This window comes from Dreissena polymorpha, chromosome 8, assembly GCF_020536995.1.
Source record: "Dreissena polymorpha isolate Duluth1 chromosome 8, UMN_Dpol_1.0, whole genome shotgun sequence".
Lineage (NCBI taxonomy): Eukaryota > Metazoa > Mollusca > Bivalvia > Myida > Dreissenidae > Dreissena > Dreissena polymorpha.
The window spans coordinates 48,236,873-48,298,776 of record NC_068362.1 but is presented as its reverse complement, the minus strand read 5'-3'; the positions used below and the strand labels follow the sequence as shown (position 1 = coordinate 48,298,776).

General features: G+C 34.7%; 3 protein-coding genes across 3 annotated transcripts; 1 reads left to right on the top strand and 2 right to left on the bottom strand.

Moving 5' to 3' along the window:
- The first annotated feature begins 24,575 nt into the window (after nucleotides 1-24,575).
- LOC127843118 (uncharacterized) lies at nucleotides 24,576-30,213 on the top strand. The gene is made up of 5 exons (XM_052372942.1): nucleotides 24,576-24,676; nucleotides 26,257-26,444; nucleotides 26,649-26,822; nucleotides 27,639-27,755; nucleotides 29,019-30,213. The coding sequence occupies exons 1-5, from the start codon at nucleotides 24,671-24,673 to the stop codon at nucleotides 29,161-29,163; spliced, it is 630 nt and encodes a 209-aa protein (XP_052228902.1). The 5' UTR covers nucleotides 24,576-24,670; the 3' UTR covers nucleotides 29,164-30,213.
- Nucleotides 30,214-48,660: 18,447 nt separating this feature from the next.
- Nucleotides 48,661-49,725, bottom strand: LOC127840507 (meiosis-specific nuclear structural protein 1-like). Its single transcript, XM_052368924.1, has one exon. It carries the CDS (start codon nucleotides 49,723-49,725, stop codon nucleotides 48,661-48,663), a length of 1,065 nt encoding a protein of 354 aa, XP_052224884.1.
- Nucleotides 49,726-55,736: 6,011 nt separating this feature from the next.
- Nucleotides 55,737-57,205, bottom strand: LOC127840506 (neuropeptide F receptor-like). Its single transcript, XM_052368923.1, has one exon. It carries the CDS (start codon nucleotides 57,203-57,205, stop codon nucleotides 55,898-55,900), a length of 1,308 nt encoding a protein of 435 aa, XP_052224883.1. The 3' UTR covers nucleotides 55,737-55,897.
- Between the last annotated feature and the right edge of the window lie 4,699 nt (nucleotides 57,206-61,904).

Below are 61,904 nucleotides of genomic sequence, written 5' to 3'. Positions count from 1 at the left end.
GATTGATCATCCTTCTTATGTATAGGGATCATCATCTATTTAATACTAATACTCATGTTAAAAATAGTTATTCTTATACCAACACAAATCTCGTACTATATTAAATTTTCGTAATGCAATTTAGACAAATTCTTCAAAAAATCAATGGCTTTAAATACATAATTTTATGTCATTTTATTATCGAGTTCCCTTGATACATTCTGGAAATCACCAACATCCTGGTTCTTATTAGAAATTCTTTTTATAAGCATTATCAGTATTGTTTTCATTAGAAACAATGGTCTGGTGCCCAGCTTCTATTGTAAACAAATAGAATCTTTGTATACAAAGGGGCAGGTAATCCAGACTATAGAAACAAATGCTAAAACGATTCTTTAATTTAGTAAGCGATATGTTAACATAGACCGATTCTAAAATGCACGCATTGTTGTATTAATAATTGAATCCAGTTGTCAAAATTATGAAATTTCTTATTGATTTGGGATCAGTTGGATATGTGCGCCCCCCCCCCCCCCCCCCCGCACCCTTCAAAGAGGGAGATTAGTGCATTATTTAGGCGTTTGTTTTGAGTTAGAAGAGATAAGGGACGCCACCATTTTGCCAAATCTGTTTGTTCTTTGTATTTGTTATTAATGCATATATTATAATAGCGTTGGGCTTTGGGGATAGTTAGTTTAAACCTATTTATTTTAGCTCGATTGCATTAGGCTTATTTGAAACATCCTCAATTGCGTTTCCTGGGACTAGAAACTGTACTTGATGTCTTTGAGGGAGATCTGAAGAACACTCCCACAGTGGGTATCGAACCCGTAACCTCCCGGTCGCCTGGAAGACAACATTTCCACTACACCACGGCGACCACGGGGTAGATGGAGGTAGGATGATGGTGTGGACAATATCCCGTTGTGCCAGCCCATTAGCTTAATAAAACATGGTTTAAAAATGGTCAACTAAGACTTACGTGTACCCAAAGTTTTGTAAAGATGGCGAATTCTACTTACTCCCAAGATTTGATATACTTCCAATTATTTCATTATTTAGCATCAAAGCTACAATTGAGCACACATGATGACATCAGAAGGAGACAACAACATACAATTCATGCATTTTCAGATGTGATTAACATCATGTTAGTTAATTCAAAGAAAACTGCCGGCCCGTGCTGACGCTAAATTTGATGCATACGTGTTGGAGTAATTGTGTCCTTTAAATATCCGTATGTTTGTCAGGTGGTATTTATATGACGCCCATTGAGTTATACTGGCGAGGCTTTCACGGGGTGATTCGATTACTTCCACAGCATGGCGGGCACAACAGCTTAATAATGAATGGTATTCATGAACAACGAATGGAGAATGAAATAGTTAATAGAAGATGGACGTCAATTACTTCAATTGTGTGTATTACATTTTCTGTTACTCATGGCACATACTGAATATAGATCTTATTCCAATGCTTTAGATTTGTTTACAAGTCTTGTCTGTATTTACTTTATTTTGTTAAAAGACTGCAACATACAGTAAGAAATCAATCATTACCATATATATCTCGGACACAGCGATAATGCAAAAATAAAAAATAAAAAATTAACACCCCAACAAACATTTCAAAATAAGCTCACATGAAATGTTTGGTTATTTTTACTAACCAATATTAATTATAACTATGTAGAATGTTTGATATTATATTTGATAGTCTTTGTCCTAATAACAATCATAAATTCCATATTATAAATGGAATTCATATATCATTCCATTTCAATGCCATTATATGATATTAAAATGCATTTATTTTATAATAAATTTTGTTTAATTAAAACAAAAACAATGAAATATGCACATATGCTCAACGTATCTACAAACAAATTATATTATACGTTTGTATGAATAATAATTATCGATAAATCCATAAAGACCACCACACCGTTTATAAAAAACCTGATCGCAGGCTAACGAAATGATCTTTGTTTATTGTGATAGGTATTCGCAAAACATACCGAAATTGTCTACACATGAGCAAAGCACTAGAATGGACAGATGTTCTATATTAAATAACGTGTTGTTAATATATTATTATCAGTCGTAACAGTTATCCAGCATGTGTAGCACTAAACGAGTGTTTATTTTATTTTAATGGAACGCAAAAACTGCCGTTTGTTAAGAGAAACTAATATGCTTGGTTAGTTGGCATGTCGTCGAGTCATGTTGGCAGTATGGTGAGTGAAGATGGCATTGTATTGGGTAAACTGACTTAAAGGGATCTTTTCACGTTTTGGTAAATTGACAACATTGAAAAAAGTTGTTTTAGATTCGCAAGTTTTCGTTTTAGTTATGATATTTGTGAGAAAACAGTAATACTGAACAGTTACCATGGTCTAATATAGCCATTATACGCATCTTTTGACAATTCAAAAACCTGAAAATTATAAAGCGTTGCAACGCGAAACGATTGAATAATTTGGAGAGTTCTGTTGTTGTCGTTTAATTTTGTGAAACTACAAAGATTGCTTATATAAACTATAAAATACGCCATTCATACTTACTTGGCAGGATGGCCGAGCGGTCTAATTGGTTTTTTACTTCAGGACTCCGGGGGTCACTGGTTCGAGCCCTGCTGCGGGCTACTTTTTTTCCTTTTTTAAATTTTATTCTTGATGTTTTACTGGAGCTTTTTAGATCCAATGTTTAAATTTATCAATATAAAGCATTTTATAATGACAAACTTCAAAACATGCCAAAATCTGTGAAAAGGCCCCTTTAACCTTATCATATGATACTATTTAGTGACGTTGGCTTTTTATTAAACCAATTATACATTTGCTTGAGTCATTTGAAATTATGTTTGGTACACATATCATATTGTTGGGCGAAAATAGAATTAGACGAGTTCTAAATGGCATAAAGGTTGAGTTAAACTGTTATTATGTTTGGGTTAGTTGATATACGATTGAGTATATTTGGCATACGGTGGAGTCAAGTTGGCATTTACTTGGGTCAAAACGTAATTTGGTTGAGTGAAGTTGGCATACTGTTGTGTAAAGTTGACATTAGGTTGAGTTAAGTTAACACAATATTGGGTCCCATAAGCCTTATTAGAGTAATCATGGTAAAAACAAGTTGGCATTTGGTTGATTGAGATTTGGGTCTTTTATCACATACAAGCCGACTGGACTCATCTTAATGCCAATTTATCAAACATTTCTTTCAACAAAGGCAGTGTTTGCGTTCCATAAAATCAATGACACCGAGTAGACGACGGATCGCTTTCATGAATTAAAAATGCAATGATACATTTTCTTTGAATCTAGTTTCTTCACTAATATTTATTTATTTTCTCTGTCTATTAAAAACAATGAATGGTATTCTTGTAAAGATGGTCTAGATAGTGACAACTTTGTGAGAGGGCATAGTAGACACGAAAAAAATGCTATCAAACACAGTTTTGCCGAATTACATGGGAGAAAAGTATGACTTTAACACACATAAAACAAGCAGACACAGTATTTCTGTTAATGCAGTATTTTATGAGACGTCATTGTACATCTGCGTCGCCTTATTTTCATGCAACTCGATAATGGTTTCTGAATAAGAACACCATTTCACGTCCTCGTCGTATTACACTTTATCAGTATCAAAAAGTCAAAGCGTACGCTTGTCCGAAAACTAATTATCAAATGAATCCTCGATGAAATATACATAATCCCGTCTGATAATGTCGACTTATTGAATTGTTATGTCATTTTATGAGACAATCAATGCCCGTCCTTTTCGTTTTACAACTTAACAGTGCTAAAAAGTCAACGCGCCGGAAAGTCCAATCACGAATGAGTCGCGTTCTGAGAAAACTGCGCATAATTCATGTGCGTAAAGTGTCGTCCCAGATTAGCCTATGCAGTCCGCACAGGCTAATCAGGAACGACACTTTCCGCCTAAATTTGATGTTTGCTAAGAAGAGACTTCATTTAAACGAAAATATCATAAAAGCGGAAAGTGTCGTCCCTGATTAGCCTGTGCATTATGCCCAGTTTTATCAGAACACGACTCAAATAATCAACTGAATCCTCGAGGGCAATGACAACACATTGTTAAGCACGAACTATTCAAAATTTATGACATAACCGGGAATACAGAGCGTGTGCCGTGCTCATCAAGGCATCAACGAGTTTAAAAGGTCACCCAAGTTCATTTTGGATACAATAGCGTACATGTGGAAAATGCCGTTTTTGTCGAAATGCTCTTAATGATTGTCACTTAATCTAGTGAATTGATGAAGCCCATCGTCAAAGTATGATTTATGAAAAAATGTTGCATTACACAATTTATTTCGTATGTCAGTTCGACGAGAAGAGTCACGATTACGTAAGTTCGAATAAGCTGGGTTCCCACTGCCGATCAGATCAACTCGATCAAGCCCGACCAAGCGGTCGGGTATTGGTCGGGTTCGGTCGGCATGAGTGGTCGGGGGCGGTCGGGTAGGTCGGCATTGGTCGGACTTCCTACCCGATATTTTTTGACATGTCAAAAAATATCGAGTAGCGGTCGAGTAGGAAATGGATCGAGAAGCGCTCGGGAAGTGGTCGTGTATTAGTCGAGTAGAAGATCGAGTTGATCATGAAGCAATCGTGTAGCGATCGGATTGACATCTTTTACACGATCTGTAACCGATCCGCTCGACCTCTAACCGAGTTATTTTAGATTGCAACACGATCCACTCGAGCTCTATTCGATTTGATGTACAGATTTACTAGACTGCTACCCGACGGCTACTCGACCGTACACGATCCCATCCCGACCATACACGAGCTCTGTACCCGATCCGCTCGACCTCTACCCGAGTTATTTTAGATCGCTTTGTACGACTGTAGTACGACCACCACGATCTGGTCGTGTGAAGATCTGGTGGCGATCGAGCTGAGGTCCACTTGGTCGAGCTGAGATCGTATAGGGCTCGTGTATAGGTCGAGATGATCGAGCGGAAATCGGAAAGATGGTTGAGTGGACGTCGTGAATGAGTCGTGTGGGGGTCGTGTGTTATCGACAAGAGGTCGAGAAGAAGTCGTGTATACCCTTTTAAGTCGAGCTTGGTCGGGTTTGGTCGGGAAATTTCAGTGATCGGGATGATCGAGTTGATCGGATCGGCAGTGGGAACCCACCTTAATTAAGCACACACAACCATTTGAATTTTGTATACGATAAAGGGTCATGTTGCTTTTCAATCATTTAAGCAAATAGACTTTAACGCTTACTTATAATACAGTGTGTCAAGTATCGCAGACAAATTAGTAACAATTACAATTCAAAACTATTTGTATTTGACCTAGAATTTTTTATAATGCAATATATCATATAAAGCGAAAGAGTTTCACTAAAGGCAGACACGATTCGAATATCTATCGCCAACACAAACGGCCTAAAAATCGCTAAATGTGTACGCCCATCAGAGGCGTATCCAGATTTTTTTCCGAGGGGGGGCTCAACTGGGGAGGGTGCGGGAGGGGTGTCCCCTTCCGTCGTTGATTTTTTTTTGAAATCGTACCTTCAAGTGATGCAATACATGCTATCTAATCAGCATTTTGCATGATAAAAGTGCATGTAAAACAAGGACTTGAGTTCAGACATCAAGTGTGTCAGACACACAGACAGACAGACAGACACACACACAGGGATAAATCAAATGTCTCTCAAACCAGTATTTTGTTTTAATAACATTACTACGCTTGAAAATAATTATAGACACGACTAAAATAAGAAAGAAACAACAGTTTAATTGCATTAAAAATCTTACTTCAACTGAAATAGTCCAAATTTATGCCTTTTCCGTGCATTTTTTCGGTACTCTTCATTAAACTTGCGCACAAATTGCAGACCACTGCGCTAGTGTAAACACATAATTTCAAGTATTTGATTTATTTTAAAGAAAATTCGTTTACTTTTTCACGATTCCCAGAAATTGTTGCATGGAACAATCTGTGCGCGCACATCGCGAAAATATGAGACATGCCGATATCCACATGTTCAGTGGGTATACCCTGTCCTGATTTGATGATAAGTTTATCAAATCTTTTAATAGTAATTTATATGCCGAAATTGTATTGGAACAAATTGCGAACGTTTTTTTTTCAGTTCTTGAGCACTTTTTCATGTCAATGTTGCTCAAAAGAAGATGATCGACCGTTAAAACAGAAACTTGTTAAATGGTAAATAAAAGTTATAAAAAAGTTAAATTAATATTTCGGTTTCTCTAAAAAAAAATCAGTGAATCGAATTTTCACACAGACAGACAGACACACAGGGGTAAATCAAATGTCTCTCAAACCAGTATTTTGTTTTAATAACATTACTTCTCTTGAAAATAATTATAGACACGACTAAAGTAAGAAAAAAAACCCAGTTTAATTGCATTAAAAATAATACTTCAACTGAAATAGTCCAAATTAATGCCTTTTCCGTGCATTTTTTCGGTACTCTTCATTAAACTTGCGCATAAATTGCAGACCACTGCGCTAGTGTAATAACATAATTTCAAGTATTTGATATATTTTAAAGAAAATTCGTTTACTTTTTCACGATTCCCAGAAATTGTTGCATGGAACAATCTGTGCGCGCACATCGCGAAAATATGAGGCATGCCGATATCCACATGTTCAGTGGGTATACCCTGTCCCGATTTGATGATAATTTTATCAAATCTTTTAATAGTAATATATATATATGCCGAAATTTTATTGGAACAAATTGCGAACGATGTAGTTTTTTTCAGTTCTTGAGCACTTTTTCATGTCAATGTTGCTCAAAAGAAGATCGACCGTTAAAACAGAAACTTGTTAAATGGTAAATAAAAATTATAAAAAAAGTAAAATTAATCTTTCGGTTTCTCTAAATTTGTTCAGTGAATCGAATTTTCGAAGTTTTGTTGACCTCATGTCTATTGCAATCCAGTACTCTCGCTTTTCGGATGTTACCTCTCGACTCAAGGTAAACAACGTGCGAAGTGTATGTCATTTGTGGATGTGTATGGAACTATCGGCTTTGTGTGGTTAAACACGCTATAAATAAACAATTTTGACATGGATTTAACAGGAATGAAATAAATCTTTTTAGGTACATCGCTTATTGCGGCAATGTTTGAATTCATTCAGAAATTATTTTAGTTGTTTTCTTAACCGCTCGACTGAAGGTAATTGGAGGATATTGTTTTTCACAAGTCCCATGCAGCAGCCATTTGTAAACATTTACCTATAGCTAAATGTATCGATGAATTTCATAAGTTGAATGTATCTCCTTCAGCCAATCAAATAGCGCAGATTATCACTTACAGTCAATGAAGCGTGCGGTTTAGCTGGCGAAGGTTAGATCGTCTGTACACATGCCTGGGGGCTAATCATACAAACTGACAGCTGTTAGTGGCCTATTTAGGGGCATATGACAGGAAATACACAAGTGGATTGGAACTGTAAGGGGCTCATTTTTAAAAAATCATATCTAGCCAGCCAGCTGGGGGGGCTTTAGCCCCCTAGCCCCCCACCTAAATACGCCACTGGCCCATGATTACTAAAGAAAAATTCATGGACAGGAGCTCTATTCCTTTCACTTAACATGTCAATAGAAAATGTAAGATTAGCTCTCTTCACGCGGTATGCATGTTTTAAATTATATCTTACTAGGAAAAGATATTTGCAAAAAAAACAACAACAACAACAAACCAACATTTCTTATCAGCGTGTTTATCTCACTTAAAAACCGTGTGTAAAATCCACGTGAAACTATTGATTTTTCATCTTGGTCAACGTTTAAGATAGAGGCAATATTTATTGATCTAAAATGACACTTTTAAAACATAGTTGTCTTACCAAGCACACTTGACGGTCTGTCATATTGAACAAGAAGCGTTTTAGCCTCTAATTAAGAAACGTTGTTATGAGAACACGGAGCTCAATCGCTCCTCTTTGTCGTGGGTTTATTTGACTGTATTTATATTTGTGATGCTGGGGCATCATTCATCGCACTATTTCGTTAACATGGTATTATTATATTTGATTCGTTAATATGACATGCTTGTTGTATACAAGCTAGAATATTAATAAATTTACCAATTATTGAAGAAATATATAAATGAAAGAAAAACGGATTTTTTAAAATGTCTTCCTCTTTAAGAAGTAATGGTTACCGCATACCTTAATAAAAATATTCTAGTTGCGAGGTAATTAGTTAAACTAGTACTTCAGAACACGCAGAATACTGCGAATATACATTAACATACATACAATTTAAGTCATCTACTAGTTAGATTAATATTAATTACATCTGAATGGTATGAGATTCATTAATCGTCCGTTTGTTGTTAAACGCAATATTACTATTATGACGTAACATGCAACTGAATACAAGTCCTTATACGTCTGGTTGTATTTCATTGCAAGTGTCGGCCGCTGATAGCAATAAATCAGCAATGAAACTATAAATGGACAATGCTCTGTGAAAAGGATGTTAAATGCATGTGCGTTAAGTGTTGTCCCAGATTAGCCTGTGCAGTCCGGACAGGCTTATCAGGAACGACACTTTCCGCTTGTATTGTATTTTTCGTTTAACGATAGTCTCTTCTTAGCAAAATTCAGTTAAGGCGGAAAATGTCGTCCCTGATTAGCCTGTGCGGATTGCACAGACTAATCTGTGACGACACTTTACGCACATGTATTAAATCCCCTTTTCATAGAACACGGTCCATATCAAATGATTACTATCGAGGATGATGCCACACTAACGTCGCTCTAACTTAGTAATACAAGTTTATATGTTCAAAGTCTTGGACAGGAGGCAACGGCATAAAAGCCGCTGTCGAAGTATATGAGATCACCGTGTCTGTAAAGATGTGCGGGATTCTTTCACGTGAGTTCAAAAGAATACAACACAGCTGCCGAGGCTTCCGTTTATTACAACATGTCCTTGTTGCAGTCCTGCAGGCGAGCAGCCCTGTGCTGATGTTAGGGTGAACGGCAGTAAAATGCGCAAAATATGGATCCGCTGCACTGTCCATTGCTCCGCCTGATGTTCTTGGATCGCATTGCTTGCTTTACATTTCCACCTCAGATTTTGAGGGAACACAGTGGTGTAACAATACACGGTATAATAACTCTAAAGGTTATACTTTTCAATTAGCGCATACATGTTTTGTATAAACCCTTTCTGAGATAAACTGCCTAATATATTTAATAGCGCTAGTCATCAAATAGTTGTTTCGTAATATATTTAGTATTCATGCAGTAGATTGTATGAAAGAAAATCAGTTTTCTTGCATCGATTTTGGCAATGATTGAAGTTGAATGACATGTAAGTTCGTGTGCGCATTGGCAATTTTTTACGCATTTTTTTGTAAACCTGAAACATTGTGTTTAGTTGAAGAACATCGTTGTTCGACAATGATGAACACAGTTCCGAGTCGTTTATTCCTTTGGAGATGGATACCTTTCAAAAGAGAACGGAACAATGTCGAACATGGTTTCCTTTATTGTCAAAAAAACAAAACACAATGAATGACCCTTATGTATTCGTGCGTCAACTGCGTGTGAAGCCTAAGCGATCTGTAAAGCCTTATTCCCGCGTGATTGGCTGATTCTGCGGGGAGCAGTATGTTATCGTAGAATTTTACAGTAGCCTGAGGAAGCACTGTTCTTTTGCCAGAGACCATATAAATGCATTTGTCTTCATTAAGTCGATATCCCTATGTTAAAGCATATCTCATTTCGATATTTAGTTGACGCTGTAATGATTGCGCACTGCATGCAATTCAACTATGAGCCGCGCTCTGTGAAAAGGGGATTTAATGCATGTGCATACAGTGTCGTCCTTAATTAGCATGTGCAGTCCGCACAGGCTCATCAGGGATGACACTTTCCGCGTTAACTGGATTTTTGCTTAGAAGATACTTTCTTTGAACGAAACATATCATAAAAGCGGAAAGTGTCGTCCCTGAGTAGCCTGTGCGGACTGCAAGGCTTATCTGTGACGACACTTTACGCACATGCATTAAACCCGCTTTTCACAGAGCGCGGCCCATATCATTACAGTAGTAACGGTAAAATACCTAGAAATAATTGTACTCACTGTGTATGCCACATCTATAGATTCATGTATTTAGCTTCAAAAGATGGTTTAATTAGCATTTCACTGTAGAGTTTAATCGTCCCCTTAATGTAGAAAGGGAGAATCCAAGGTTTTTGTCGAAAATGTGGTTTTAGGGTATCATTTTATTGATATTGTAAATATAGGATCTGGCACGAGTTGTCATATCATACCATATTTTATTAAACGAGTTCAGGAATTTTGTTTTGTTTGCATTTGGCGAGCTTACTAACGAATTTCCTCGACGAGTTTAATAAAATATGGTATGATATGACAACGAGTGTCAGATCTTTTTTATCACATGCTTTAAAATGAGCAATTAAATAAATATTTACGCAAACATAATGATAAATTCCGAATGTTGTAAACATTTCGCGACGTCATTTGACGTTTCAACGTCATTTCAGCAAAATAACAAAATGCGATTGGTCAATAAACGAAAACTAAGCCAATGAAAACGCTTACAAATGTTGTTTAACACATGTGTAATATAAAACAATATGTAATGGTTATATTACATGGGAAACAGGGTATGGCATGCGATAAATAATTATATGTCATAAATATTTGAAAATTAAATTTAAAATTAATCTAGTGACATACAAAAAACATAAAGGTACCATGAACGTATAGGTCGTTTCCTGCTCGCGAAAGTGCTTCAAATATGTTCAGCAAAAAGGTACCATTAACTTACGTGATGATGGTACGCATATAAAAGTTTAAACTTATAATGCAACAAGGAACAATACGCTACATGGTTTCGTCGTGAATTTATAAAACACATATGTAATTTTTAATTGGTACCTGTTTGCACCACAATGGATGCACACTCAAGATGATTGTTTGAGTATCCGCTATCAATATCTTGACCAGGTCAACTACAGAAAACAAAGAATGTATGAACAATACAAGAGATAGATGATTACTTTTATTTTATTTTGAGAGATCAAGCAGGCTTACTGAAAACCATTACATTTATAATAACAATACATTGATTGCGTATATTTCAAAAACCCGTACAAGCCAACAATGCTGAAAATGAAAAGTGCATAACCGTTTTGATATTAAATTCAGAACAGAATGAAATTCTATTTGAATAAATAATTTAATTTAAAACAAAATTAAGCTTCTTAACTTATCGAAACAATACTCAGTATTTGGTAACATTTTATTTGCAGAGGGAAGAAAATATATGGTCAGACGAAGAATTCTTCAACACTTTTACACAACATATTATACATATTATGCTTATTTGAATAAATGAGATACTGTGGACAACGCATATCCAGACGAAATGCCTCTTGCAGATGTAATACTAAGCTCAGAAAGACCTGTATAAGGAGTCAGGTGACAAGCGACTATAAATCCGAATACTATGAAAATGTCGAATTGGGGACGTTACACCTGCCAAAGAGGCTTTCAACGTATGTGATTCAGGCTAATAAAGTGTAAAATGTAATACAGCGAAAAGAAAGAACACGGGATTCAGTTTTTAACCAAAGCCTTATAGATATAAAGAGAAAATCATAGGATGCACGTTTGCAAAGAAAAAACAACAACAATACGGGACGCTCGCGGATTGAGACAGGAGGGGAAATCAAGTTCGGTAAACAAGCTATTGGAATCTCTTAACAACATCGCAAAAAAACTTTTGCATGTACTCCACATAAAAATATGTAGAAATTATGAAAACGGAATGCAAAAGGAAATAAACCCCCGCTGCGGATCCTGTTATATAGAGAAAACAACTCAGGGCAAACAATAATATCTCCATTTATAAACAAAACAAATAAGATCCGAATTCTGTGTGTTCAAGCTTAAACAATAGCTGTTTTAGTTTTAGTGCACAAGGAAAGAACATGATGAACATTAGTAGTAGAAAAGTTAGGCTCCTGGCTCATTTTCGTTTCCCTTTCATTTCAACCATGAATTAACCACAATTTCATTAAAAAAAATTCCCGACTCAATCCCGTTTCCCTTTTTTATTGAACCATGAATTAACCACAATTTCATTTAAAATTATGATCTCATTTTAACCATATTTCTTAATCACCAGAATTATCGTAACTGACGGGGCGGCTGGCGCAAAACAGGTTGATGGAGGACTTTCGACCAGTACCATTATTCGTGAATTTTACATTTTGTTTCTGACGAGGCCTGTGAAAAATGTTCTCCTTTCATATGTTTAGTTTCAAAGTCTTGGTAAACAATGTCGTTTGATCTGATCATTCAGAGTCTGAAAGCAGTGGTACTAGCACCTTTGCGATATTTTTTCTCCTCCATATCACACTCTACTTTTAACACCTATTTGTCAATAAACCTAAGTCGATCCCGTTTTTTAACGTTGTTCCACTGTTTAATTGACTCTTTAATGGTAGCTTCCATCTTTTCGAACTCATCGTTTTTAGTCAACAGCATTTGATTCATCATGCAGTTGGACGCTGTATGTTATTGGTATTTTAAACATTTTCTTACATTTTAATTAAGGTAGACGTACCATCGTCATTGTGAATAATCATACCACATTTTTCAAAACCAAGAAGTTTCAGATACCTTTTATTTTCCTTATCAGTTTCGCGCTTACTACATTCTAGGAAAACGGATAAATCTCATTTTTTATATTAGTGTTCGATACTGCTAAATCAGTTTGATAAAACATACAACTGCATTAACTAAGATCTCCGGCTCCAGTACTTGCTGTTATATTGAGTCTATCATTCTGGTATGCTGTAGTTGTTGAAATATCGAAAAACAAAGAAGCATTAGTAGAGCCAAACAACTTAGTTGTAGATGTCAACAGTGGTGTAAATGTTTTTTCCATCATGGCTTCCACTAATAGTCCATCCAGTTATATTTTTATCATCTATAGCTCTAGCTTTTAACACAACTCTCCAAATTGTCACGGGTTCAGGACATTTAATTAGAAGCCAACAAGTTTTTGAAGGTGTTGCCCAGCTTCCATTAGACCTTTCATCGTTAAAACTATTAAATGCACCTTATGCTCTAAATTTATCATCAGTAACTGAACTTACAGTTGTTACAAATCCAGTTCTACTAATATTCTCCTCCAAAAATGAAACATAACCCGAATAACATCTTTAGTTACACCATAATATTTAGTAACAGCATCTTGATCATCTATATACTGTTTATTATAAGTAGTTGCTTCATTTACTACACTACTGACTTGAGACCAACTCGGTTCTTCATTTCCACTTTAAAATGTAGGATAATGAACAGGTAATCCTTTTACCAACCACTATCTATGTTTAAATCCCAAGTCATAGTATCTCCAGACTTTGAAACTGCTAGTTTATCAACATAATTTTTTGTTGCAGCGTCTTGAGCATTAGCAGGATCCTATACATTTATTAGATTGTGAGAATCCATATAACTATTTTCAGCTGCTGCATTTTTAACATCTCGTCTTAAGAACGTATTAATGGCTTGTGATAATGTGACGCCTCCGGAAATCACTCTTTGCGATGATCCGACGTTTGTTTTACCATATATGTTTAAAGACATTTTTATATGAACATTCTTTTTAATATAATGAATTTATTACTTGTTGAAACCTTTTGCTCTCACATTGTTTAAAAATGTAACGACACAAGTGTCCACATAACATCTCACGATCTGTCTGTATTTTTTCGCTATTATACTACACAGGATTCCTTATATAGCTAACGAGTTCAACTGGCGGTGCTAACCCATAACTGTCAAAGGATAGTTTTTCATGACAGTTTTTGATCTATGCAGTCCAGTGTGTACCATTTCCTTGCGAGTCGCTCACATTTAGAATTCAACATTCTACATTTTTAGGGTTTTTTGGAAGTTCATCGCGAACGTAGACACCCATAAAGTTTTTAATTTTTATCTTTTTAGCAGCATCTATCAACTGAAAATTGGATAGAGGTTCGTTTGGTAATACAACACCTTCAACATAAATATACTTTTAGGTATTAAAACTAATTTTGTATAGTGCTATCAATGTTTTGTTTTGCTATAATTCATTTGATCGTTTATAAACGTTACAAGTTCAAGTGGAGGCTCTAAACTAAACGTGTCAAAGTATAGTTTTTCATGACCGTTTTTGAACCATGCAGTCCAGTGTGTATCCGGCATATTTGGTTGAAGTGGATAGTTGTCACCTACATACCTTACTATAACGTTTGAGCTTTTAAGTTACTTTGCAACGTCAATAAGTTGTGAGGTGCTTGAGAACGTGCTGTAAATGGGGATGTTGGGTACGACACACCCACCCACGCTCTTAAACTTCTTCATCATTTTCTGATAGTCTATGAGATTATTGCTCATTGTGTTTTTTTCTTAGGAAGTAATGTCCATACGCCATTGTATGTATTCCATCTTTTTGAATAACACGTTTATCATCATTTGCGCTTAGAGCTACATTGTTAACCGTACAGTTTAGCTCGGAGTCCTACAAATTCCTCTATTTGTTTTACAGCAGCCTCATCTTTGTACATGCCGAGAACCTTCTTATTTACACCAGTTTTAATTACGGAGTTGTGATCTTTTGGATACTCACTCGTATCACCTAGTCTTTCAAAATCGTTTGAAATGTCTGCATAAAAATCTTTAGTTTAAATTTTGTAGACAAGACTGTCTGTGTCCGTAAACAACAGCTTTGCCCTATTTCCACATTTCGCTTTGATGTAGTTATAGTGGAACTTATACACTTTTGTCTTGCTTAAGTCTAGAATAGGCATTCCAAGATAAATGGGCTTGTAATAGCATAACTTGTTTTTTTCTCATATGTATAGCTATTACATTTTTATCAAATATAGTACAACGATTATAATTAACCTCTGCAATGAGCATTTCAGCTTGTGTATTTGTAGTAACCAATCGGATATCAACACGATTCTCGATGTTCTCCATTGTTTTTCTAAACACAATGATGTTCATCAACTTGAAGAAGTCTTTTTCAAAGTTGTTAGTTGCAGCTGTTCGCAATTCAGTGTTCAAGTCGATATATCTTTTTAACCAAGGGCTTTCATCAAACTAAATTCCTCTGTGTACTTTAGTTATTACAAGACCTAACTGCTCATACTGCTTCAGGTTTTCATAGTGAACGACATTCTTTGATTTGTTGTTTAAGTTAGGAATAAACTTTGTAACTTTTGATCCCTCAGGTATAATGTTTTCAGGGGCTAGCGGATAGTCATTATGAAGATCATGTAATTCATTAGGATATTCCAAGTCAACTTCCAAAATGCATCATTGCCCTTCTTGATTTGAAATGCTTTTCCAATCGTGAAGCTTATTTTCATTCATCCGCTTAAAACCTCCTGTTGGACGTGCCTTACTCATTGCGCATCCGTAGAGATTGTTTGGATCCAGATAAATTATAAACGACGAATCTTTGCTTTCATCATAATAATCACCCATATACTTATTGCTTTCACAACGCGTTGAAATTGTACTAACCCCACCTCGAATACCCTGCCTTAACATTAGCAACACGTCATAATCGTTACTTAGCTCAAGTTTCGCCTTTGTCAACTTAAGGCATGCATCTACAGATAGCCCCGGCGCTGTATAATACCATGCAGGATCTAGTTTATAATATTTATTGCTAGCATCTCTGAAGTTTTGGAAAACGTCGGCTAGCAGCAAGAAATCACTTTTAATGTAGAGTTCAAAGTAGTCTCTTATTGTTTTACAGCCAAAAGCCTTCCATACGTTCTTTGCAAATTCATAATCATCATTACTAATAACTTTACCCGTGAGCATTGAGTAGAATGCTTCCTTCGGGGGAAGTGATGTTTCTGCGAGTTTTTGAACAGAGCTCACATAATCATATGGGCAGATGCCCTTTTGTTTCAAGAGTGTAAACTCATCACCGCTATAGACCTAAGCCAATTCACGAAACTGATCATCGGTAAGATTTCCCGATAAAGCATCTAAACTCGATTGCATAAACCTATAGCTATCGATAAACCTTATTTCGTGATAAATTGGTTTTTCCTTTCCTTTTTTGTTTGCATACGTGTCAACAACAACCTTCTTACTGAACGAAATGTACTTTTTCTCGTTATTCGGAATACACGTAATTTGGGCCCCATTACGTAACTTTTTAATAAATAGATGACAGTCATATCCAGAAAGATTGTGTAGTAATACTGGAATAAATTTAGGAAGTTTTTACCCTAAATTACACTTTGAATGTGCTGCTCCTCTAAACTTTCCAGTCAACTGACAATGATCGCGAACCTTCGTATAGCTATCATCGTTGCCTTTTAATCTGAACTCACCTTCTACACCTTCGCATATATGCATGTAGTCGCAGCATCGTATTTAGTGTTATCATCTTTTGTAAATATCATTTTCTGGGAAAATTTAAACGTGTTGTAAATATCCTTAGTGGTTTGTTCAACACAGTTAACACATATTTGCGCAACATCATCTGTTTCAACCTTACCTGATTACACTACAGGCTCTTGACTTTACAATGAGCCATCAGAGAATAGTACGTGATAGCAAAACGCGCTCGGCGTATGGTTCTGGAACTTGTGTGTAAACGACGTCGCTGAATTTGGGTTACAAGAACTAATAGGCTCGATAAACGATTCGAAGTCTGCTTATATCACAAACGGAACCCCCATTCATCTAAAGAAATGCTTGAAATACTCTGCATTCCCTCTGCTGGCATTACTATTTTTGCTGTGCTGTGTAATGAACAATATTAACTGTGTCTTTGAAGAACCTCAACTGTTCGATGTCCTGTTAAGCACCTTTTACAATAATACATTTTATTGTGACCGGTTTCAGTTCGTCCTATGCTAATTTGTTAAAATTTCTAATCAAGCAATACTGCTTTGTTTTTCCATTTGAAATCAGCAATAAATTAATAGCATTTTCATTTTCGTTTTTACTAATAATTAGTGGGTAGATATCCTTTTCTTTAGAATCATAACCTAATATAGTGATGCTCAAGTTGTTGTTTCTTTCAAATTTATGGATAGCATTTGCATCCAGCGCAACTGGAAATTGAATACCATCCCAATGAATCAACTTTGCTTGTTCTTTGAATTATTTCGTTATTCTTTCGGAATTTTGTACAACAGGATTTAAGGCTCTCACAACGCACCACTTGAAACATTCGTCATGTTAATAATTGCCTTTTTAGCAGCCAACTTACCCGGCAATGGAATGTATGATTAACCCTTTAATGGCTTATACGTAACGGTGTTAATTTCCAGTCTAATGACGGACTTAAGTCTCCAATTGCTTCCCTTCATTTGAAAATTTGCAAACTATTCCAAAATCCTATCTACCATTTCGGTAAATAATTCATCAACATCAGTTTCCTGCAATACTATTTCAGTTCTCGAAACAAACGGTATTTTTTTAGTTACAGCAGTTTCAAGTAACATGGCAGGTCGGTCCATTTCACATACGAGCACTAGATTCATTTTTATTTGACGATGTTTGCTCATGAACTTTACAACTTCAGGCCTAACAATATCTAAAAATGTTGGAGCATCAGTTCGTTCAACTCCATCAATAACATATGTCTTGCAAAACGTCTAAGTGCAGTTTTACTTTTTCTAACTACTATATTACGTTTACTAATTTTAGTACCACTTTCACTTATTTGCGGCTTTTTATAGTAATATTTATTATATATGGATGTGATTTCCGATTTTAACGCGTCAACCTTTTTGTTTAGCGCGTTAACCTTTTTGCTTACCGCTTTTATTACAGGCTCTGGTGTATGCTTAATAATCCAATCATAGTTATTCTCTACAGGACCAGGTGTATGACTAATAGTCCAATTAAATAACCTTTTTTTCAGAGTAGGTTTTTTAGCAGGTTCAGCCCTCGCATCGTCCCATACATCATCATCCCTTGCATCATCCCTAGCATCTTCCTATACATCATCATCCTCATCGTTACTTGCGCTCAGCCCCGCTATCGACTCTGCTTTTGTGAGCTTCGAATATCCGCGCAGAACTTGATCTTTTGCGGCCTTTTCAACTCTTTCACAGTTTTGTTATTCATTTTATATATTAATAACTAATACTTTACTCAATTCAATCTTTTTATAAGCATATGTTTTTGCTTATAAAAACATTACCTCATACCTCATTCCATTTACCACATGTCCGTTGTTTTTCTTTTTATATTACAACGAGCGCTTTTATTGCTTGGTATTTTGAATTATAGGTTGTTTCCTCTCCAGTTTCAACATTCGTTAATTTAACATTTACTTTTGGCAAAAACTGTCTAGGTCTACCACATGGTATATTTTCATCGGCATTAGGTTCTGGAACAACAATATCCTTTCGTTTCCAATCCAATCCAACCAACATTAACTCCATTATACTTTGCTTTGTTGTTGTAGTAATTTTGATATCCTTTAACATGTTTATTAGCACTTTCTTCGTGTATCTCGTTTCTATTATAAAGATAAACTACTTTAAGTCGTTTTTCTTTTCTGTTTTTTTTTAAGCTGCTTCGGCCACATTGCATTCATGAGGGATTATATTCAGTAAAGTTTACCTTACCAGCTCTTCTTGTATTGTTCGTTCTTCTTCATCCCATCTTTTTTCTTTTTCTTATTGTATTTGGTCGTCCCATGCCCATTATAGCCATTCCAAATATTCATCTTTTTTCTTTCTAACCAATACACATATTCATCTTTTTTCTTTTCTAGCCAATACAAATATTAATCTTTTTCTATCATTATTTGTTCGTCCTTTTTCTTTTCTAGCTATTCCAAATAGTTTTTTTTTCTTTTCTAGCCAATCCAAATATTCATCTTTTTCTATCATTATTCGTTTGTCCCCGTCTTGCCAATTCAAAAATTCTTTTTCTCTCTTTTCTTATATTATTTGTCCTTCCATTTTCCATTCCCTACATTTCCAATCATCATCAAAATTAGGAGCCCATATGGAGGACGACATATACCTTGCGGTGTCCCAGACCGTAGACGCTACAGCACGCAAACTTATTACAACTCGATTCAATTTTTATAATGGTAAATAAATTATTTAAGTCATTTTTTTTATTTCATCACTATATACATTTTAGATCCGCCAGAAGTAAATGTCATCATTTGTTCGGAAATAACAACTGTGAACGCTTTTGTTGCTGCATGTACATAACTATGGAATGTCGCTTCGACTTGCATCTCCACCGATGCATATTTAAACTGCTCGCTTTGTTTGCTTACATCAAACACCATAATAGGAAACAAATCTTTGAAATCCGCCGGTGTATTGTTACTTTGTGTAACCAGCGTATCCATTCCACAAAACTTTTCGCTAAATATAGCCGCTTCAAAGTATGCTCGCGAGCACTTTTGTCTTGGAAAAGATAAGTTATAATCAGCAGCAGGATATCGTACATCTTTAACCGTAACATACATGTTATTAAGATCACAGTGATCAAATATCGATGTATTTTTTTCTTGATCATTTTTACGATTAGTTTGGAATCCTACCAAAATGTATCTTGGTGTTTCGGTCGGTGTTCTAATACATAGTCTCAAGTTGAACAAAGTGGACTGTGGAACTGTAATACTTTCGCAATGGATAGACCTGAAAGCGACGGGTAATTTGACTTTTGATTCAATTGACTTCATCAGATGAAATTTATCCATATCTGAAGGAAAGATCAGAGGCATATACCATGCCATTTTTCAATGCTTACTTTACCCGCATCTACTCCATTTGCTCTAAAAATTACATCGGTATGATCTTTTCTTTTAAATTCTAGCGTATGTTTTAGTCCATACACAATAATAGTTATCGCAAAAGCAGAAAATGTGTTTAAGCGGAACAACGAATGAGAATGTTCCCTTAGGGTTAGGCTTCTGAATAATGTATGCTTGTCTAATAACGAATCCTGCGTTGTCTGCAATGACAGCTGTCGCATCCGTATCTTTAGTCCAAATCTGATTGAGCCCTTGTGCTTTAGAAAAACCATCAGGATACTTTAGCATTCCACTCATGGTAGTAGTCTGTCCAGGATGAGTCAACGATTCTACTTGTTGATCGGATAGTTTATACGTAATATTTGAATACGAATGCAGAAGTCCATTGTTTGTTAACGTTACTGCATCATCGTCTGCGTATACAGTTCCATTGACTTTAGTTAGTCTACCTTCAATAAGTAGGTACGATTCTGCAGGATGAGTAAAGGTATCATACAACCGATTTCGATAGTTATATCTCCTGTTGAATTTAAATTCGTACCATTTACAGGCTCATACGCCTTAAACTCATATTGTTTAATTGATTCATCAATTGTTAAAGCTTCTTTAAAATTTAATATTTCGCCTGACATTCTTTCTTTTTTAAAAGAAAGATTGTTTTAAGCAAGACAAAGACCTGATCCTGTGTTCGACCTTTTTACAAGATCTTGAATCGAGATCGCGAATATCTTCGTCCCAACGCCGGAACCTGCAAGCAACTTTTAAATGTTTGTTGGCTTAATAATTTAAGATGCTAACGCGTTCCTCGATTCTTGCGTAAATTTTTGATTCGTTGGTGTATTATATCCATCAATCAAGGCCTTAGTGTTGGTTATAGATACATCTTTTCCAACATCAATAGCTTTTAAACCAACTTCTTTTACAACCGATTTTCGAGGTTCGATAGCCGTTTTTCCTTGTTCTGTTTTCGATGCGCTACTCACTTTTGATGCCACCGTTTTTGCGACATTTGCAGCAGTTTTTGCAGCCGTTGATCCTACCATTTGCATAAAGAAATTTGAGACGGTATCAAACATTCCGGCACCGCCAATAAGGTGTTTTTTTATATATACCTTCGTTAAGTTGTAACAATAATTTTTTACACGTGATTTAAGACGTGATTTGAGACGTGATTTTAGACGTGATTTAAGACGTGATTTTAGACATGATTTGCAATGTCTCACGTTTTTTCCGACGTGTTCATCTTTTTTCTCTCGATTTACTAAACATGTTTTGAAACTATAAAATTGCATCTTTACGTCCTTTTGCAATATGAGACTGTTTTGTTTCCTTGTCTTTACCTACACGTATTTTAGATCTTATTTCTTCTTTCATTTGATTGAATTTATCTAGTTCACTTAGAATCAGTGAGTATTCTTCATTAGAAATCGGATCGTCTGCTAACGTCTTTGATAAAAGATCACTTATTGTATTCAACTTTGCATCTGCAAGTGTTTTAATTCTTTCGTGTTCTTCAGATTTCATTGATAGCTTTTTATTGGTCTGACCTCCAACGATAGACAATAGTCCTAAACCTAAGGCTGCACCTTCCATTGCTATTGCAACTGGCGCTGCAATGATTGTACTAAATACTCCTATACACCTAACACCATTGAAGAAACAACAAGAGCGTTGTCTACTCCTGCTATAATTCTCACTGCTCTGTGATACTTTTTTGACAAGTTTGCACGCTTGTCTCTTTCTGAGGCAATTTCTTTTTGAATGTCGTTAATCTTTTGAAGTCTGTATGACTGAGCACTTTATTAAACTCTAATCAGTTCGGAGCCGACGGGATGACGACAGGCAAAGATGGATATAGTTTAGCGTCACTTTTCAATGAATTTATTTCACATTTGGATTCTTTGTACTCAATTTTTATATTTGATTTTTTTTCAACGACTGATGTGGAACAAAACATAAAGATTCACCTTCAACAATATCTACTGCAACGTCTGAGTTGTTTTGAATTGTAACAATTATGTCGTCAACAGATTCAGCAATAGTTCCATCTTGTAAACTACATCTCTTTTCCTTTAAATTTTATCTAAGCGATACCGAACAAACACCTTGAAATAGTCGTAAACCTATTTTTAATGAAATAGTACGTGCTGCCTTCGGTTGAATAGTTACCGATTGCTGCGTCGAAATACTCTATTTACCATACATGTGTTTCTGCAGGTTGTGCACGATTCTCGCGTGGCAACCATTTAACTGACGCTGGTGTTGGTCGTTTATACCTGTGGATAAACTTGTGAATTGGCATACTATATCTTTGCATTTTTATATATGTAATCTTTTATAGAAGCATCCCTAGTATTGGAATACCAGTAAATGGTGAATTCGGCCCTAGTAGCAATCCTGATCCTGTTCTCATGTACAACCCTTATCCAGATTTAAGATTCAAGCACTCTCCTAACGAACTTTCTTCCACGGAGCTAAATGCAATCCTTTACCTGCTTTGGTTACTTTACAACCTCTTCCGTTTTTCTTTAAATACATAATACATAAATACATAACACCCGATCTACTAATTTCGTTAACAACTTTACTTCCGGCTTCGGCTCCTACGCCGGTTAGCAAGCCGTCTGCAAGTCCTGGTAAAACGCTTGGCATAAGAAACTTACCCGCTGTTGCCAAAAGCGGCAACATAGCTCCAATAAATCCACCTTTAACTTTTGCGTGTTCTATTTGTGTTTTTGACATTTTTATCGTCACTCCTTTACCACTTTGGTACGCTTTTGGTATTTTGTTAATCTGTGCTTGAGTTAGGGCCAGCATAAATCCTCATGTAATAAACGAATAGACACTGACCCTCCTGATTGAATAGCCTTTTTCCCTCTGACCTTCACTAATATTGACTTTTACATGCTTGTTACGACTCATTTAAAATATGATTTAAAAAAACGTTTTTTTTTTACTTTACTTTTTAATGAAATCTAATCGAAAGATCTTCACCTCGCACATTTACAAGTTTCCCGTTTTGGTCAGTGAGTTTTGTCTCAATTGACGAAATTGTCGATAACTTAACAGGTAAATAAACCAACTGAACTGGTGTTTCCATAATTTATACCCGGGTCCGATCGATTGGAAAAAAACAAAAAACGTTTTCAGTCGAATTATTAAGATATAATGAGTTAATTATATCACTAGTTACTGTCAAGGTACTAATTCTTAATATATTAACAATATTTTCTGACTCGTTATTTCCTGATGAGTATACTTCTGCATTAAAACCCAATACCGTTCTAATAGAGTTTGCAGGTGTCAAGTCTATTTTATAAATTGGTGCTATATTAAGTACTGTTTGAAGTGTGTTGCTGTTCGGCTCTAGCGTCATAGCATACTCGTTTAAGACAGATTTGTTATGCCCATTCTCCCTCATAACTCTTTTTATGTAATCGTTTATATCATCAATTTCGTATGAACATTCGGGAATATTTATATCAAACCAAGTCACTCCGTTGTCAGGACTATAGCGAAAGTTATTGATTAAAGAGTCTATATTTGGAAATGAATAGTAGGTCTCCAAATTAAGTAAAGCCATTTTGTATTTTTTGTCTACATCTAGTGAATTGGTGTTCCTAAAGAAGTACAAATTCGAGAGCTATTACCTTGCAATACAATGTGAACAGATTTTTTCGGACCTGTATTTATTCTAATTTGCTTTAATTCTACCAACATTTGTTCTAGTACTCTGGTTTTCATTTTTATTAGAAAAAGAAAAAAATACTTATGATATAAGATGATGATGATGATGATAATAATGATGATGATGATGATGATGATGATGATGATGTTGATGATGATGATGATGATGATGATGATGATGATGAATATTATGATGATTATGGTGATGATGATGGTGATGATCATAATGATAATGATTAAGATGATGATGGAAGTGGTGATGTTTGAGGTGGTGGTGCTGCTGTTGCTGCTGCGGATGATGATATTGATTCTATTGATGATGCTGCTGTTGATGATGGTAATGAAGAAAAAGTAGAAAAAGAGGAAGAAGAAGAAACAGAAGATGAAGAAGAATAAGAAGAAGAAGAAGAAGACGACGAAGAAGAAGATGATGATGAAGATGATGATGATGATGATGATGATGATAATGAAGAACAAGAAGAAGCAAAAGAAGAAAAGGCAGAAGAAAAATAAAGAAGAAGATAATGATGATGCTGCTGATGATGATTATGAAGAAGAAGGAGAAGAAGTAGAAAAAGGAGAAGAAGAAGAAGAAGAAGAAGGAGCAGAAGAAGAAGAAGGAGAAGAAGAGGAAGAGCAAGAAGAAGAAGAAGAAGAAGAAGAAGAAGATGATGATAATGGATAAAAAGAAGAATTAAAAGAAGAAAATGCAGAAGAAGAAAAAGAAGAAGACAAAGAAGAAGAAAATGATGCTGGTGATGGTGATGGTGATGATGATGATGAGGATGATTTGTTGTTAATATATTTTTTGCTGTTCTGGCTTGTATACAAATGATTTGTTTTTGCTCTTATATGATTGTAATCAATATTGTACCAGTAGCTCGAAGGCATTTAACATAAAAGGCATGAATAGTTAAATGAAATAAAAATCCTCCACACGGAAGATCGAACATGATTGTCATCGCAAATTTGTTTTAACTCGGAATGTCATTGGTTTAAACAAATGTTGTTTATGTTGAGTCAGTTGATGTTACAAAATATAAAACATTAGTTTAACGAAAAGAAGGGTTTATACGTTGAACTTTGTCCTACAATATAGTCAGATCGAACGGGTTTGTGCTTCAACTGTGTACCCGGGGATATTTATTTGCTGCTTAAGAATTACGATATCCCATATAACATGCATGTAAGTGGATATTTATGTATATTTATGTTTATTTTTACTCTCTCGCAGTACGTTTGTACACGTGTTATCAATCAATTGCTCGTGCGTTCATCATAAGTCTCTCACAGTTACACAGTTCATTACTCGCAAATTTTTACTATTTACATACATGTTTATCGACTTAATGATTCAGTCACTCACGCAAATAACTCATATTAATCAATATTAACAAAAATATGATATTTCATATTGTTTTCATACTTATCTTATTGCAACAAAAGATGAAATTTCTCGTATGGACCATTCGCATGTGTTTTCTCCATAAGTAAAATATTGCATATTTGATAAACTGCATATATTAACAACTTTAATGAAACAGTTATTATAATATTATATCAATCTCATTTAAATTCTTAATGTCGAAATGGACAAATGTCAGTAAAACAACAAAGGAAAAAATATATATTTATGTTTGCTGCATATCTTGTGAAATATCACATGACACTCACTTAGTACATTTATTTGTTGTTTTTTCAAGTCAGCCTGTTATCAAATCTAGTATGACAAAGTCTCTATGTATTTGCATCTCCTAGTCTGGAACTGTCTGTTCCCCATTCTACAGTCGTTATGCTTTTTTTGACCCCATAATCTGTCTTCCTGTGTCTCTATCAAAAGCGATAAGATGGCGTTGCAATTAGATGTCATATTGACACGTGGAGATATTTCGACGTAAGTGGACAACACATTTCGTCCGTTGGCACTGGTAAACCATCATCCATTTGAACTGTCCTTGTTGTTAAGACTGCATGTCTATCTGACGACGGGAGTTGAATTCTCTGGTAAGGATTGGGTTGACCACAACTACATTCGTGGTTTGGCGTATTCTCTTTCCTTTTGCGGACTTGGCAAACTTAATTGAATCGTTCAACTGAATCTGGGTGATGTTGGCGTAATCCATGGATAAATGGATCATAATTCTGTGTGTGCCCCATGATCAGAAGATATGTGATGCTTTTATTAATGCAAGTAAAGCAGTTTCAAGAAAACAAATTAATGTGTTTAATTAACTACGATAATCCAATCTGCTGTTCATATCAACCAACACCCCTTCACTCGGCATCGGTCTCATTGAATCTCTTGTTCGCTTTGCTATTCTCGATATCAGTCACTTTTACACCCAAATATATACTCACAAGCTAACCCATTTTCTTATTAAAAGATTATTATACTCATGTTCTTTTGAATTCTTTGCTAAGTGAATTCTTGTACATACTCATTTGTCAATCCAGTTGCTAACTCACTCGGTACTTCACTCCAGGGTACTTTACACATATTCAGTCACTCCCTGATTCACTATATTACTAAATTTATCGCGAAGTCTCCCTCCATACTAGCACTCGCACAATCGCATAAAGTGTCACACACGCACTTATAATTGTTAATTGAATAATCGATTTGCAGGTCGTGATATAAAACAATTATAGTTTTAGATCATACAAATAAAATTTGCTCGTTATTCTGTTGTTACTATTGAGGCAAATAGTACCAAAACCATTGTGAGTTTAACATTAATTTTAAATATATTATGTATCTTTTTTTAGAACACATTGTCTTCCATTCTGGCAATCACGGTGCTAATCGTGCAATCCGATGCGAACTGCGACCCTACGTCATTTTACTCTTTACCTCGAGCGATTTTGCCACCTGCGTGGAGAAGCCAACCGATTGAAATTATTAACATGAACAACACAGCTTATCTGTGTCGAAACTTCGACTGCCGATTTGTTACGTACGTATGTATTTTGTTATTGCTTTTGCTGTTGTCTAACCGTCTCCTTTTAACAAGGAGGCATACACATAATTATAAGCAGACGGAGGGAAAAAGATGTAAAGCCTGATTATTTAGTACTATCTTACAAATATGTAAATCGCCGAAAAATTAACCTACATAAATAACAATTAAGACATGCATGTTTTTGTTTTCAACCTTTAGACACGAAGCATTGGCAAAGAGGCTGCCGGGGTCGTTTTTTAAGATCACTGAGTATTCTATGGAGTCCGGATTACGTTACGTTTCCCAGCGGCCCATCCTTAAACGATCTAGCAACGATACTGCAGGCCCTTGTTCGCTGGGTATAGAGTCCGACGGAGATTATTGTTGTCCAACGTAAGTTTGTTTGTTGTTTAAGTTCTTTGCATGTTCAATGTATTAAATCATTTTAAAGAAATCTGTTCCAACTTGGTCAGTGTAACTTGGCACAATTTGTTCCATGTAAAAAGGATTCAACACGACCGCACATACGTATGTCAGCTACTTATTTCTCCAAATGAATCAGCGGTAGAGAGAGCATGGCCTTATAAATTAGTTAATTATCAATTACTACATAATCTATTTGGCAGGCACAGGACGTCAACTCGCAAAAGAATAAGATGTCCGTGAAACTTGATTTACTTCATGAACTTTAGTATTGATGCTCATGCTTTACATAAAACTGTCTTCGACGAAACTCATAACAGTAAACTGGATTCAATTGGAATGCGTATATCTATGTAAGGCTTTGGCATTGACTCCTTTTGCTTTAAAGCGTTATTGATCAAGCGGCACGCCTGACGCAATTGACGAAATAAGGCAACAATCGTGTAACGCAGCAATCGTCTGCAGTTTAATAACGAAGTTATGCTATTTATTGTGACATTTTTAAAGCAGTTTTTAGTTAGTGTATTGATGGTATAAAAAGTACACGGGATGATGCAATATTTTGAGCACAGTATGATAAAATCATACTGCATAAACATTTAGTAGAATAATATGTTTTGTGCTGTTAACAGGCATGTGTTTAAAAAGATCTGACTCTAATTGTCTATTCATACTATATTATAAAGTTCTTTCCAGAAATATCATTTACTATTATAATTCTTAAACTCGATGAATCAAATATGGCATGAAACTAACAACGCGTTTCAGTTCCTATAATTATTTCAGGACGCGATATTTTACTTGCTTCACTACGTCACAGGCGATCATCAACATCAATACACAGTCCTGTTTGGTCTTCGCTCTTTCCAACATGTTTCAGTGCGTCACTTCCTCCGCCTGCTGGTAAACAAGATTTTAATTCAAATCTATTTATGTTAGCTGATTTGAATCTCAGGTCATCACTTTTCAAAAAAGACCTCGTCACGCAATGCTTGTAGAACAATTTTGGTGTCTTTTGAACGATTTTAAAAACATTCCCCGAGTGGAATCGAAACCAAGACCTTCTGGTCTCCAGGCAAAAACCACATCCATTAAATTGTTGTCACCTTTTGAGATTTTATTTAATCTTGTGCCGTCGTTCCCATATTTGATAACGGTAATTTAATGTAGAAAGTTCTGGGCAAAGGTTAAAATTTTATTGGAAAAATGTAAAAATAATTGTAAAAGATTCGACTCTAATTTGCAAAAAAATATATGCATACATGTATACGTATACTATACAAATAAATTATGCTTCCACATTGAATATCGACATATGTGGTTGTATTAGTTGAGTTGTTGTTACTGGTGGTCGATTATAAAGAACAACACCATAATAAATCTTGTAAAATAGTGAGCGTTATGTTCTCTAAGTGATATCTAGTGTTTTTTATTCAATTGGTAACATCATTAAACATGATTTAAGTTTCTTTTTACATAAATACAGTATAACTCCAAGTTCATTAGTATGAAAATAAATCTAATCGATACTACGTGATTCTTCATTTATCATTATGAGACAAGTTGTCCAACACAGAGACAGACTATAGAATGACGCGGAAAAGACAAACGTTAATACTACTATTTAGTTTAAACTTTACACCTATTTATTTTCGCTCGCTCGATTGCATAGAAAGTTTAAGGCTAAAATTCTCGCGTCCGTTCCCTGGAACTAGAACTAGTACTTGGTGTCTATGGAGGAAATCTAAAGAACGCTCCCACATTGGAGATCGAACACGTGACCTCCCGATCGCTAGGTGGACGCCATATCCACTACACCACTCCGACTAATTTTATTAATAGAACTATTAGCAGCCAGTAGTCTGGACCGATTTTTTTAATGGTAGTATGACCAGAAAGAGGTTTTGATCGGTTTTATTAATGGAAGTATTAGTAGCCGGGATTTTAAACGGTTTTATTAATAGTAGTATTAGCAGCCAGATATTTTAACCGGTTTCATGAATAGTAGTATTATAAGTCAGGAGTTTTAACCGTTTTTATTAATAGTAGTATTAGCATCCAGGGATTCTAACCGTTATTAATAATGGTAGTAATAGCAGAAAGAGGTGGTAACCGGTTTAAGTAATGGTTGTTTTTATCAGCCTAATACATTTTTTTTTATTTCAGCGGCGGTGGAATGTGTTCCGGAAATGGCCTCTCGTGTAGACTCGAAGACTCCATGCAGTCGCTGTTTGCGTGGAACGTCGTTTCCAACCAGTTAAAGTTCGAGATGTTCCAGTTTCCGGCGTCCTGCACATGCAAATCAAATTAAGGCGTCAAATATGTTTCTTTCAGGTTTTATGACAAAAGCTTTAGGATATTTTTTATATCACAACGCTGATATTGATCTTATATAAAGTAGCCTCATATATTTGGGCCTCGCTCTGTGAAAAGGGGTTTTAATGCATATGCGTAAATTGTCCCACTTTCCGCCTAAACTGGATTTTTGTTAACACGATACTTTATTTAAATTAAAAATATCATAAAAGCAAAATCAGCCGTCCCTGATGAGCCTGTGCGGACTGCACAGGCTAATCTGGGACTAGACTTTACGCACATGCATTAAACCCCTTTTTCACAGAGCACAACTCATTTATATTGAAATTCGCTCAGCAGCCACTTGTTCTGACGATTCAAAATTGCCCAAAATGTTAATATGTACAAAAATAGGTCTTTGGATTAACAGTATATATGAAATTATAAAGCATGAAGTGCACACAATTACAATGGTGGAACCAAACTAAGTCCGAACATGCTCTCCGTTGAAAAAACCATGGGTGCGGCACAAATGTGACACAGCGCGCGGGATAAAAATTTGATAATTTTATACACAATATGTGTTCAAATTTACCTATGATCTGAACAAAATGTTTGCACAAAACAATTCAAACTTGGAGAGCATAATCTCTTTAAACTGAAATGTCAAGTAAATTAATGCCTGTAATTGTTATAATAATTAAATTGTTAAAAATACATATTCTAAAGTATTTGCTTTTTCAAGCGTGTTTTATTTATATTTTGGACATATGTGATGTTTTAAATGTGTTTTGTTTAGTTATTTTCGGCTTATTCAAGCTGATTGATTTAAAAAATCTTAAGCGAATCCATTTATGGGTCGATTTTGTTAACATTTATAAGAGCGGATGTTAAAATATTAATTCACTTTCCGGACATAAACCGATCTGTGTAATATCTCGATATCAAAAAAATAATCTCAATCGCTTTGGTAATGCAACATTCAACGATTTATTACTTTTCTTGTGCCTAAATTTATCGTTTAAAACTTCATGTCACTCAGCAAGGTGAAATAGTTATTGATAATCTGTCATACTTTGTTTGGAAACCAATAATTCGAAATATGTTGTTTACAATTTTAAAATGTGAAAAATAAACTGTGCATGCCTAAATGTATGTTTACGTCATTTTACATTTTTAACGGCGAAGGTTACTGAAGAATGTAAAAAGCTGTAAATTGAATTTAAATGGGATAAGAAAAGTCATTAGCTACGATTGAATAGTTTTAAGCATTTCATGTTCGGAGTGAATACTACCCACCGAAACTTAACAGTTTCAGATTATAATAATTGATATAGTACCATCCTGTTACAAATGCATCACCCTAATTTGTGTCGGAAAAGGTTTAAAAAGAAACATTACAATTCACGATTTCGACATTGTTAAATCACGCGTAACGAGACTGCCGAGATAACGCGAGATTTAGGGTTCGGGGGGGGGGGGGGTTGGGGTTTGCCGGTTTGCCAGTATTCGCTCTACATGACACACCTTACGTATCCGCTATATTGACTTTATAAATAGAATAAAAGCGAAAAATTGCCGATTTATAACTAATAAAAACAATCATTATTTTTATTATAACGTTCAACGACCATCTGCTCGATACTAGTTCAGTACCATTGTAAATACCGGCGCCGTAATTAACTACTGACAAAAATAACAAGATCATACCTTAATTACTGTACTGTGTCAGAAATTAAAACAACCCTATACTATTATAATTTTTAGTGCAAGTTAATTTAAACCCACCCACATATTAAAAAATAAACATTTTTTTATTTAAAATTATTAGCTCATTTTTCTAAATTTTCATAAATAAAAACCAATTGGTATTTGCACATTTCAGTGCACATAAGACTACTTTATTGTTAAATATGTTTGATTTGTAAATTGTATAATAATCTATATAGTTTTATTAGTTATGTTGAAAGTCTAACTTGTTGTGCTTTTAAAATACATAAAAATCAAATTGTTGACAACTATAATATCATTTAAGATCATTATTAAGCAAAATTAAGTCCCCAATTTCAAGCTTACCTCGGCTAGCTTAACCGGTAGAGTGCTGATCTCTGACTCACTCATGGGTTGGTAAGTTTAAGCCTCAACTCGGGTTCATCTCTTAGAAATAACTACACCTTAGGCTACCCTGTCTGTAACCAAAATTGCAGTTGAGGGTCACCGGCATACATGTATCAAATACAATGTATGTGCTTATGTTAACATTTCCTGGTGATTCAACCAATGAGCAGGATTACTAAGTTAACCCATTTTATTAATGAAAATAAATAAATATACTATTAGATGTATCCAAAAAGACAAACAACTAGTACCTACTAGTACTATCATAAGGAACATCATCCATTAACCATCTATACTTCAAGGTCTTTTGGCTCTGCTACATCAACAGGAATTAGCGTTCGGTTAATGTTTTCTGTGTTAATCATAGGGATTACAATTTATAATATTCCATCCCAACAACAAAATCTGTACAATGATAGTAAACATTTTACAGTCAGGTTTTACTTCTATAAGGTTAAAAACTAAATAGTGAATCAGTTTTTGAGATGAGCTTGTACCAAACACACACACAAGCTCCTGCATATACACACACTTTAATGAGCAAGATTTAGGAGTGTCACAGTTATTGCTTGTTGGAATGTCTCAGAATAACCAGCATATACAAGCAGTCTTCACTTTAGCATTTTTGAACAACTAGCGACAGCCCGAATCTGTATGCATTAAATTTAATAGAACAGATTAAAATACCCACTAGCCCGACAATATGGAAATTTTAATAGCCATAGCAACGCTTTATAATTTTTAGGTTTTAAAATCGTCAAAAGATGCATATAATGGCTATATTAGACCATGGTAAATGTTCAGTATTACTGTTTCCTTACAATTATCATAACTAAAACGAAAATTTGCGAATCTGAAACAACTTTTTTCAATGTTGTCAATTTACCAAAGCGTGAAAAGATCCCTTTAAACTCGAAATAAAGCATAAACATGAACGAAAATTAAATCTAAGGTACTGCGCTAATAACAAATTACAAAAAAATCATACTATATAAGTTATATCTGGAAATTATTAGGAAATTATAATTGCATCAACACAGAACTAACTGTATGCAGACGCACTGCAGTAGCTGATCGAGTACGCCCCGACCTCAATAAATCCACTCAGAGTTGTCTCCCTTAAAATAATGTTGAAAAGGTCAATTGATAATACAATTAATTTAATAATTTCGCACGAAATGACTTGTTAACGGTCAACGAAGAAATTGATTAACTATAAAATATCTACGGCTTCTATAAATATCTTTTAAACTTAATATTCGTTATTCCAATATGTTTATTAAAAATATATACCTAGAGAATAACAGGTTACTGATCTTTTTGTAATATTACGGCAAGGCTTGCCGAGCCGTTATTTTATTCGTGCGGAGCCTAATATATTATACAAAGATCAGGCAGTAACCTGTTTTTCTGTTTATCATACCTCTGCGTCCCCGATTTTAAAGAAATAATGAGAAAATCGCTAAAAAGCTGCAGTTTTAGCGGGAAAGAATATGACTTTTGTCGATTGACGTGTTAATAATGGCGTCATGAACACGCGCGCTTAATATTTGTAACAAATGTTTTTTTGCTCTTGGTGTTGCATTTTGTGTTTAAAGTATATTACATTTTGGTATCAAATTGTTTGTTTTGTTGAATTTGATTCGATTTTACTAAAAATGAATACTTCATTGCTGATTCCGAGTAATATTACCTACCTCCTATCATCGACTGATAAAAGAACTTCCTGTTGACCATGATATACAGAAATATCAGGCAACGCTGCACATATTAGAAAGATATCAATGCGGTGGTATGATAAAATGATCATCTTATGGAGTAACATCAACCTGTTTTGCGCCAGCCGCCCCGTTAGTTGCGATAATTCTGGTGATTTAGAAATAATGGTTAACATGGGATCATAATTTTAAATGAAATTGTGGTTAATTCATGGATAAATAAAAAGGGAAACGGGATTGAGCCGGGAAATTTTGTAGTGAAATTGTGGTTAATTCATGGATGAACAAAAAGGGAAACGGGATTGAGCCGGGAAATTTTGTAGTGAAATTGTGGTTAATTCATGGTTGAAATGAAAGGGAAACGGACATGAGCCGGGAGCCTTACTTTCCTACTACATGTACTAACAGTCGCAGAAATATAGATAACGCGAGGAACAATCCAAAGCCATAGGGTACTTTGTAAGTTAAGGCAGTTCTTACAACGCCCAGCTATGTGGCCCGCGAACGCCTTTGTTCAAGGGGACTGTGATGTAACATCTTCACTATCTATTGATGATCAGACATGCACGATTAGTGTAATATTTGGTATAAAACGCAGGGAAAAATTGGATCGTGCGAAAATGCCACAAGCTAAGTGAACAACACTTTGTAAGTATGTAAAAGCAACTATGAGAAAATTAGTATATTTTGCAGACTTTGTGATGGGAGCCGTAATCAACAGAATGCTGCATCAATGTTGTACATATCGGGGCAATTTCTAACATGAAACCTATCAGCCACAAGTATTAGGTATCAGGAGCCTCTGACCAATATTTAAATAAATATATTCTCATCAATAATTCCGTTTGTTGTAAACAATTTGATACTTCTTCATGATTTCGGATCAGTTAGATGCATATGTGCATAAACAACCCCCTCTCCCTCTAAAAAATAGAATAAATTTTCGCATTGTTTTTGTTTGTTAAGACGTGCCATATTTTTACAAAAGCAACTTATATACACATCTAGTTTTTAATATATGTAATGTATATAACATACAAGTTTTGGGGATAGCTTGGTTTATGGGGTGGAGGTAGGGAATGTGCCCCATGTACCTCGTTAAAAACATGCTTGAGTTTAAAATGCTAAATTAAGACGTACGTGTACCATAAGTTTTGTAAAGATGGAGAATGCTTCTTACTATTAAGATCTGTTGTATTTTAAATTATATCATTACATGTTTAAAGCTGCAGTTGAACGAACAACGATACGCTATTTTATAGGAACCGAGCATTCAAAATAAAACAATTTCTTCACAGAAATTACACACTGTTTCATCTGTTAGTAAATGCAAGAAAACTGCCGAACCGTGCTGATGCTATGTCTGATACATTTTGCTGGAAGTAATAGTGTGTTTTAAATATCCTTCGATCTGTCAGGTTGTATTTATATGACGCCCATTGAGATATCTATTAAGCGTATCATAGACTTCTTTAAACTTTGTAAAGAATATTGGAAAAGCTGGGGTTCAAATGCACGACCCCTGTATTCCAGGATGAATGTTGGTCAAGTGCTACCCTCATATTTATATATAAGATTGTAAGGTAAAAGTAATGCTAAGTACTGTTAAATTTTAAAGTACTTGCCTGGGATAAATATGGCTGTTAAATTTAAATGTACTTGGTTACATGTAACAGTCACTCATCCTTATTGTTCAATCAGTTAACCCTTTACCGTAAGCTCATAACCATACTACACATTTTGGTCTTCCTTAATTGAAAGAGGTTATAGACCATAATTACAATTATAATAAAAGATGAAACAAAGTCTTTGGAAGGGTAGAAATCATCTTATCTTGAGCCATTTCTCCTTTTCTCACAATGCTTTTAGGACTGTTTGAAAACAACTATTTAAGAGATATCTTGGACCAAACAATTTCACTATCACTTTTTCTACGTATACTCACATGTGTGTATTTCCTTTTAGGAGGTGGACCAAAACCTGCACAACTATCAGTTTTGACTGAAGCAGTAGTTGATGTTGTGGGATGAAAATCCCAAACATTATCAGCATTTGCCCTGTCTGAAGACATGGATTCATCCATGCTCTTGATAAAACAACAAAGGTAATTATTCTTTAAACATATTTATGCTCAAAGGGTTAGAATACAAATACAACAAGACTATTGCCAAGCAATTTAAGTCCCCTACCGGCTCCACCATTGTCAGAAATTTCACCATGGTCAGAATATTTTTATTATTTGTTTCCATAGCAACCACAATTTTTGACGTAGGAACAAAATGAAATGATGTGCATAATGTCCAAATTGCCATCTAACCATGTTCCAAGTTTCATGAACAAATATTAAGAACTTTTAAAGTTGAAGGATCCAGAAAAAACGCCATTTTCAGCACTATTTCTAGTCTATTTGTTGCCATAGCAATAAATAATGACAAAATTGTATGAGTTTATTGCAGATAACTAATATATAAATTATTGTGGGGATGAGAAATTACACAAAATGTGCCATTTCTCCTTATCCAAAAAAATGTCTACCCTACCAAAATACTATCTATATATTGTTATACAATTTAAACTATCATGGTTCACACTGTTCATTTCGGAACAGTTAAAAATGTGTTGTTTGGTAAAAAAATAATTCATTACTACTGAGAATGAGGGTATACTTTTCTCATAATGATAGCAATAGAGATCTACATTAGATGCAAATTAAAAGGAAACATACCACAGATGATAACTTTAGAACAAAACAAGTATTCCTCAAATGATCAATAAGTTTATCTTTTTCCCATAACAATAAAAAACACCTCATTTCACAACAAAGTATAAATAAAGGCAGAAAAGGAGAACAATGCCTTGACATACGTGACATAGGTGATTAATAACCATTAAATATAAAAGTTTTTAAATGAAGCTTTGATCAAATGATAATGATGTAATTTTCTTTCCTTCCATACAGTGTGTGCAGTCCTCAGCAACCGGGAAAAGAGTGCAGTCCTCAGCAACCGGGAAAAGAGAGACTGTGAGATTCACCAGGAGGGAGTGAAAGGTATTGCCATCCTAAAATGATGGAAACATGTGTAAATTCAATTTATTTTCTAGAATTATGCCTTAAACCATTACCTAACAATATCAAGATTTTAAAAGTTCTTGCAAAACTCTAGACATAATTGTTGAAAAAGAATATTGTTGAAAAAATGAGCAATTTCCCCTTATCTAACGATGATTTCTACCTTAACAAATCAAATTAAATGTAACTGTTGTCTAAATTCTCTATCAATTTGGGAGAGTTCATAATTTGTTGCTGGGTAATGAGTTAAAATACACATGAATCATAAAATTTGTTTTATACATGTCATACATGTACATGTAAACATATTATCAATAAAAACAACATTTAATGAAATATTTAGTTTAAACAAATGTTCACTTATTTTCCCTTTATATAACTTAGAATCTAAAAAATGAACTTTCTTCAAAACCACTCTTTTTATTTCATCATTATTTGGTATAATAATTATTATTATGCCCCCCTTCGAAGAAGAGGGGGTATATTGCTTTGCTCATGTCGGTCTGTCGGTCTGTCGGTCTGTCGGTCGGTCTGTCGGTCTGTCGGTCGGTCCGTCCACCAGGTGGTTGTCAGACGATAACTCAAGAACGCTTGGGCCTAGGATCATGAAACTTCATAGATACATTGATCATGACTTGCAGATGACCCCTATTGATTTTGAGGTCACTAGGTCAAAGGTCAAGGTCACGGTGACCCGAAATAGTAAAATGGTTTTTGAATGATAACTCAAGAACGCATACGCCTAGGATCATGAAACTTCATGGGTAGATTGATCATGACTTGCAAATGACCCCTATTGATTTTGAGGTCACTAGGTCAAAGGTCAAGGTCACGGTGACCCGAAATAGTAAAATGGTTTCCGGATGATAACTCAAGAATGCATACGCCTAGGATCATGAAACTTCATGGGAAGATTGATCATAACTCGCAGATGACCCCTATTGATTTTGAGGTCACTAGGTCAAAGGTCAAGGTCACGGTGACCCGAAATAGTAAAATTGTTTTCGGATGATAACTCGAGAACGCTTTTGCCTAGGATCATGTCACTTCATAGGTACATTGATCGTGACTCACAGATGACCCCTATTGATTTTCAGGTCACTAAGTCAAAGGTCAAGGCCACAGTGACAAAAATCGTATTCACACAATGGCTGCCACTACAACGGACAGCCCATATGGGGGGCATGCATGTTTTACAAACAGCCCTTGTTTTGATTTACTTTGATGAGATTCCTTGTTTTTTAAACTTTCCCTGTTTAATGAGGTTTGCAGCAGATCCATTTGGAAGCATTGAGACAAAAGAAACAAACGCTTTGTGATTACTTTTAATGATATTATGTCAAAGATTAAAACTTAGTGACAAAAAGATAATTTGCTCACGATGAGCAAATTCTACTATTTTCCCATGGGCTGCAAAATTGTTACACAGCATTTATACATGTAATAGAGAAAGGGTTAACTCATTTTCTTACAGTGGAAATCATTACTCTCTTCTTTTTTTCAACACAATAGATGTCATATGCTGTGCATGCAAATGTCACAGGAAACTTGAAGCATTGAAGGAAGAAAAACTAAAACTTCAAATAAAATACTACAATAGGAAGCTTGTTGAAGAGTAAATGGAAGATATTTGTTGGATTCGGTGGAGTATCGATTTTATTTCACGAGTGATCATATAAAATGATCTTTTTGAAAATATGTATTTTTTATGATCACGAGTGAAATAAAATCAATATTTCATCCAATCCAACAAATTTTCTTTTTATTTCATGCTTTTTTAGATATCGTTTATTTTTTACATTGCAAGAGTTTAACTGGATAATTTCGCTGGATTTATACCATAATTTGGTAGAAAAAATAACGTCAATTCACAGTACAACAGTGAAAAATATCGTTATTTTTTACCTTATTTTTCACTGTTTAAAACAATGAAATATCAGTTTTATTTCACTAATATATTTCTCTATAAACAACCGGAAAGCATAAAATAAATAGAGAATATGTGTTTGTTTGCCATGAGATTTATAGAGAATATTATGCTACTGACTTGTGATAGTTACTGACTTGTCATATGAATGTTATCTGTATTTAAAAAAATGCTTTCAGCTCGCAAGAAGCATACAGACAATCTTGTATTAAACGACCATCTTCAAGACCTCCAAAAGGTGTTATATAAGACAGATGGCAGCTTAATACAGGATGCTAGTCATGTAGAAAGCTCCGATAGGAGCTTACCGCATGTTTAGCATCCTGTATTAAGATGTCACCTAGTTTTACAGGCATTCATGACATGGTTAAGAGAGGTTGTTTAAAGTTTAAAACAATATTGACTGTATTTTGCTGAAGGTGTGCTTTTGTGATACTGAAGTTGCCATAGTATGTCAGTCTACATGTCCTGGTGTATATCTGTCTGTCAAGTTTTGTTTACTCTAGTTGACACATTTTTGCTTATATCAAAATAAGGCCAGTACCAAAATGAGATTTTATGACTTTTGCAAACTACTCTAAAAATCATTGTGGAATAAAGAGAAGTTGTTCAAAATGAGCAATTAAGCTTTATCCTCCAGTAAGTTTTGTAAGTTTTTATATAGTTCAATGATGTTCTGAATTTTGAAATTAATTTTCAAAGGGATATGGGAAATTTAATGCAATTTACCTTTTTTTTCAAAAATAAGTATTAACAAAGAAGTCCCTGTATCTTAGTCCAATTTGTGGGCCATTTTCCATGGGGTCTGGCTTGTTGGGTTCAGGCTGGTTATCATCATTTTCCTCCATTTCAACATCTGGTAGAGGAATATTTTGCCTTTTGCAAATATGGTGCAATACAGCACACGCTGTTATAACCCTGATCATGAAATATTGGAATATGTTCACCTATTACTAAATAAGACAAAATTTAGACAAATCTCATTATTAGCCTTATTATTAATGATCGATAAGGGTAAAAGTTTTTGGTTTCAATCGAGAAAAATGCAGCCTTATAAGCTGACACTTTTTATCTACATCAATGATATGATGTATGGTTATAATTACATATTGTGAATTTCATAGGGCCTGATTGTAGTTTTATTATTAGTCAATATGTCAGAAAGTTGCACTGTACAAGGAGTTATTTAAATGTTCAAAGATTTTGTTTACAAAAATAATTGTTTTTGATAAAGGTACAAATAAGTAATAGGTGAATTATAAGGAAACTACCTGCAAGCCTTTTATGGTTTCATATGGATTATTCCATGCAAAATACCAAATCTCCTTTTCAGTTGCCCTGTGCCCCTTTCTACTTTTGCTCTAGTAATTTTGTGTGCTCTAAAATAAAGAAGTTCTGCATTTTGAAGTTGAACATTAAGCAATTTCACTGTATTTGAATGTTCTTTCTTTAAGCAAGTTATTCATTGCTACAATGTGAAGAAATTGTTAGAGATGCAATGACTGAGCTTGACATTCTTCCTTGTAACACAATTTATTGGTTTGTTATTGAATAGAATAACTTAATTATTATACGCCCGTTTGTCAAAATGGGACGTATTATAAAATCACCCTTTGCGTTGGCGTCCAAAGCAGTATCCGGTCTCTTCACCGAACTTGGTCAGAAGTTTCACTAGACAATATCTAGGTCAAGTTGGAATATGGGTCACGCTGGGTCAAAAACTAGGTCACATGGTCAGTAAGTGCATTTCAAGGATTTAGCATGGTGTCTGCTCTCTAATTGAAGTAGTTTTAATCTGATCCCCACCAGATTTCGTCAGAAGTTGTGTCTATATGATATCTAGATCAAGATCCAATTTGGTTCATGCCTGGTCAAAAACTAGGTCACGAGGTCACTTAGTGCATTTCAAGCATGTAGCATGGTGTCCACTATCTAATTGAAGTAGTATAAATACCATCTCCAACAAATTAGGTCAGAAGTTGTATCTATATGATATCTAGGTCAAGTTCCGATATGGTTCATGCCGAGTACAAAACTAGGTCACGAGGTCATTTAGTGCATTTCAAGCATGTAGCATGGTGTCCACTATCTAATTGAATTCGTTTTCATCCGATCTTCACCAAATTTTGTCAGAAGTGGTGTCTAGATGATATGTAGGTCAAGTTCAAATATGGGTCATGGTAAAGTTATCCAGTTGTCCAAAACCTTGTAATGGGCGTATCTTGTGACAGTTTGGAACTCTTGTTATTTACTGTTATGAAATTTCAGAGTTATAGGCTCAAGATTTATTTTCATTATGTTATTAAAAGTTTTACACTAAAAATGTGTGTGTCATTCTCTTTATGGGCAACCTAAATGTGATATCCTATACATGGCAATATAGATATATAATTACCTGTTGTACCGGGTTTGTTGTCCTGCTCGAGGGTTTGCGTTTGGGGTAAGCAGCCATCTTCGAGAGGGATAACCACTATCTCCAAGTAAGTGATACCCGATGGGGATGATTCCCTCCTCTAACAGCTGTCTAACCCCACTATTTTGTAAAATCCGGCTATCATGTGAGGATCCTGGCCACCTCGCAACAACATCTATGATTGTGTCAAAAGCATCAAATACAAGCTGGGCATTTATACTGTGAAAACCTTTTCTATTCACATAAATTTCCTCTTCCAAAGAGGGAGCCGGGATTCTTACATGAATGCAGTTAATCACAGCCATAACTTTTGGGAAGTTTGCAACACCAGCAAATTGAGCCACTTGTGCATCCAGGTCATGCACAGATGTCGGGAAACGTATATGCTCCCGGACACTGTCTGATGATGTTAGTACTTGAAAAACCTCATTTATTACTTTTGAAACCGTTGACTGACTGACCTGATGAAGGTCTCCATCGTTTATTTGGAATTCTCCAGAGGCAAGATAACGTAACATTATCAAAAATTTTCAAGAGCAGACAGGCTTTTATGTATGGCCATACAGTTGCCGCAATCATCCCCTCTAGAAAATTTATGCCTGCTTTATTCAGTCTATATATTTTTATAATTTCGTGGTCTGTTAATTCAGTTAGCATGTCCAGGCGTTGCGGATGTAATGACATTCCTGTATTTGAAATAAATAATAAAACTGAGTAACGATTTCAAAAGCTATCACCATTTTGTGTATGCATTACAAAACTAGTTAACCCTTTCAATGTTTTAGAAAGTTTGCAGCAGAGTAAGCTTTAGTTGCATACTTATTGTTAAAGTTAAGTTAAACACAAAGCATATTGTTTTTAAATAGCTGTTAAATTTAATGAAAACCTTGAGATGTAAGTAGTTAACTTATTCAATATTCATCATGAGTAAATTCTCATTTTAACTCAACGTTTTCAAATATCGTCTGCTTAAGAGGTATTGGGAGGCGTTAGTAATGGGAAAATGGTAAGAGTTGTTAAGATTTAACATTATCTGTTCACTTTGAATATTGGTAAATTTAAACATGATTGATTTGAATACTTACAATGATTCTTTGACTTAGTTCGAGATTTTTTTTAAAACAACAACATTTATCTGCTTTATGATCTTAGTTTAATAACCATGAGAAACGCCTTAACATAGAAAACATTAACGTATCTTTCTTCCTTCGAGTTTGATGTCAAACCACACAGGGAAGTAGACAGTGTCATCTTAAGTTCACAGTTTTGACAGGACGATCAAAACGATGAAAACAGGTTTAAATAGCAAAGTATACATTTAAACCCTGCTGTCAACAAATTTGTCGTCTGTCTCATACAGTCAATCGGGTAGTTCCGGATCTCGGGTAATTCCGAATCAACTCTATGATTTAATTAAAATATTAGTCTAAAAGATATTACCATATCAATATAACTGTGATTTTTGGAAAATGTCATCAATTTCAAGCAACAACACAGTTTTGCTTCTTATTTCAACGGTGTTTTCTTTGAAAATCACACTTTGGTAACTATCACAGTCGTGTCATTTTACCGTCGCACCGTTTATCTATAACACGCGTCAACAATTAAAAGACGATTTAGAAGCACATTTCCTTGTTAAATGCTTGTACATTTGGTATGAATTTGTTTATTTATTATTATTTTTAAATTCCTGTGAGTGATTTCAGTATATGTTTATGATTTATGGAAATAAAAGCATGGAATTTGCACCTCGTGTTCTTTTCAGTTGCGGATCAGCTGATTGGGGAAAATCTCAAAACAGTTTATTATTGTTTAAATACTGTGTTAGTAATATTTTAAAGCTCTAGCTACCACAAAAGTTTTTGTTTATATATATGAAAGGAAAAGTGCCTAATTTCTCATAAATTCGATGTAATGTTTCATTGGAATTATCTAATTATTATACTGTTTCATGACTTCAATGTCGAGAAATACAGAGAATAAGATTGAATCTTGTTTATTCTGTCTGTCTTTCTGCCCTAAAACTTTAACCTTGCTCATAAAATGAAACTTTATGGACCTGGTTCTCCAAACTTTACATGTTCTTGCATCTGATTGAGATCTATTACGGTATGCAAACCAGTTATGAGGCATTAGGTCTAAGTCACAAGGTCAAGGCTAACACATACAGTAAGCATTTGTTGAATGCATCTTGGTTTGTTTGTATGTTTATGTGTTCAGTAATAAGTTATAACATTTAAAGGTATAATTGCGGAGTAATAAAAAACCAGCGGAGTGCTAAAAACTGTACTATAGAAAAATATATGGATTAATAAATAATGGTAAGATATTACTAGTGCTGGAAGGAGAATATTTTAAATATTTATCCTATTTTTAATGTGTATTTATGCTGTGATTTTGCATTTCAGATAATTGTCAAGTTGGACTGATGGGTCCTTAAAAGCACAGGTGCTCTGCACAGTCATTGGCAAAGAGGCTGAAGCGGATACTTTTTCATATTTTTACATTATTGTGATCCTATTATTGTTAAATGTTGCCATAATATGTTATTCACCAAAAATTTAACTTGATATCTAGTATTGTTTTCCATTTCTTTACCATTTTTATCCCAGAGGTACTGGTTTATGTTGTGTTTTTTTGGATACTTTTATTACATTATTTTTACATTATTGAGATCCTATTTTTGTTACATGTTATCATACTATGTTATTTACCAAAAAAGTAACTTGATATCTAGTATTGTTTTCTATTTCTTAAGCAAATTTATTCTAGAGGCACTGGTTTATGTTATACTTTTTATGGATGCTTTTATATATTTTTACATTATTGTGATCCTATTATTAGCAAATGCATTCCAGAGGTACTTGTTTATGTTCAGTTGTCATTGTTATGCCCCAGGATCGAATGATCGGGGCATATTGTTTTTGGCCTGTCTGTCATTCTGTCCCAAAACTTAAACCTTAGTTTAAGTTTTTTGATAACTTTTGCAATATTTAAGATAGAAACTTGATATTTGGCATGTATGTGTATCTCATGGAGCTGCACATTTTGAGTGGTGAAAGGTCAAGGTCATCGTTCAATGTCAAAGGTCAAAAAAGCTTATCCAAGGAAGTAATAAGCTTTAAAGGGAGATAATTATCTGTATTTGCCAAATGATAAAAAAAATCAAAGCGGCGTAATAGGGGGCATTGTGTTCCTGACAAACACATCTCTTGTTATAAATACATTTATATAAAGTTCTGTATTTTTTAGGAGCTTAGTTCTTAAAATATTTTCTAGTCAGACATAAAATGTTCTAGTCATAAGCATATATGTCATATTTTCATACAGTTCGTACATTATTGTGATTCTATTGTTGTTAAATGTTATCATATTATGTTATTTCCCAAGAAGGTATCTTGAGTTTATCAATAAATTGCTTGTATTGAGTATTTGTGTTTGTTTTATATAACCAATAATACAGAGGAATCCATTTCAAATCAAAACATAAATACTTTCCAACAGCTTTATTCTCCTGTGTACAGACACACGCCCTATAATGTTTTTTAATTGTCAGACAGTTATTAAACTGAAACAAACGAACCTATCTGATGTTTTATGTAATACATGCATCATTTGTTTTGACAGTCAAAATAATTGTTGACAGTCATAATAAGTTTTGAGATGATCCCTGACCTACATCTTCCCAATAGTCCGAGTGATCCGAAATTACCGCACTCGATTCAGAACTAGCCGACTTTATGCAAGTGAATAAGTTCAAATTGGCATCAGAAATGTATTGGTAAGTATTAATTAATTAATATGGCCTGAAAGATGAAATATTTTGCCTCAACAATCCAAGTATTGTGAAAGCAATTGCTTTCTTTTAAAAATATTAACACCATTATTTACGCTAGTGATCCGGAACTACCCGACCGACTGTATATTTCAATATAAATTTAAGTGTGGAAATACTCTGTGTAATCCGTAGTGTTCGAACTTAGATCCTGTCCGATATTGCTGTGCACATTGAAGATCAAAATTAATTTCTCTAATTTAAGTCCACAAAGCGTAAATGGAATATTCATACAGATATCATATTTTGTTATGCATTTTCAGCATAAACCAAATAGACCTTCGCGCAGTTTTTAAACACAAGAAAAAGACATTAAAATCCACAGCGTTCGATGACGCTTATGTAAGAGTTGTCTTATCTTTCAGTCATGAAGTTTATTATGCGGATAGAGTTATGTAAAGTTATGTAGTAAAAAGATCGTCTTGATACAATAAAAATAAACTCATCTGACAGCTAGTTGGAAAATTGTTTCTTCTTTAAATCACGAAAATTAGATGATTTTCACATAGGAATTATACCTTGGTGGAAGCCTGAGTTGCATTATACCTATGCAAATCAATTATGGCCTCTGAATGTGATCATGATTGCACATCATCAACGTAAAACAATTTATCAGTATTAAAAACATCAATGGGTATGGCTGTCCGAAAATAAATGATCTAATACATATTCATTCATCAAGGGAAAATACAAGCTCTTGTCTGATGATGTCAAAGGATCGAATTGCTCTTAAGGCAATCAATGCACGCCCTTTGTGGATTACAACTTAACAGTGCTTGAAAGTCAACGAGTTTGGAAGTCCATCAACAAATTATCAAATGAATCCTCAAGAGAAATAACAATATCTTGTCCGTTAATAACGAATTAATCAATGCTTAAGACATTAACGGGAAAACAGATCGTGAACCAGACTCGCCAAGACATATACACATTACTGTTGTATAAGAAAGTCGTCCATATTCATTTTGGATACATTAAACGTATATGTGGAAAAAGCTTTTTTTTACGAAATGCTCTATAGGTATTTTTTATTCACTTATACCAGTGAATTGATCAAGCACGTAAGCAAGTAACGATGTTTAGCTATTGTTGCAGTTTCATCAGACTGCGTTTATACCGTATGTCATTTCGACATGATAAAAACGTAATTACGTTAACTCGAATAAGCACACAACGACCATTTTTATTTTGAATACGATAACAAAGATGATGTCTTTGCGTTTCAATCGTTTTTGCAAATTCACTTTAGGATCGCAGACAATTAAAAAGAAACAATTTCAATATAACTAAATGAATTATACAAATAATGTAAAGTATTGGTGCATATATTGAAAATGTATTGCAATCTACATATACACAAGGTTTTATATCAGAAAGTGAAGGAAATGTATAATTATTCAAAACGAAATAAAAATAATAGTTAGATTTAAACAAAGCATTATAACCAGGTAAATGGATTAATCCAGTTTGGACAGGCAGTTTTGCATTCTGTGCTGAAACCCACGGGCCCCATCGAGATTTTTTAAGCATTTAAAAATAAAAGCGTTTTACGAAAATCAGACATTTATTAAATATCCATCGGCAATACGTTCAACTTAAAAAAACGCTGACGCTAGAATTGTCGAAAATGTGCTTTGATAGGCGGTACCTTGCTGATGATGTCAGTGACTGTTGCAGTAACAATACATATATGTCGCGTTCTGAGAAAACTGGACATAATGCTTGTGTGTAAAGTGTTGTCCCAGATTAGACTGTGCAGTCCGCACAGGCTAATCAGGGACGACACTTTCTGCTATTATGGTATTTTTCGTTTAAAGGAAGTCTCTTCTACACGAAAATCCAGTTAATGCGGAAAGTGTCGTCACTGATTAGCCTGTTCAGACTGCACAGGCTAATCTGGGACGACACTTTACGCACATACATTATGTCCAGTTTTCTCAGAACGCGACTCATATATCTGAGAAATAGAAAAAAAATCCATCGAGGGTGCTATGACACAATTTTGCCCAGCCAGCTATACATAAATTGTACAGGAACCGATTCTTAAGGCTGACATCCACCCAGAGCGTGTTGCTACCTGGCTTCCAATAACAAAAACGTACGGCTTTAAACAATCGCCGTTGTCGCTCACGAAATACAATAAACACCACCATATCGATAAAAATGAACGCATTTATGTACAGTTCGATATGAACATGTATACTTGCCTAACATATATTCGTATCTAATGCTGTTTTCCATAGGTTTTTATGTGTACTCTCGTGATTGCTAAAGTAAATTTCATGGACAATGGATTACTCCCTTTCACTACACATTACGATGGACAATGTAAAAATGTATGCGTTAAAAAGATTTTTATTTAATCAAACTTAGAAAATATATTTGCCATAACAGCAACAACAAATAAACAAACATTTCTTTACAGCGCGTTTATCTCGCGTTAAGATCGTGCGTCAATCCGTGTGAACCACATCATTCTATACTCTTGGTAAATGTATTAGACTGGTACAATATTTATTGATTCCAAGTGACACTTTTCAAACATGGTTGACCTGCCAAGAACACTAAACAGTCTGTCATTCTGTACAAGAAGCGTCTCTTCCTTAAATTATATCCGACACGTTTCTGTGAGAACTCGACTCGGAGCGCAATCATTTATCTTCTTTGATAATGTATTTATAGCTGGAATACCGGGTCAGTATTCCTCGGACTCTGTCTGAGACTGGCAATATTATTATATCGCTCGATTGGTCATTGTCGGCTCGGGTACTACTTACATGTACCTCGGGTACGCTTAAGTATACTTACATGTACCCCGGGTACGCTAAATATACTAAAACTTACCCGGAAATTTTGACGCTAACTCGGTCGTTGTCGGCTATTTTTTAAAATTAATCATGGTTACATTTATGTAAATTTTCTGTTAAATGAGCTCTATATTATCGAATCTCATACTCAAGAAAAATGTTGATGCAAGAAAAGTTTGTTTAATAAAAACAATATCGTTTTACGGTAATCGGTAGCGCGTTTTACGACATCGTATGTTTGGCGGAAATACAACTCGGGTACAGTCTAATATCGACCTGGTACGTTTAAGTATTTTTACCGTACCCGGGGTACATGTAAGTAGTACCCGAACCGACAATGACCAATCGAGCTGTAATATCCATAACTTAATGCCTTTATTTGTCAGTCAGCATTCCGCTGAAACATGACTGGCATGTATGTGCCCCGACCCGGGATCGAACCCGAGACCTCATTTCAGCAAGCGCCTTATCCACTGAGCTATGGAGGCACATAACTGATTCGTTACATTGAAATGCGTGTTTGTTACCAGCTTAAGTATCAATAGACGTACAAACGCTGAGGAAATGCATTAATGAAAACATCCAAAACTTTTCTAGTTTCTTCCTCTTTTTAAATTAAAGTTACTACATTAATTATTCAAAAAAGCTAGTTTTGAGGAGTATTTTAATATTACTACATATTAAGGTATGAGTACGAAATGCTTCGCGTTTTAAGCAGCGTGGGTTATATTGAAACAAAGTTTAGTCACACAAATTAATGCGCACAAAGCCAGTCAAAATGCCTGCCAAATCCAGTTTGATTATAAATAGGCAAATATTGAGTTACAGAATACACATTTTAAATCGACGCTTTAAACGTTATGACCTTATCTTTCCAAAATGGTATGGTACTTTTGTAAAAGCAGTGTTTGTTAATGGTAACAATATTCATTACAGACTCAAGTAATTTATGGTACTTTTGTAATAAATATATACGTGTTCGAGAATGCGATACCCTACAAAGCGACTTAATTGCAAAGCTCAAATATCACGATTCTATCACGCAATACTCTTCAATAAAAACAAATAAACGTTTGCCGAAAGTAACTATACGGCACAATCCTTATTGGACGACTGTTTATTTGTTTATTGATTTGCCAGTAAATCTTACGCCTTACAAAAGAATCTTTCATCAGGCTTTTCCAACAAAGCTGACAGCATGAAATCGGGAGATTAACGAGTTCAAGGATAGAACTCGAACGTTTTTGCTATTTAATGAAGTATCAAATGAAGCATTGGGATATTACTAATCTGGAACAGTTGAGTCCCGTGTTGCACATGCATAGTATCTACAAATTTACATAGCTATAGAACATATGTATTACTACACGTATTTATAAATGAAAAAAAAAAACTACAAAAAAATCAACTTATAATACATTTATTTATATGTTCATAAACTAATAACACACAACTATAAACAGATTATGGTTATGAAATATTTCAGCTCATCAGAACTACACAGCATGAAAGAAGGCTCTGAATATTCATAACACAAGTACACACACTCAGATCTACCATAATATAAATACAATACGCGCGTTAGTGATTTGATAACCGTCGAAATCATAGCAAAAATCGATACATTAGTTATCAAATGCTTCGTCAGTAAATGGGTTTAAAACTCGCTTTTGATAAGCTTCTTGCACTTCTGGACTCAGGCCTTTGAGATCATCTTCATTCCTGATAACCCCTTTTGGTAAATATCCAATTAATCTGTTAACATGCTCTTGAAGAAGCTTTTGTCTCTCCTCCTCAACAATCTGCATTCGGAGTGCCTCAAAATTTTCATTTTCCCGAAGCTCTTTAAGTTCAGCCTCCTTTGTTGCAGCAAACTCTCGTTTTCGCTTTTCCATTAGCTCCTCCACAGCACGTTTATGTTCCATCTGTTTCATTCTACGCCTCTGGGCATTAAGCTGTTCAATCTTGTCATCTGCAGCAAATTTAGCCAACATATCCCGCTTCAACTGCTCATGTTCCTTTTCTTCATCTGCCTTTCGTATCGCCTGTATTTGCATTTGTGTAGCTCTCTGTGATTGCATGTCTAACCTTCGGCGTATTCTCAGTTCCATGAGTTCTCTTTCCTTTATTCTCTCCCTTTCTGCATCCTCTTCAAGATTTAGTTCGAGCAATATATTTTCTAGTTCTTCTTTTTCCGCTGCTTGTCTTGATATTTCTTCGCCGAGCAGTTTTTGAACATGAGCACGAGACTCCTCTATCGCTGTGTTCTTTGCCAAATTGTCTTCATCTCGTCTACTCTGCATCTGTGCAAATCGCCTTATAGATTCATTTTCGTCTTCCATTCGACGTCGTTCTAAATTTTTCAAATGTTCTCGAGCTGTGTTGAAATCTTCTATGTATTCTTTCGTTGCCTGTTGTTTCTTTAAGACCATCACGCGTTCACTGCGGTCTTCCTCGTAAATTTTCTTTACTATTTCATCGATCATAAGTTTTTCCTTTAACAATTCTTCATATGCATTTTGCTTTCTTAACTCTTGGTCTTCCAATTGCCGTTCGAGGTCCTGCTGATAGTAAATTTGCTCTTGATGCCTCTCAACTTCCTTTCGTCTTTCATTTTCATCTGCTCTCTTGCTTTCTTCCATCATCTCTTTAGATATTTCTGCATCACGTTTCATCTCATCAAACTTCATGGTCTGTTTTCAGCTATTTGGGCGGATCGTTCCTTGTTTATGTATGCTGACTTAATCTTAACGTCCAACTCTCTGAGCTCTATGCTGTTTATCCTTATTTGCTGTCTTATTTTTTCTTCCCTCACCTGTTCTTGTTTCATTCTTGATAATTCCTCAGCAAGTTTTTCTTCTTGTGCTTCTTGTTTCTTCCGCTGTAGACGCTCGAACTGAGCCTTTGAAATACTCCCTTCCATTTCCAATTCCCGTTGTTCCTCCACAAACATACGCATAGCCCTCTTGTTTTCAAGTTGCTCCGATTTATCCCAAGTAGACTTTAATACCTGATCGCTTGCAAGGGCTTTTAACGTGTCATTCCTTGTCAATTCTTGCTTACGGGATAGTTGAAGCTGACGTTCTCTTTGCAAAGGAGACGGGTATCCATAATGCCCTATAGATGCCATATATTATTTTCTTGTTATTTATGTGGTATGATATAGGCGTCAAATTAAGACCTAGGATGTGATTTTTCAAGAAGCAAATCTTGTTTGATTGATAAAGGTAACTGAAATAATGAAAGAAAACTTATTATCACTTATGTATATACATGTACATTTGTAATTTATAAACCCATTATATTTTGTTAATGTGTCAATATTTAATAATATTGTATTGATATTTACCTACTTCTTTAATTGTTATTAAATATTTGCATTTAAACGAAAATTAAAAAGAAAATAATTAAACAATTTTTATGTAAATTTAAAACATGAAATAAAATAATAAATATATTGCAATAAGTTATTTTTATAATTTACTTATTACATACAAAATAATACATTTGAAAAATAATTATAAAATAATTATAAAATAAGTTGATTATAAAATTTATCATTTTGATATCAAATAATTTCGGCGTATTTCCTGACTTTGAAAATAAGGTAGAACATTTACGTTTTTTTTAAATTGTTTAATTGAAAACAGTTTAAGTAATGTTGTGTTTTGCCCCCTAAATAGTCGGATATCAACCGCATTAAATGTTTGTTGTACAGTGCACACATCTGGAAGTACATAATAGCGTTATCAATAACTAATTTTACTGCGTGAAAATTTAAATAAATGGTTACCTTCAAATCGTGTGTTATCTTTCTGTTCCTCAAATATTTTATAATAATACTGCATGTGATGATTCTACTCCTATATACTTGCAGATTTTCACGGAGATGTCTTAGATTTAAATTCCCCCGCAAACTGTGATTGGTTGTCTAATATGCTTTAAGAATTACGAACTGCTCAATCATTTTTAAATCTCATGTGTGAAAAACATTGTAAGCGACGGTCACTAATATAATTAAATTCTTTACAACTGTTTTTTGTCTTTAATGATACAACCGAGAATACAGTATGTTAAAACTAATAAATCTATTGAAATAAATGATTTTAATAATTTACATGTATTTAATACATAAAAACTAAAACATTTGAAAAATAATTCCCAAATAAGTTGAATATAAAATAAGTCATTTTTGATATCAAATTATTTCGAATAATATCCTGACTTTGAAAAAAAGGTAGAATATTCACGTTTTTAAATTGTTTAATTGAAAAAAAAAAAAGTAATGTTGTGTTGTTGTTTTTCCACTAAATAGTCGCATATCCACCGCATTAAATATTTGTTGTGAAGTGCACACATCTATAAGTACATAATAGCGTTATCAGCTTCAAATTTTTCTGCGTGACAATAAATGAATGGTTACCTTCAAATCGTGTGTTATCTTTTTGTCCCCCCAAATATTTTATAATTTTACTAAATTTGATGCTCCCATATATGCACGGAGGAATGACTTAGATTTCAATCCTCCACAAACTGTGATTGGTTTTCTATTGTGCTCTATGAATTACGAACTCTTCAATCATTTAAAAATCTCATGTGTGAACAACATTGTAAGCGACAGTCACTAATATAATGAGTTCTTTACAACTGTTTTGGTATCGTCTTAAATGATATAACCGAGAATACAGTATTGAGTAAATCTCAGAAAAAGTAGATTGTTTTCACAACTCGTTTATATACAAATATCGACTACATTACTTTTAAATAAATAACGTACGTTGTATTGCGCTGATAATTATAATATGACGCATATACGGTTTAGTTCTAGATAAAATCATATACACACATTATTTTGTGATATTTTGTGATGACGAACAAATGTTACGCAAAGTAAGGTACCGCTGCTGGCTAAAATAGGCATGCTGTATAATGCGGAATGTTGTCTGCGTATGTTCATGGCTATAGAATTACAAATTATGTCGATAATAATTGTTACAGACAGGGAATTACGTTTTCTCTAATCATAGCCGTACTTTCTTCGGTTATAAATAAATAAATCCCGGTCGGGAGTTGTTTTTGTGAATATCGAATTTCGTATGTCAGGTTTGCGTGATTGAAAGTACTCACGATAATTCAGACATTCTAACGATATCGCATACAATATTGGTAACACGACCGCATTACGGACTATAACAAATACAAGACATGGTTGCGTTTAGCTTTCATTTGCAACGTATTTGTTCTGCGAATATCAAACTATACGAGGTCTTTCCTGACCGTAACTAGTTATGTGATGCTCCACCGTACGTTGTACAACTTTTTATTTGTGAAAGGATCACAAAAGACGCATCAGCTTAATTAAGAAAAAGGATTTTTGTATCTAGATTTTGTTGAAGAAGAAACATCTGGTTTGGTTTTGTATTGTATGGTATTTTGTTAAATGCGGTACTAAGTTGTCGTCGTGCTAGTCCCATATGGATCGCGTCATGCGAAAATGGGGCTTTAGCAAAATTCAGCCAGCTTAGCTTTAGACCATCATGCGACATTGCGCAGTCTTGTTAGGAGCAACGCTGCCCTCTATAAATTCACTCAAAATGTTGTGGTCTCGTTAACAGATTGGGAAGCCCCTGATCCGACTGCGCTATTGCGCACATGGCATACGACCCATATTTGACACGACGCGGCCCATTTGTTGACCAAGTGCCGAGACCTGCTAGCTTTTAGCTGTATTGCTGAATGTGCTTGCTTATGGAAAAATAACACTAACATGAGGCTTCTAACATCAGTTGTATGCATTTGAATGAAACATATATTTGTAGACAAACATATCAGCTTTGTTTGTACCAACAGGTAAGTGCTTTCCCCCAATTGTTTGCGCATTCGCGGTAAAGTCGATTACAAATTTCGTTTGCAACAGTAATATCAAATCTCACAATTCGGACATTCTGTTATACACTTTATAATTCTAAATGAATATTTACTCACTTGATTTTTCGGTAAAATAATTAAAATGTTTTAATCGGCTCGCACCGTGTATCAGTGTATACATAATTTACGATACTAATAGTTTTCCATCCGTGCGTTAATTAATACACTGATTTTAACTTAAACGATGTGAACCTAACCACGTGTTTCAAACTTGTCATGTTTGATTTAATGTCATCATCCTGTTGTTAACCATTATGCAAAATAAAAGTCAAAGTCGCATAATCGCTCATATGACTGACACGTGACTGAAATTCAATTGAATTTAATTATATGCGACCAAATTGTTTTTTACTGTAATTTAAGTTCGATTTTAGAATGACTCAATGTCTGTGCTTGGTCTGTAACGACTTAAACTCTGGTCAATACATTTGTACTTGTAGGATAAACCCCATGGCACGTTTTTGCTTGTTCATGTTCGCGTGATCACTAATTGTCCAATTTTCCACATAATTCCCGAATCGACAACGATAAACTGCTTGTAATTGCCTTGGTCAGTTAATGAATGCAAATCATACACATCGTCGAGATTTGTGGAATAATATGAATAATAGATGAACTCGGATATAAAAATTGGTTGATTGAGTACGTGTCCGTCAAGTTCATTGCAATTCTCAATTTCATTGATATCAAGCGCATACCTATTCTACGTGTATTTACACGTAATATGTGTCATATATATAATACATTAAGTGACGACCAAAAATGTCAGTGTATCAACAAAATATATAACAAAAAATAACATTAAAATTGACGATAATATATCTGTAAAACCTTGCCCTTTTATGAAATACTACTGCGTTAGTTAACCTTATAAGCTTAACGGGAAATTCGTTAATAATTTAATGCTTGAATAAGAACTATGTCACCCATATATTTGACCTTTTACAACTCAAAATATGTAGCTCCATGAGATACACATGCATGCCAAATATCAAGTTTTTATCTTCAATATTGCAAAAGTTATGGCCAATGGTAAAGTTTGACGTAAACAAACAAACCAACAAACCACCAAATCAACAAACGGACAGGCAACAACAATATATCCCCCAGTTTAGACTGGGGGACATAAATAGCTTTGTGTAATACAAAACAATTTGCTTTTTAAAGGGGCCTTTTCACAGATTTTGGCATGTTTTGAAGTTTGTCATTAAATGCTTTATATTGATAAATGTTAACATTAGATATAAAAAGCTCCAGTAAAACATCAAGAATACAATTTGAAAAAGAAAAAAAGGTAACCCTCTGCAGGGCTCGAACCACAGACCCCTGGAGTCCAGGAGTAAAACGCCTGCCAAGTAGACCCCTCGGCCATCCTTCCGAATACAATGTAAGGTGTATTTTATACTTCATATAAGCAATCCTCGTAGATTCACAAACATTAACGACAACAACAGAACTCTCCAAATTATTAATTCGTTTTGCGTTGCAACGCTTTATAATTTTCGGGTTTTTAATCGCCAAAAGATGCATATAATGGCTATTAGAGCATGGTAAATGTTAAGTATTACTGTTTCCTTACAAATATCATAACTAAAACGAAAATTTGCGAATCTGAAACCACTTTTTATTTAATTTTGTCAATTTACGCAAACGTTAAAAGGCCCCTTGAAATGATTCAGTAAAAATTAATAAGATTTATTTATTTACTAGTTAGTATCTCGTAATCTTTGTACATTCTATAATCTGAATTCTAACACGGCACGTGCCAAATTTCATATAAACAAAGAAGAAAATCGTCCATGGGTTATTCTGCAACAAATTATGGGCGGAGCTTATACACTGAAAGCACGCGCTGTAGTTAAACAAAACATGCCGATACATTTTCCACCAGCAGAAATAAAATGTTTTTTTTTCCATCCAGTTTGGCTGTTATTGAGGGCGGAGATCTGATCGACAGAACAGCCGAAAGCTATTTTTATGGGCGGAGCTTCACATAAAATAGTATGCAAGAAAAATAAGATACATTCTTTAAATCTTTAGTAAAAATCGTGTTAGAATCGAAATAATTCGTGTACGTTATAGTTTGTTGTCGAATAACCCACGGCCGGAAGTTTAGATGCGTGGTTTCAAATCACTCGTGCTTCGCACTCGTGATTTAATCCCTACGCATCTTAACTTCCGGCCGTGGGTTATTCGACAACAAACTATAACGTACACGAATTATTTCTTAAATATTGCGATCCTTAATACGTATGGAAAACGATAACTTGAAATCGCAAACACATATCATGCAGTTTCCTTAACTATATTTTTGCAAATTAATAAATTACATAATAATGGTTTTGACATTATTCAGTTACATGATGAAGTTTACTTCAATTAGGGAAATTGAGAAGACACTTTCCCGAAAATTGAAATATATGAATGTATTTTTGAAGAGAAAAGTGTGCCTTAAAGACGATCAAATCCAAAGTAATCAGTGGTCTGGGCATATTGGGCTGTTTTCAAGACAACAACACCACGTTTCAATTCATGATTTCAATATACTAAGTCCAATATAAACAACACCGTTTTTCATGACATTGTGTCCACATACACAGTCAAATATAAACAACGCTATTTGTCATGAACTGTTTTCCACATACTTCAATATAAAGAACACTATGTTTTTCGAAATATTTTCCACATGTGACAAGTCAAATATCAACAACACAATGTTTCATGGAACGTTTTCCATATGCTAAGTCAAATATCAACAACACAATGTTTCATAACAAGGTATCCATAAATGAAGTCAAATATAAACTAGCACAATTACAACTTATGAAACTGATAGTTTATATGATATGACGCACTTTGCTTATATGCTTTACTTAGAGAAATCAGTAAAGAAAAAACAACCTTCACCGTAAGCAACGTTTCTGGAATGTTGGTCTATAAGCTTAAAACAGACTGTGGGCATGACTGGTCAAAATCAGTCATCATGAACATCTGAGAAGTGTTCGTAAAGCGCCTTGATCTCGTTCGGGCATCATGCGTACATTCGCTTTGCTCGGTATTAGATTGTGTCGACGTGTTCTTCCCCCTAATTCGCCTTATACAGCCGGCAAGCCAGGTTTTACAAGAGCATTGGAACATCTTCTTGAACTCCTTTTGAAAATTGTCGTTAAGCCACCCGTAAAGAACTGGATTAGAGCATGCTGAACTAAGCACCAGCGTGTGGCAGATAAGGTAGACGTAGTTTATGTCAATGCCTTGATTTCGGAACAGCTCAAACTGAAATTCAACCAGAATATTGCTTATGTTTAATGGAAGCCAGCTTAGCACAAACACAACAGCTATTAAAGTTAACAACGCGTTGGTTCTCCTTTTCCGCGCTGATCTATTTCCATTGGTTCTGGTGCGTCCACCATTGGTTTGGTTGTTTGTGTCGTAGTATGAACCTCGTCTTAGACGTCTGTTTGCCATTCTGTATTTCAATTTGTTGCAAATACGAGCATGCGCAATAGTAACTATTATAATCGGCAATATGTACTGCACTACCATGGATACCACGGAATAGGCACCCTTCTCCGCCCGTAATGTAGGATCTTCCAGACAAAAGCAGTAGTAGAAATCAAGCTCATATATTGGCTTCACCTCCAATACTGAGAATAAAATCAACGGACTGGCCATTAAGAACGAGATAATCCAAATGATTATGAGTGCCGCAGCGCCACCAATTTTCTTCATACTGTCCTTAGTCGGGTACACGATCACCTGAAACCGGTCCAGGGCGATAGCGGTGATGCTTATAGTCGAAACAAACACGTTTGTGCCTTGAAGCATTGCCGAAAATTTACACATGAACGGCCCAAGATGCCAGTGATGGTACAGCAAACGGTAAAGATTTAACGGTTGCGTAAAAAGGCATAGAGTCAAATCGGAGATTGCAAGATTGATTATAAAAATGTTCCTAGGCGTTCGCATGTGGGCATTACGAAACACCACAAAGCATACGAGTCCGTTTCCTAAGGAACCAAATGTAATTAAAACTGTGAACAGAATGATAATTATGTTTTCAGTTGTCTTTCCAAAAACGCTCTCATTTTCCGTCAAAATGACAAGAAAGTCGTTCAGGTTTTGTGGCGAGCTGGTAAAATTCGTATTCTCTCCGATATTCTTTTCTGGAAAGTGATCCGCGACTTTGGGTATATACACCGCATTTGATGTTGAAGTTTTATAGTCCTGTGCAACGGCCATCATGGCGAGAGGATTTGTATGCGTTGTATTCATCGCCAGAAAGAGGTTGAACTATTGCTGTTGGTTCTGAAATTACACAGGGATTAATAAGTTGTCTTATTTTAATTCAAGAAAATGGCATTTTCCCCAGGACTCTAACACAAAATAATTAAAACATCGTAAAACATCATAACTTCATTGGCGCACTAACACATTTACGCCAATAATAAACATTACCGGTTACTGCACTTTCGATAATTTATGGAAGAAATAATGCAAAACACTGCAATATCCTCCTGTATTCTAGGTAATTAATTGTGCGCATTAAGTTACAAGACAATTTAATTAAAGGAGATTCGGGTTTTCAATTAAACGAAACCATGCATAAACCTGTTATTGGGTTTTATAAAGAGCAGTTATAATCCAGCAAATACATTAAATCAAGATGGTGCAAAAGCGTGCTTCTGTACATTACGTTCGCTGCGTGGCTCTATACGATCTGGCAATCATACGACTAACAATACATTTATCTACTCTAGTTTCTAGTTGCCATATTTTCCCGAATAATCGACTTTGAGTTACGAATATTTATGAAGACGTGTTGTTTTCCTTTGACAATTAAAAGAATTCCCACACATGTCCTCTTTATACCTGGATATAGGTGGCGTTCATTCATGAAGATATAGCGATAACGGTGCATTTAAATAGATGATTTCACTTAAGTATATTATACCCAACTTATTCCACTTCCTTGCTAACTTAATATTTATCTGTTTACTAAAGGGTTTGGCCTCAAACTGACGTCAGGTATATTGTTAATGATGTGCATTTATCATGATCTGAATTTATCTATTCTAAGCGGTACTGCTTTTTCAAGAAAGAACAGTGATTCAGTCGGTAACTTTTATGTTTAAACTTTACACCTTTATAAGGAATGAAAGTTAATATTTGTTAGGATATTTTGTTATTAGTGACGCACGCTGCGATGTTAACTATTAGCAGGAAAGTATGTGTCATCCTTCCTTGGCCAATAATCTCGCTTTAACTATTGCAGTCTCTTATTTTAGGTTGTAGTAAAATCCAATCATAAAACTGAGCGAAGAGGTTTTAACTTCTGAAATGCACGTATATAACCTTTCAGCAGGCAGGCGGATGTCTGCCTTTATGCAAAAAGCTTTTAAATAAATTAAATATGCGCTTTTATAGTTGCACTACTAGGCTAAATGCTCGCATTTCTGACGTGTGATTCATATGCTGTTCGCTTTCCGATTGGAGTGGTTGTTACATAACTTAGTGTTAGGTTTGCATGAATTAAAACTGGTTTTAACCACCCACCTCCTACAATGATTTGCATTGACCGTTGCAAAATCATTACTTCAGCCTTAGTCATTTGTATGTTTAATAGTGTGTTACGTTTAGTGTTCTGAATGTAAAGGCCATTGGTTAATTTCTGTGATTAAATTTCAGAACGTCTTTGTAACTTCATATTTTATTTTAGTTTGTACCAAACTATGATATATACATTTATGTAAGCATTCAATTAATGGACATACGTATAAGTCTTTAAAAATCTTTCTTTTCTGTTCTATTCCTAAATAAAACCCTAACTGATGGCACCAATAATACATCTCGTGATAACTTTTCGGGATTTTCATTTTCCGCTGTTTTGCTGACGGTTTCATTTTCACAGGGGGTAATCACGTGATAGTCAAGATGGCGACGTCCATACCGAGACGGTTTTTTTTCGCCGTTATATACCCTTTATTACTTCTGTTGATTTTTTAAATGACGCTCACTTTCCAGCCATATCAGTAAAAAGGTAATTAGCGTTTATGTCGTATTTAAATTGTCTTTATGTCTCGACTTAACTCGGTGCAAAATTTCTTAGTGTAGCCCTAATTAGGTCATCCCGCTAAGAAATTTTGCACCGAGTAAAGTCGAGATATAGAGCGAATATTACTATGGAATAAAAGCCAGTAACTTTCTTCCTATTATGTCTGGAATGTGAGCGGAATAAGAAATAATAAAACAAGTAATACAGGGTATAAAACGACGAAAAATACCTGCCTCGGCATGGACGCCGCCATCTTGTTTGTCACGTGATTACCCCCTCTGATTTTGTAAGTCATGCTATTTTTTTTTCTTTTTATAAAAGGTTTCTAAAGTTAATGATATGTCATATGCGTTCTGTACGCTTGATGCACTTGTTGAGATCCACATTTAATCGACCTGTTATGCTAATGCACGGCTTTGTGGTAATATGTTTTGTCAATTATAAACCTGGTAATTCTTCTTTGTCTTTACATCTATATTCAAAGCATTTATGAACTGATGTCTGAGACAGTGGCAATTCGTCATTTAAAGACCCCCATTCGCAAATAATTCCATATTCACAGCCCACAAATTGGCCGGTATTAACCTTCTACACTGAAGTGGATATTGACATATTATTATTCATAGCTCATTCGCCGACCCAGAATTTAAGGCTAATCCATCTGGTTTCCAAACCATCATCACGCACGCCATCTTGTTATTAACTGTCCAAAATGTCAATACGACGAGTAATAGCCAAGGAAATGATCGTATTTGTCGCGCCACTATATGTTAGCTGGTGGAGAAAGCGCTAACGACGATTTATCAGCTAGGTCGACGTTTCTAGACGTATCAATGTCTAGTCATTTGGTTTGAATTTCGTACAAATATATTTTCTTATGAGTATTTCTTTACATTGGTTGATTACTGTTTCTTCCGCAACGCTCGTCTTTATAATAGGACAATTTTCTCCTAAGTCCATGCTTTTGCTCAAGCACATCTATCCGTCATTCAATTACACGTTAATTATTTACACGATGTATCATAGTTTGATTTATTTACACAATCAGCACATCATACATTACGCTATTATACGCTGTACAAACATTAACCATATACAAACATGCAAATGATGCTTGCAAGTGCAATAGATAAGGAAAACAGATTATAAAACACAAATAATGATATAATATTTACATACATGTAGAGACAGTAAATGAATTACAAATACCTAGTTTTACACGATTCTCGTTTAATAAGCGTTAAAGGAACGAACTTTGAGCTTAATATATTACGTAATTTTTACAAGATATTGATTGAAACAATACACATTGATCATCATTCCAAATTCAACTTTCTTATTCAATTTTAGTGCCTGAAATCGACCATTGACATGTTAACTGTTTCAGTTCTTTCAACACGGCGCAATATTTATGTTGACAATTTTGGATTCGTTAAAACAGACAATTACCACACTATGACAAAAAGGCACTCTAGACACCGCAAACATAAATAACAAATGCAAAGACAAGCATTTATCAGTTTCTTAGAAACCGGAATGTTTTGTTTTGTAAGTGCTGTACATATATACAAGACGTACCAGTTAAAACATTATAATTCGTCAGAATGTTTAAGGTTTAAAAGACCACATTTATACTAAACAATTTCAACAGAGCCATCAATTGTGAATCGATCATATTGAGGTTTAAGGATTTTTATAGCATGCAATCGGAATACATTCGATTTAATGGAATGTCTTTATAAATAATTGTTCATTCACCAGTATGTCATTTTGTTTATTATTTCCATGCCTATATTGAAAACCCTTAGTGTTAACATTGATATCATGGACGAATCATTTTGAGCGTAGTCCCTGAAGTAATTTGTATACAGAATTCTACAGAACTATCAACAACACTACTCTTCTGTCAGTCTGCCTAGCCTTGATTTTGCGCTAAAAGCCAACGCTAATGCACTTCCGTTTGGTTGTTTCTTACTTTTATTTAAAACTGCTGCATTGATCAATCTTTACAGCACTTTGTATGAAGGTAAACCAAATGAACAAATATGCGTATTATTTAAGTTTACAAATTTCTGAAACCTCTTGTTTATGGTCTTAATATTTGCTAAACTAAATATTTTTTTTTATCATGTATGCGTTTTAATATATTAACAGTGCAATAATTAAACACTGCTCGCCATGTTGTTATTATACTGTTGTATACATGCTTATTTGCGTACATACTATACTTTATGATATAATGAGAGCGAAGCTATTAAGTTAAAATAAAAGATATGAAATATGAAATATAGTTTATTTAGGAAAATAAGGCAGTATACCCATCATTCCACGTATAACACAAGACAAAGAAATACATAACCGGTTGGTGCCGAGGCATGTTAGGTCATACTAGATATTTGCACGTACATATGGTACGTTATAGATACAACAACATTCTGTTTTGATGATAACAAACGTTTGGAAGCAATGGGAGGGAAAAATCTAAACTTTATTTGTCTTAGTCCAGAGATTGGGATCATTCGGAGAAAATTGTATATTCTATCTTATTTACATGGAATTATGTATTAAATTGTGCACATTTAAATATAAACAGTTTGTATTCGAATATATGCAAACAAAAATATGCAAATAAAATATGTATATGCTCCAAGTAGGAAGATCGGAATAAACACAAAATATGAATAACACAAACAAGTATATTAAATCTAGGTGACTTAATAAAACAAAATATATATATGTTTTTCAAGATTTGAAATGAAGACTCCTTTTGAAAAAGCCACAAATAAAGAAAAACTTACGAAGGCATAACACTTTGTTTGATTTCAGTTACATGTGCATAGCAGGTACATTTATCAATATTAGTTATTTACATATACAATTACATAT

Excerpts from the sequence above, each read along its gene's own strand:
- LOC127843118 (XM_052372942.1), top strand. Across the intron at positions 26,823-27,638 it reads GGAGATTATTGTTGTCCAAC|GACGCGATATTTTACTTGCT; the intron begins GTAAGTTTGTTT and ends TAATTATTTCAG. Across the intron at positions 27,756-29,018 it reads GTCACTTCCTCCGCCTGCTG|CGGCGGTGGAATGTGTTCCG; the intron begins GTAAACAAGATT and ends TTTTTATTTCAG.
- LOC127840506 (XM_052368923.1), bottom strand. The coding sequence starts at position 57,205 with ATGGCCGTTGCACAGGACTATAAAACTTCAACATCAAATGCGGTGTAT.
- LOC127840507 (XM_052368924.1), bottom strand. The coding sequence starts at position 49,725 with ATGAAGTTTGATGAGATGAAACGTGATGCAGAAATATCTAAAGAGATG.